Below are 69,725 nucleotides of genomic sequence, written 5' to 3' on the forward strand. Positions count from 1 at the left end.
TGGGGATGGGCAGTGGGGTGGGATGGGCAATGGGGTAAGATTGGCAATGGGAAGGAGGTGAGAAATGGGATGGAATTGGCAACAGCACAGGGATGGGCAATGGGATGGGTTGGAAAGTGGGGTGGGGATGGGCAGTGAGGCAGGATGGACAGTGGGGTGAGTTGGACAACAGAGTGGAGACTGGCAGTGGTGTGCAATGGATAATGGGGTAGGGATGGTCAGTGGGGTGGGATGGACAACGGAGTGCAGATGGGCTGTGGGGTGCAATGGGGTGGGGATGGGCAATGGGGATTTAAAGGGGCTGGAAGCCAACTCCCAGATCCAGGCTCAGCATGGGCTCTGCACAAAGCCCCAGCTTTGCAGTTTAAAGTGAGTTTTGCAACACTGCAGGCGCCCATCCCGCCCTGCACTCTTTGCAGTTTCGAGAGCAAAAATAAACACCGAAAAGAAAACGCAATGTGAAAACAACAGAGAAACCCCAAATCCGGGCTGCAGAGCCACGAATGGGGCTGTATTTCGACAGAGCCGGGCTGTGCAGACAGAGCTGTGTTTGCATAGGTCCACGTCCATAACCCCTGATCTGTCTGCGTGGTCACAGAGCCGGGCGCACACAAAATCCCTGAGCAAAATAACAGCCCGAAAGCCTTCTGAGCAGAGCAGGGCGGGGGGAGGGAGCTTCCAGTTCCCAGTGAATGACCCCTCTGTTCGAGGTTTTCTGCTCCAAGGTTTCTGATGAGTCACGAGCTATTTCTGTAAATAATATTAAAAATAATAATAATAATAAATAAATAGGAAACAGACATTTAAACTTAAAAAAAAAAAGCAAAAGGCCCCATGAATGTTCATCTTTCAAAGATGGAAAAATTAAAAGCTTCCCTTCTGCACTGTGCTTCCCCCCCCAGGGGCAGCGCTGGGGGTAGGAGGCTGACAAGGGGGGGGGTCTCGCTGCTCCCTGCAGCCCCCGCTTTGCTGGGTCACACCTCGCCCCCAACAAACCCCCTTTTCTCTCCATGCTGTGGTGGGGGGCTGCAGGCCCAGCCCACCCCACACAGAGCAGTGCTGGAGCAGAGCCCTGTGCCCCCTGCTCTCCCCCCCCGGCTCCAGGGGCTTGTGGTGATGCTGCCTGGGTGACAGGAAAAGGAAGGGGCTGCGGGCAGGTAGAGCTCATGGGCTGCTCAATGGGGACGGGTCAGGGTCAGGGCATTTAGGGCTATTAGGGTTAGGATCGGGGTTAGGCTTAGAGTTTGGGTTATTAGGGTTAGGGTCAGGGTCAGGGTTAAGGGCCTGCCACGTGAAGAGGCTGCTGGAGTCCAACCACAGCACGAGGGAGAGGAAAGCACAGAGAAACCCATTGCTGCTCCTTTGGTCCCATCTTTCCCTGACTGCAGTTGCTGCAATTCCTTAATGCTCTTTATAGAAGCAAAGACACAAACTGACAATAAAACAACCAAAATCATCCTTTTTTTTCCCTTTTTTTTTCTCTCCCCCCCCCCCCCCCCCCCATACAAATATTTGAGAGCTGTGCTTACCCTGCTGTATTTTTTACCAGCAGTGCAACCTTTTAGCTGAATGCCCACAAGGATGAGGGCGGCCCTAATGAGGGTGCACTGAGCGCAGCAGGAGCTCAGCCTGCACCAGAGGCCACCGCTCACCCGTGGGGCATCCCAGCATGGGGTCACATCCCAAAGCAGCGTCACGTCCCAAACCGGGCTGCGCTTCAGGGCCGAGCACGGAGCCGGGGCACAGCAGCACCCTGGTGGAAGGGGTGCAGGGAGGATTGAGCTGGGTGCCCCCAATCCCAGTCTCCCCCTCGTCGCCATGCGCTGGTTTAGCAATCAAAACGAGCTCGCACGTCCCTAGCAAAGAAAAACAAAACAAAACAACAACAAAAAAAGGAAAAACAATCTCTAGTTGGAAAGCTCTGATCTCCAAGCGTTAAATCAATCAGAGGCACGTGCAGCCCCCAGACCCGCCCCAGCCCGTGATGCAGGGGGTGGGGGTGGGGGGGTTCCTGTGGCTCTCGCACCCATGGGTGCTCAGCTGTCAGCACACAGTTGGCACAGATGCACTCAGTGCACCCCAGGAACTCACGGGCGAGTGGCTGTGGGTCAGGGAGCCTTGGAAAATGGCCACTGGAAAAAAGATTAAGAAAGTTTGGCCAGAGACAGAGCAGCAGAGGGAAAGGGGATATAACAGACTATGAATATTGGCAGGGTCCAGACACAGATGGGAGCGAGCCACTGAGCTGGGCTGTGAAACGGGGGGCTGAGAGCTGGCTGAGGGCCTCTGCAGCAATTGGAATCTGCTCCATCTCTGTCCCCATCCCCATCCTCACCTCCATCCACACCCGTGTCTCCATCCCCATCTCCATCCCCATCTCCATCCCTATCTCCATCCCCATTCTCATCCCCAGGCCCAGGCTGTGGAACACACAGGTGAGAATGCTGCACCGTGGGATTTTTTTTCCATTTTTTTTTTAAGGTAGGGGAAAAGGTCCCTCAGGGCAAACACTCTCTCACTTACTAATTATTTTTATTTTTATTGCTAGTTTTTGTACTGGCAGATCTACTGCTAGCTAACTCCAGCCAACAGCCAGAAACTCACCCTTGTGCCAGCCTTTGGAAAAACCCCACGCAGCAGCATGGAGCAGGGGCTGCTGCTGTGGGGGGTGAGGATGAGGAGGGAAGCTCCTGCTTCTATGCCTTTCCTGGGGCCACTGCTGCCCCATGCGATCCCGTGCCGTCCAATTCCGTGCCATCCCATCCCATTACACCATGCCATGCCATCCTGTGCCATGCCATCCCATCTACACTGTGCCATGCCATGACATCCCATCCAATTCCACGCCATCTCATCTCATTCCATGCCGTGCCATCTCCTCCCATGCTGTCCCATCCCATTTTATCCCATGCTCTCTCATCCTATCTACACCATAACATGCTTCTCACGCCACCCAATCCCAATACACCATCCTATGCCATACATGTCATCCCATCCCACCTTCACCATCCCTGCCATCCCATCTACTCCACGCCATCCCACCCCCTGCCATCTCACCACGTCATGTCATGCCATCCCATACAATCTGCACTGTGCCATCCCATCCCATCTACACCACTATATTTCATTCCATGCCACCCCATCCCATCCAACCCCACCGCAGAGGGCTGAACCTGCAGTGAAGCCGAGCTCCTCTTGGCTCCCATTACCAACACAGCTCTCCAGTGCCGACTTGTGCTGGGAACCAAAAATTCCTCCCTTCTTGGCAGCCGACAGCAATTGCACAGCTGCCAGCACCCGGGGACGCGAGGGCTGCTGCAACGCCAGCGGGATACGACCCCAGCCAGCAGCCCCACCAGAATGGGAGCTCTGGCACACATGGGTTCCACAGCAGTGCTGGAAGAACCCACAGATGCTGCATTCACCCATAACCGCAACGAAGCAGGCAGCACCGCAGACGATAGGTAATTCCTTTTATTGCATTTTATAATGCCGTTGTCCATACAGATTACATGCAGCTAGACCTACTGTACAAGGGTTTACCGTCTGCCAAAGCAGACACACGGAAGGTCGGAGTACAAATACACAGCAACGCTATTTCCTTTATACAGCACGAGGGATGCGGCGGCGGGGAGGGGGCTTCGTACATATCCCCCCCAGCCACCTCCCTCCGGCCCCTCCCCGGCAACGAGGGGGAAAAAATATGGGGACATAAAGGAGAAGTGTTGGTGGGTGATGCTCCCCCTCACCCCCCCCCCCCCCTTGGGCTGCACCATGAGGGGCTCTCAGCCCAGCGCTGGGTTGCAGGGGGGTCCCCACTGCCCGGCTCCATCCCGTTCCCCGCCTCCCACAGCATTTCCAGGACAAAAACCCAAACGTGGGGGCTTCCTCCTGGGCGGCGACGTGGGACAGTCATGTAAACAAAGCACAGAAACCCTTTGGTTTAATGCAGTTTGGGCTGCTGCTGTCCCTCCCCCCCCCGGCACCCAGCGCTGCCCCCACGCTGGGCCCCTCCTCGCCCCCCCTCCACCGATTCCACACAAAACGAATCAGCGTTAAAAATAATAATAATAATAAAAAAAAAAGACATTGAAAACAGAGTTCATCCTTCTGGACATCAGTGAGGGAGAAGCCGCTGCCGCGAGCAGAGCCAGCATCCCAACGCAAGAGAGCAGCTCGTGGCAGTGGGTTTCCAACCAGTATGTACATATCTCCGTATATACAGACACGGGGCTCCGCCACGCGCTGCCTTTGGTCCTCAATCCTTCCTCCCCTTCTCCCCTGCGCCAGACACGTGTTTGAGGTAAGACGTGGAATTCTGTACAAATCCCAACCGGCAGAAAAGGAAACACGCGCCGGGGCTGGGGGCGTCCGTCCCTGGTGGGGTGCAGGCTGTGCGTGGGGCCGCTCGGCCCTGAGAGCAGCAGGGCGATGCGTGGCGCCCGCATCCCCCCCACCGTGGTCCCACTTTGGCTGGGGGGGAGGCAGGGCTCGGAGCCACGGGGCATCCCAAAAACCTGTGCATGTCTTTGTTTTTGCTTTTGTTTTTTTTTTTTTAAAAAAAAACCTCCTTTATATTTATATATTTACTTATATATATATAATATATATATGTGGTGCTCACGCGAGCCGGGATTGCGGCTAACAACTTATGGGGCACAGGGCGAGGAGGGGTTGGGGGAGCAGGGGGGACCTCATTGCAGTTCTGGGGGGAGTTTGGGGCGATTGTACCGCTGGACAGCTGAAACATCACAAAGCACAGCCCAAGGGGGAGCACAGAGCGCCTGCAGGTGTGCCAGCGTGCTGTGTGCCCACGCTGTGCCTGCTTTCACTCAGCCCAGTGCAGGAAAACAGCGCTGGAAGAGCTGCTAAGAAAATGAAATCCCCAGAGGGAAATTGGGAAGAGAAGAAGAGCGAAGAGAGCAGCTATGGAAACAGGCAGCTCCAAGGAGAGGAGCGGTGGGAGCTGTGCAGAGCGCAGGCAGAGGGATGCAGGGCTGGCGACATCAGCAAAGTGTCACCAGAGCCACCAGGTGCCACCAGCTGTGCCTCAACCCCCGGAATGCAGCGTCCCTCAGTGGGAACAGCAGCAAGAGGGCACTTCGTCCCCTCCCCGGGGCCATCAGGGTGCTCAGGACCCCCAAAGCACGTGAGGAAAGCAGGCTCTGTTGGCTGGAGGGACCTTCATGCTTGGGGACAACAACTCCTGCCTGGCACCCCACGGCCACACTGCCCCATTGAGTTGGGAGGGCACGGAAGGCTGCCCTGCTTGGGACCCCAATGTTCCCCACAATCCCCAAAGCATCGACGCTGAAAGCTCCAGCAAAGGGCACGGAGGGGTGGGGAGGGGGGAGGGAGGAGGGGGAAGGGGGAAGGGGAAGCACTGCCAGTGTTTGTATGGATAAGAAAGAAGTCTTCCTAAGTCGAAAGGACAAAAATGAAGCCTGGATGGATGCTGAGGGGAAACTGAGCTGCAGAGGGTGCGGGTGGAGGCGGGGGGCACCAACACGGCAGACAGATCCTCCCTCCTCAACCCCCCCCGCCCCTCTGTAGGGCAGGAAAGCAGCAGCGCACAGCACCGGCCAACCTTCATCCACACCTCCACGCGGAGCTGTAAACTTGTTTAAAACAATAACTTATAAAAAAAACGAAAAAAAAAAAATTAAAGTTGTAGGGGGAGGGGTGTGTGAGTGGGGGGAGGGGGGGGAATTCTTTGGTGGGGGTGACGGGGATGCTCGGCGCTGCGCTCTGCTTGTGCGTCTGCGGCGGTGGCAGCGGCGATGGAGCGGCGGAACGCGGGGCGAGTGGGGACACCTAGCGAGGGGAGAGCCCGGCAGCGCTCCGTGCTCCGAGCGGCACGGCGAGCTGGGCCGAGGGATCTTCCCATCGTAGAATAACCCACTGCTTTCTATTGCTGCGGGTTTTTTTGGGGGGTGTACACGGGATGCAGGTGACCCCCCACCAGGATGAGCTTTGGGGTTCAGCATCGCCTGGACGGTGCAACAGGGGGACGCCCCTTCAAGTACGGGGGGGTTTTGCTCGGCCTCCTGGGAGCCCCATCCCCGCATGCAGGTGTTGCAGTGACCTGAATTAGGGGATACACGCTGCAGGGTCACCAGCACCTTGGGGACGTTGCTGAGGTGATGCATGGGTACAAAACAGTGCTCACCCGGGGATCCCCTGCCTGCGCCCCACAACACGCGTCCCATTTTCACCACAAAACACAGCTCTGGGGGCAGCAGACCCACAAGGTGCCCCACGCAGCCCCACTGCACTCCAGCTCTCACCCCATAGCAGAGGAAGGAGGAGGTCTGACCCTAGAGAAATGCTGCACACCAATGCATCCCCCAGGAGAGGAGGGGGTTGTTGGTCCACCAAGAGCAGCCCAGGCTATGGGGAGCCTGGGTACCACCACTGCCACCAGAGAAAGAAAGCGCAGGGAGAAGAGGGGTGTTTGGTTGTGTCGTTCTCGTTATTATTAACATTTCTTTTTGGCATCAATACCATCTGTTCACCTGAACTACGGACCTGCTGTCTCTAGACATCTTTTGGTATCTTCCCATCTGGACGCAGTCGCGCAACGCACACAAGAGGAGGACGGAACGAAGGCAAAATGGGGAATGAAGAGCCCGGCTCCAGCGAGCCCGTCCCCCCTGACGTGGATGGCAGCGTTGGAGCCCTGGGCAGGGTTTTGCTGGTGGGACTCCACGTGCCAACCTTTTCTGTGGCTCCTGCAGACCCAGAGCCCATCCCAGCCGCAGCGAGGAGCTTCTTTCCATCCCAGCCTTCCATGGGTCCGGCAGTGAGAAGCCACCATCGCTGCATCCAATGCCAAGATGCAGCCAGAGCTTTGTCCTCAGTGCCCAGCCAGGACGGTTGTCACCACCTGGATGCCACCAGCCCGATGGAGACTGGAGGATGGCACGGGGGGAGTGGGCAGCACCAGTGGTGGTGACGTCAGGGCTGTGCAGACACGCAGGGTCCCAGCGGGTGCAGGATGGTGGTGTGAGGCTGCAGCACAGATCTCGGCCCCATTTCTGCGGTTTCTTCCCCCAAAGCCGGATGGAGGCAGCACGTGGGAAAGGACCGCGGGTCCTCGTAGTGCAAAACCCACTGGGAGGAGGCTCAGCAGAGGGGTCCTGCCTCCCTGGGGCGGTCGCTGGGGATCTGGGGACATCATGGAGCCGCGTCTTGGAGAGAGCCCACAGCCACAGGGTGCGGGATGAGGGGACGGAGGAGCCTTCCTTGGAGTGTGGATGTGGGGAAGGAAGGAGGGACGACTTCGGACAGAAACAATCTACCATCCTCGTTCACCAGTTACTAACCAAGGGAGCAGGGGGGACAACGTTCAGCTCAGGGGGGTTTGTTTCTTGTTTTGCCACATGTCCCCCGCGCCGGGGACCCACCAGTCGCTGGGCAGTGGGGAGCCGGACGGGTGCCCCGAGGAAACCCTTTTGCTTTGTGGAAGTGCCTTGAAGAAACGGGTGAACGCCAGAGGTCACCTTGGGGAGCCGGGAGCCGGGCTTTGTTTGCAGCCGGAGCGCGGGCAGCGCTCGAGGTCCTTAGGACAAGTCTTCCACCGGCAGCTCCTCCTCCAGGTCCCTGTCGTCAGGAATTGTCACATTCTGGGTGGCGGTGGCCAGCAGCGAGACGGGCCGGCTGTCGTCCTCAGCCTCGGCTGGTTCCTCCTTCACGTGCACGGGGTGGCTGCTGCAGGGGGGAGAGAGGGGCTGAGCCCTCCACCTCGCGGGGACGGCCCTGCTGGCACTCAGCCTTCGGTCTGTACACCATAGGTAACACCAGACTGCTCCTCGGTGAGGGCTATGAGCCACCAGGGGCACCGAGCAGCGCCATCACCCTTCCTCCAACCCCACACCCTGCAGGGACGTGGCTGCCCCCCTGTCCCCCCCACCAACCTGTACTGCTGCGGGGACAGGCGCGGGCTGCTGCTGCCGTTGCTGTTGACTTGCTCCACTGTGCTGCTGACGTCGTCGTGGCCCACGTGCAGCATCCCACTGGCAGAGCTCGTGTTGATCATGGTGGGGCTGTTGAGCAGAGGGAAGCTGCTCTCTGCCAGCGCTGCCTGCAACGAGCAAAGGGGTGCGATGGGGGAACGCCTGTGCGGTGCAGTGGGATTTCCATGGGGCAGCAGAGGCTGCTCAGTGCCACCGCAGTGCCGCCACGATGGCACGGCACCACGGCTGTGCGCTGCCAGCACGGGAAGTGGAGCGTGCCCACAGCAGGGCAGGGCTGGCTGCGTGCTGCAGGGGATGGGGATGAGCGGAGCATCCTCACCTGGTAGCTTGCATTAAGTGCTCCGTAACCGAGTCCCGAAATCATGTTTTTGACTAAAGTCGGACTCCTGCAGAAGACAGAGAGCAGAAAGCAGTCTGAGCACCGCCGGCCCCGAGAGCCGCAGCGCTGCCAGCAGAGGAGGGGGCGGCACCCACCCTGTCATCTTTGGTGGCCTTCGCTTTTGGTACTCGTGCTCATCCACGGTCCACACGGCGCCCTTGACGTTCTCCACGCGCACGAAGCACTTGTGCAGGCTCAGGTTGTGGCGGACGGCGTTCTGCAGGAGGGGACGACGCAGCTCAGCAGCACAGCCATGCCCTGACGCCCACAGCCTGAAAGCTGCCTTCCTTCTCCTCCTCCTCCTCCCCAACCCCCGCGGTGCCACCGCTCACCCTGGGCTGACAGCCTGCCCCGAGGTGACGGCTCTGCGATGCCCAGAGGTCTGGGGAGCTGAGCCCTGAGCCAAGCCCAGGACACGGCCGTGACCCTCAGCCCGATGCTGGCACTGGGATGGGGACCGAGCAGGACAAGGGGCAGTGACACCAGCGAGACCTGAGCACCTGCTGCGGACACACAGCTCTCCTCCTTCCTTCCCCCTCCCCAATCCCTTTTGGGCCCTTTCCCTCCCTTTCTTCTTTACGTCGACCATCTTTACATCTCTAAATGTAAAATAAAGAGACGCACACGTAGGCAGACAGCGCAGCCCCGAGAGATACCGGCTCCCTTTTCCCCTTCCAACTCCCTGCCATTTGCTACTGCCCCTATTTCATTACCAATTTTAATTTGCCTCTAATTAAATCCTGTGTATTTTTCCGACTCACTTGCTAATCCATGAGGGAGGCAGGAGGCTGGAGTGGAATCTCTCCGAGCTATAATTACAAAGGGCCTAATCACGCCGGGGCTCTGCCTTTGAATAAATTTCCTTGCATTAAGGTTCTCAGATTCTCTGCCTTGCAAATGAGAATGACCCCAATTTCAGGAAGTTGGCCTCAGAGGGTTTTTTTTTTTTCTTTCTTTTTTTTTTTTAATTTTTTTTTTTTTATTTCGAGTCCTGATTCGTGATGAGAGACTAATTCGTTACGCTAAAACATTAACAGCAATTTAAAAGGTCGAACGGGGGCTGTATAAACAAAGGAGCCGGCCAGCACAACAAGGCAGAAGGAGATGCAAGGACTGCCCCCCCCCATCACCAACTGTGAGAGTTCCCGGAAACTCACAGCACATTGCACTGCCCCCCCCCCCCCTTTTTTTGTTGTTTTTTAATGTAGGATGGACACAAAGCCCCTCTCCCTCCCCCCCCTCTGCCCCTCAGCAGCCCCCGGCAGCGCTGCCCATGTCCCTGCAGGCACCCAAAGGTGTTCCCTGTCCTCTGAGTCCAGCAGGAACGGAGGGAGCCGGGAACCCCACGGGGAACCCCAAACCATCTCCCTGTCCTTATGCCTTCACTGCAAATCCCCAGCCCCAGGCAGGGAGGGGGACGACGACAGGATCCAGTGCTGCCCTTGAACCCCCGTCCTCAGGCGAGCAAACACAGGACTTCCTCCCCTTCCTCCTTCCTGCACACACAGGGGGCTGGTCGGCCAAACAAAGCCCCAGTTAGAAGCAGGGTGCATGGTATGGTCAGAGCCTGACTGAGCTGGCAGCATCCCAGCCCAGTGCCCCCTGGCAGCCCAGTGCCCCCCACCAGCACCGTGATGGGGAGGTGCTGGCAGGGATGCGCCTGCATAGGGCAGAAGAGAAGCAAATCCCTGTGGAAATACTGGGGTGTGGAAATGAGGGAGACCCCTCCTTCTGTGCCTCCCCACAGTGGTCCCTCAATGTTCCCACCCAGCTGGACCCCAGCTCTGGAGAGAACACTGTGCTGGTGGCACTGAGCAGGTGACAGACGTCACCCATGTGCCACCCTGTGTGCCACGGAGCAGAGCTGCCCACGCCAGGGCTGGGGGTCCACACCTCATCCCAACACAGCTTTTGTATTTGAACTGTGTCTGTTCAGTGCCAGACCTGGCTGCTTTGTTTGCTTCTCCTCTTTGCCTTTTCTAATGATGTTTGTTCTATGCCCCCCCACCCCAGGGCCCCCACACTGCTCCATGTCTCTGCCCCAGAGTGGGGATGGGATCCTGAGGGGGGAGTGGGGAAGTAGGGGCTGAGGGAGGAACCTCAGAAATGTTAATTTTCTGGAAGGAGGAAATTAGGTGATTTTTTCCTGTGCATCTCCCTCCTTTAAAAGAAACCTGGCCTTGGGCACGGAGAGTTGCTGCCCTGATCAGGCATGTCTGGATCCCCTTTGGTGGTGAAACAGGAAAAAACAGAGCAAGAAGGGAAATACAGGGGGTCGGGGCAGCCCCTCCTGGGGAGCAGCTTGGGGCCAGGGCACACAGGGTGCTGCAGAGAAAAAAACCCAAATGCTTATCCCCTGTGCCCACAGAAGGGAAGGAGAAAGGCATCAGCAGCAGCCACTGTTTCATTCCACAAGTTGGGGAGCTGAGGCACAGGGCAGGGAAAGGGCTGTCCCAGATGGACCCATGGCCAAACCCCATCCTGGCAGAAATGGACACAGCCCCATGTGATGCTTGGTGCAGCTCGGCCAGCTGCAGTGCAGCCGTGTGCCATGAGGGGGACACCGGGCTGCACAGCACTGCATCACCCACATGCACTGCCTGGCGCTGGGCTCCAGCTGCTCTGCTTCAGCACTGCGTGGGGAAACCCAGCTCCAGAGCAACCCGTTCCTTCCATCACAGCAGCCCCTTCCATCTGCAAAGCAGTCCTTCGCTCCTCTCCCGTTGGGTGATTTCTAAATAACCAGGCAACCACGCAATCCACCTGCATCAGTCTTTGCAACCACATCTCCGTGCCACAGCTGCCCCCCAGCACCTTCCTGCCCTGGTGCTGAATGCCTGCACAGCCCTCCAGCACCCTGCAGAGCTCTCAGCTGGGGGGGCAGCTCCTTGCACAGGGATGGGGCAGTGCTGGCTGCACCCCCCAGCATGTTCTGCCATCCCAGTGTGCAGCGTGCCGCCAGCCCCCAGGTTATCATTAACCTTCTTTGCTATTTCAAGTGCCTTGCTCTTCCCTCCACCCATCTCCCAGCACAGGGACGTGTGGCTCTGCTGTGCCCCAGCTACACAACTCTGTACGGAGTTCCTACAGACCCTGGTGGGCCGACCTCCCCCCACAGTCTGGGGATGCATCCTGGTGGCAGAATGCTTGGATCTAAGCCACAAAGTCATTCCCAAGCTGTGCAACAAACCAGACTCTAGCACATAAAAACGGGAGCGTTTCCTGCAGCAGTGCTGGGGTCTGCTGGGCTGGACGTGGGGCTGCAGGAGCCCTGTGCCATGCTCTCACCTTCCACGTGGCCGTGTTCCTCCTGAAGTAGGCGAACATCCTGGTGAACCAGTTGTAGATCTCATTCAGTGTCAGCTGCCTGTCGGGGGTCTCCAGGATGGCCTGGGGACCCCAGAGGGGACAGAGCATCATTTGCAAAGAGCCCGAGCTTCATGCAAGGAGTCACGGAGACTCCTGCCTTCTGCTGCAGAGAGGGGAGGGAGCTGCTTTACCCGGGGGCAGGGTTTTGGGTTGAGCCACTCACCTGCCGGATGAGCGAGGCGTACGTGAAGGGCGGCCGGACGTCTGCATTCTTGTAAAACTCATGGTTCTGTGCAAGCTCTGCAGGGAGGACGAGAAGGGGATGGAGGGGTGACGGCAGCCCACCCTTGGACCGCACTGCCAGCCCCGCAGCCCCGTCCCCGCGCTCACCTGAAGATATCGGGGTGCAGAACTTCTCCGAGTTCCTCCTGCGGATGGGCCCCACGCTGTGTAACGTGGAAGAGCTGATGACGGAGGGGCCCTGCCGCAGTGGGGTGATGGGGGCCGTGGCAGAGGTGGGGGGATGAGGTAAACCGTCGGGGAACGTGTCCGAGGTGCTCTTGGAGAGGGTAGCACTCGAGACCAGGTTCAGCTGCGGGGAGGAAGGGAGAGTGGATGGGAGTGGGGAAAATACGGGGCTGGCTGTGCTGGGACCGCTCTGGGAGTGGGACTGTGCTGGGCAGGAGGTACGGTGCGGGGAGTGGGATGCACCATGGGGTGGGGAGGGGATGCACTGTGGGATGGGGATGCAGTTATGGGATAGGGACGGGATGCACCTGATGCATGACCAAAGCAGCGCCGTGTGCCAACATGAGCAGCATTTCACTCCTGCCCCATGCCATGCACTGATGCCTGGCACAACGGAACAGAACTGGAGAATATGACACATTCTGAAAAGCCCATCCACGCAGCGGCCACATGCAAGGCATGGGAGGCACGAGTGGGGAAAAAGGGAAGGACTGGGGTCTGTGGGGCAGCAGTGGGGCAGGGAGGGAGGCGTGTGCTTACAGGTTGGCTGAAAGGCTTTGGCTCCGAAGGTCTCATGTGGAGGTGGGCCATCATGGCCTGCAGGCGCTCACTCTCCTTTGCCAGCTGAGGAAGCAGCAGGGAGTGGGTCAGGCAGGATGGGGGCAACCCCACGTGTTCCCATGTCCCCACGTCCACCCCTCCGTCCTTCCTTCCATCCATCCATCCACCCACCCATCTGCCCGGACGCACAGCATCACTGTAATTGCGCCCCCCACCCATTTACTCCCTGGTGTGCAGAGAAGGGTGAAATATTCACTGTGGCACCAGGAGAGGCGTCGAGCTCGGCGCAGCCGATGGGACCTGACACGCGCTCTCCTCCCATCACCTTCCCTTCCTGCCACGATCCCTCAAACCCGGGCTGGGAGGGGTTAACAGTGGGAGCCAGTGCGGAGTTTGTGCAAGTTTGGAGCAGCTCGGCTGCCTCGGCGCTGCCGTGGCGCTCATTAGAGCTGACAGGTCCCCCCTCGTGATGCAGACGCTCTCCGCCGACACAGCGGGAGCTCCGTGCTGAAAACTTCATAATTGGTGGCTGTGGTGGCAGCTCCCCACTCACGCACGCAGAGCTCTGCGAGCCCTTCAGGATTCGCTTTTTTCCTTCTCCCTTCCCTCCCCTCTTTAAGCCCCGGTAATTGCTTTCAACCCCTTGCGTTATGCCAGGAGCAGGCAATGGCAGCGCAGCCCCCCTGGACTGGGGAAGCAGGGGGCCGAGTTTGCTGTGCATCTCCCCCCTACAGGCTCTGTATCCCCTGCGGTGACACCCGGCACCAACAGACCAGGGACAGCCAGGGGAAAGGGTGACAACAGCACTGCCGGGTGCCCCAAATGCAGCCCCTCAGTGCTAGGGGTGATCAGGGAATGGGATGGGGACAGGGACAGCACACAGAGCCCTGAGAGATGAAAAAGCACCGCTCCCCCCTTTTTATCTCCTCCCTTCTCTATGAACCGAATTACGCACAGCGCTTTGGGGAGCCGGAGGCAGTGGGAAAAGGACTATTTAAAGAGCTGCTGTCCAAAAATAGCATCCCTTGGCCGGGCTCCAAACACCACACTTGGGCTCCTCGCCCAGCACCCCACTTCTCAGCAGCCCCTGTACCCACAGAGGGCAACTGTGGCATCCTGGGCAGGAGGGATGGCTCGTCCTTTCCTACAGATTCACGCAGGGCTGTGGGTTGTGGATGGGGCAGCAGTTTACGAGCGCTCCACGCCTCAGTGCCCACCCAGACCACAACACGGGCAGCACCGCAGGGTGGGAGGGATGCTTGGAAGGATTTGGGAATAAGGCCGTCTCGCCAGCAGTCCCCGACCCTGTGCTCCACCCTGCAGAGCACACAGAGCTGGGAGGGAGCTGCTCCAACCAGGCCACTGTGCAGCAGCACGCACCTGTATCTCCAGCTGCTGTACCACTTGCATCTGAACTCGACACTGGGCTGTGCTTCGGTCATCAAGTGCGTGTTCTGTATTGAGGTGTCTGAGGAGGAGAATGCGGGGTTTTACGCTCGGACGTGCCAGAAACGTGCCCCTCAACCAACGAGGCCACAACCGGGTTCAGCCCCACCATGCAGACCACCACTCCCTTCCACGCTGGGGGTGGCTATGCCAACCCAGCACAGCTTTCCAAACCGGAGGTGCCTCTTCTGCCCCGTGCAAACATGCCTGGAGAGCCACGGCAGCGCCTTATCTGGCTTCAGCCGGTGAGTCAGAGGCAGGAGGGCACGCAGCCTGATGCACTGACTCACCGCTCCCGGTCCCAGCAGATGCCTTCGCACTCCTCCTCCTCCTCATCCTCCCCCAGCAAAGGCACTGCCCAGCTCCATCCCCGGGGATGGGCAGGGTGGCACGGTCCCAGCTGCCCTCACTGTGCCCAGGAGGGCTTTGGAAGCCCAGCCCTCACCGAGCAGCACCATGCCCACTGCCAGCAGACAGCTGAGAGGAGGGGGGAACGCGGCAAGCGAGAGAGCCCGTCAGTTCCTTCTGATGTCTTTGCTAAAAATCCTGGCTACAAAGAGATCTAATTGCAAATGAACTAATTAAGTAAACCTCTGACGAAGCGTGAAAACAATTTGTTTGACCCTGACGCTAGCAGAGGGCTCTTCGACAGCGGAGTTAATCAGTCAGCGCAGAGCCCACAAGCGGTGTCAGCGGCTGCCGCGCTGCCATCTGCTTCCTCTCCTCCTCTCCCCCCAGGGGGGATCTGTACCCCCCCCAGCCCTGAATGGGGTCTTTCCTCCTCCAGAAGCATGGCCTAGCATGTTTTCCCCTTCTGCACAGGTTCCTCGTTTTGCACTGTCTGGGTATACCTAATTTCAGGACTCCCTGTGCTGGGGTGCCCCAAAGCTTAGCTCTCCCATCAGGAAGGGCAGCACTTACTTGACAAACTGTCCCAAGTCCTCACAGAGGGTTTCGCAGCCAGGCCACTTGCACTCTCCGTGGCCATAGAGAGGGTGAGAGCCAGGGGTCTCTTCGTGGGAAGAGCTGCAGAGGAGGACACAGACCCATGGAAGGGGGATGCTCGGGCACCTCCTGGGGTCAGCCCCAAGAACCTCCCCAGCCGTGGCTGCATGGCTCCCAATCATCACAGAACAGAAGATGGGGAAGAAAGGACCCTCTGGTTCCAGGGGTAAAAGCAGAACGGCTGCAGCCCGTCCCTACCTGTCCCTTCTCGGCGTGTGCATGGTGCTCTGCCCATTGGGCAGAGGGTGGTGGGAAATGGGAGGCGAGACCTTGGCGGCCGAAAACGAGGTAGAGTTGGAGGTGTTGGTGGTGAGGTCGAGACCCTCTTGTTTGATGCTGTCTTCGACAGGCTGGGCAGCGGTGACCTCCTTCCAGAGCTGCTGCAGGTCCGAGGGGCACACAGCTGTGTGGGGATGGGACGCGGCCATCAGTGGGGGACACGGCCCAGCAGCACCCGCCGCCCACCCCCCCGTCCTACCCAGCGCTCAGCATTGCTCCTGCACTCTGCAAATCACCGCCTCCTGCACATCCCAGCAGGGAAGCCCCAACCCCAGGATCCCCCCGCCGAGCCCCCCAGCTCCGCACCTTACCTTGGGGGAGGCTCTGCAGGGGCACGGTGCCCTGGCCCGGCGGGAGGCTCACCAGCCCCTGGCGCTGCAGGTTTAACAGGTGCTGCTGCTGGAGCTGCTGCATCTGCAGGAGCTGCTGCTGGAACGCCAGCTGCTTGTTCCCTAACGGCTGCTGGGAAACAAAAGGGAGACGGTGAGCGCTGGCATTGTGGCCTCAGGGAGGGCAGGGGCACGGCTGCAGGTGCGGGCAGCGCGCCGGGGCTCCGTGCTGCTGGGCCTGCTTGGCTGGCGGCCGCGCCAGGAACAGGCTTTGATCTATCGGAAGAGGAGGGGAAGAAAAGGAAAGTGGGAAAAAAAAAGAAAAAAGGAGGAAAAAAAAAAAAAAAAAAAAGCACTGAAAAGAGAGGGAGAGAGCAAGCAGAGCTGGTTGTTTGTATGAGAATGAGAAACAGCTCTGCCTACAGAGCATCACCGATGGAGAGGGGTCTCCAGCACCCGAAATGCACCCTAACAAACACTGGCTCCATCGACCTCCATTCCCCACAGATGATCGCTATGAGTCCCTTTAGGTGGGGGCACAGGGCAGCCTGGAGGGCAGCTGGTAACCTGTGCTGCTGGTCCATGGATGCCCACCCCAGTGTCATTACGTGGGGCACAGACTGGAGGGGCTCCCCATCATCCTGCCACACTCTGACCAGAGGAACCGGGCCCTAAACTTGTTAGGCAGGATGGGTCCCTGGGGAGGCACTGAGAAATCCATGAGAATTAACTGAAGGGGAGAGAATTCAATTAGGGACAGGGAAAGGCAGCTGCTAATCCAAGCGGGCCATGAGAGGGGAGCTGCCCTGGGCTGCCCGGCCTCATTAGCAGGGCAGGCAGCCCGCTAACCCTGTGAACCTCTCTGTTTTCTCCAACACTGTCTGCAGGCTGCGAGGAGCCAGGCTAGCAGCAGTGCGCCGACCCCCATGGCAACGCAGCTCCATGGGGCACAGAGTGGGACAGGCATATTTGCAAGGGGTCTCACTGCACCCCCAGCCCCATTCACTGGGCACAGAGACCCCCAAGACCAGACCTCTCTCCCTGCTCAGCTTGCAGCTCAGCCTGCAGTCAGCACACGTCGGTGCAGCCCACAGCAACATGCCCTGGCCACCGGGCAGCACTGCCCCTGCACTGTGCAGATGTCATTCAGTCAGGTTTCTCAGCCCCAGAGGGATGCAGGGTTCCTATCCACCACCACCCTGATGCAAGGAGATTGAGGCAGAAATAAAGCCATTGCTGCTCAGAGAAGCCACATGTGATGCACTGGGCCAGGAGGAACCCTGGATGCTGCGGCCCTGCAGGGTTGGGATGCAGGGAGGAGAACGTGACAGGGCTGTGCACCCTGGGTGGACACCTGTGCCCCTGGCAAGCCCTGTCCTCGCCCCATAGCCGGGTTCTCCCTGCTCTCTTCCATCCCTGCCGCCGCCCTCCCCAGGGGCCCTGGGCATGCCTGGGCTCCCCGAACACTGCCTCATTCATGGCACTTCCCGGCGGGAAGCAGGGGCAGATTGGCAGCGGATGAAGTCATCGGGATCCCCGGGGCGCTCAGCGCAGCAGAACCAGAGCCCGTGGGCGCACCCTGCTCTGCAGCTCCGCACACTGCGACCCACGCGTGTGTCCCTCCTGCTCCGCAGCACAAGTATGGGAAAGCATCACCCACACCAAGGGCCACATCCCCCCGAGGAGCCCCTCTGCCCACCCCAGAGTGCAAATGTGCACCAAACAGCCAAAAACTGCTCGGGGTTGGAATGCACCGTGCACACAGGGTACACCTGCGGGGGTCCGACCCACGGCACCCACTGGTGGGGATCCCTGATGGGAGGCAGGAGCAGTGCCCACCGTGATTTAAGAGCTTGAACCCCTTGGCCTGGCTCCCTGCTAGGGTCTGATCCCCCAGCTGGATCTCTCAGTGTCTCCCCATCCCTATGCCAGTGACCCCCCCCATCTGGGGCCGCAGTACCTTCCCAGCGCCGCCTACATTAGCTGCAGCTGAGTGGGTGCAGCTCACGGGGTGCGAGGCGCCGTCACTTTGATTTATGAGCACATCAAGAGGAGTTTCGGTGTGACACCAGGGACTGACAGGAGCAGTTCATTAAGCTGACGCTGAGGTGAGGCAGAGGCAGCCCCCACCGCCCCTCCCCAGCCCTGCTGGACTCGGGGGGCTGTGCTGGAACAGGCTGGGGGGGAGCAGGGGCAGCCCTCTCCATTGGAGCACACAGGGATCCCCATGCCATGTGGGGCTCTGGGAGCAGCGAGCTGGGAATGAATGGCAAAGGGCAGCAGCTCGGCAGTGCTGCACTGTGGCCAGTAGGAAGGGATGTCCATCCCACAGCACAGCACAGGGATGCTGAGGGTTCTCCTTTGCGAAGCAGCACAGCAAACAGCTCTGGGACACACCACAGCCCTTCTCCATCCCAGCCATGCCCCTTCTCCCCCACAGCATTTCTCAGAAGACACATTTCTCCTTTCCTCTGTGGCGTTTAATTACAAGTTGCCACGCTCTCTTTAAGCCAGCTCTGATCTTGGAGCAAGGGCAGCAGCTGCAGCTCCCAGAGATGGCTGCAGGACGGCCGACCCCTGCACACTGCATGGGCACAGCAATGACAGCCGCAGCCAGAGCCTCGTGAAGCTCGAGTGGGTGCCAGCACGGACCGCAGAGAGCAGCAGTGCTGGGGGTGCAGCAATGTGCACAGCATGGAACAGCCCTGGCAGCACCACGTACAGCGAGTGGGGAGGAGAGAGGGGTTCCTAAGCCTTGCTCTAGGTTCCCACTGCGCTGCTGCCGCATGGGTGAACTGGGGCCATGCAATGGGGCAGGGCTGCGCCAATCCCGCCCTGCCCTCCCCTCGAGGGGAGGATTTGGGGATTTGTCCCAGGGGCCACTGAGTCCCACGTCCCCTCTGACGGCCCCTGCCCCTCCCCCAGGTGCTGGGATTCACACACGCCTTGTTCTCTTCCTGCTGGTCCCCTTTTATTTGCAGCCAGATCTGATGGCCCAGAACCCATCTGCATGAGCTCACCTCTTTGGGTTGCTGCTTTCCGGCTTGCTGTTGTGTCAATAGCTGCAGGTGAAGCTGCTCCTGTTGCTTCTTGTAGTATTCCTGCAACTGGGAGGGACGGGAGGAGAGAGGACGGATCAACACCAGCAACACCCGCTTGGCCCTCTGCCCTGCACTGCCAGTCCCGTGCTGCAGCCACGCAGCTCCTGCAGCCACCCAGCACTGAGCACAGCACCACCGGGGCCATCCCATGTGGCATAAAACCTGGGAGCACCTTCTTGAGAGCTCTGCACCCCCACAGCCAAGCAAACCCCTAAGCTCCCATCCCAAGCATGGAGTGCGCACCCAGGAGAGGGCTCCCAACGAGGCGTGAGCGCATCTGTTGATACGAGTAACCCCACGTTCCAGCAGTGGAGAATCTCCCACCCGCCCCACACACCCATGGATGTTGCTGCAGAGCTGGGGGGGTCCCCTGCTGCCCCATGCCCTGCGCAGGCTCTGTGGGCACGGAGGGCACTCCAGCAGGCAGACCCACATCCCATCTACTGAGCCACAGTGAGGGTGATGTCCTGCAGCGCTCAGCCCCACGGCCACCAGCACGGCCCCACAGCACAGCACCCACAGCACAGCACCGCTGATGGGGCCGGAGGCGGCGGGGGGTGAGCAGGGGTGGGCGGCTCTGGCTCAGGAATGCCCCTTCGGATGCCGGGAAGCCTTTATCAGCTCAGGGCTGACAGCGCTGACAGCAGCAACTTTGCTTTTTCTGTCGGCGAACAGGTTTGGAAGGCCTCGGTGTTTACCCGAAAGCCAATCAAAGCCGGGGCTCTGCCGCATGGTCGAGCGCGGCTGCGGGAACATTGGGTCAGGGGTGAGAGGTGTGATGTTTGGTTTTCTTCTGGTGGAGAATGCGAGCTATTCCGGCCTGGGTTGTTTAATTTGCAGTCAAACGTGTTTCTTTATCCGGCTCCAAAGAGGCTGCGGGAGGACCCACCCAGGGTAGTGTTTACCCTTTGTTCTTTCCCTGGGGCCAACCTTGAGCCCTTATCAGCCTGTTTGGAGTAAACAGGTACTGGAGGCAGGAGGAAGGGTGGGGAGGATGCTTGTGGGATCGCTCCTTCCCTCTCTCTGCCAGCGGAGGTGTTTACTGAGCGGCCCCGCTTTCTGCCGCAGTTGGGGTTTGTTTTTTTTCCTCTTCTCCCTCCTCTTCCCTCATTACTCCTTTTACACACAAGGAGCACTTGGGAACACTGCAAGAAGCAGCTCTAGGGCTGGGTGGAACCATGTCGCACCCACCTGGCCCCCAGCCCCACGCCAGTCCCATGCTGGCCCCAGGGCACAGCTCTGTGTGCTCTGCGATGCCTTCTGCACCCGCAGCTCTCCCAGTGCAGGATGTGCTGGGGAGCCCCAGAGAAGGGCAGAGGGAAGATGGGAGCCCCAGGGGGAGCAGCGTTACCTGCTGCAGCATTATTGCCTGCTGCTGCTGCAGGAGGGCCTGGAGCTGGGGCGGGGACAGGATCTGCTGCATCTGCTGTGGTGTGATCATCTGTGGGGACATCATGGCCACGGACACGGGGACCTGCGGAAAGGAGGGACACACATGTCACCACGCTGCTGGTCCCAGCCCTCCCCATATGCTGACAGCCCGCATGCCCCCATCCCAAACCCTCCGCCAACCACCTCCCCTGTGTCCCCTGTTTCCACATCCCATTTGGGGATGCCTTCAGGCACCCGTTCCGGCACGCTGGGATCACCCTGACCCCAGTGTGGGGATGTGATGCGGTGCTGATGGCAGAGAGGTGCCTGCAGGAACGGAGCACTGAGAACCAGCACTGCCCCAACTACAGCCCCTGCTCTCCTATGGGCATGGCTAACACCCCAGAGCAGCACCGGGCACCACTGTGCCCTCCAGGGCTCTTAGAGCATGCAGGAGGAGGATGTCGAGGGAAGATCACTGTTCCCCAGATTTGCAGAGCATAGCATGGAGCAGAGAGTGACGAGGCTCCCCATCAGAGCTCTCCCTCCAGCTGACAGCACTGACCACCATGAACCATGACATGTGCTGGGGGGGGGGGGGCTGTGGGAACTGCTGGTCCACCCACCATGGATACAGGCTGGGACAAAGCAGGGTGCTGGGTCCAAGGCTGCGAGCAGGTCCTGCACGGCACTGCCTTCCCCAGCATATCCCCCGTGATCCCAGCAGCCAGCCCCAGCCCCAGGCTGCAGGATGGTGCCACAGCTCCCCAGAGCTCCCTGGGCGCTTCTTCCTAGGCAAGTAGAAAGCTCCCCACGCAAGCCAAGCGCTTGGGCCCGAAGACCTCCAGAACCAAGAGGCAGATCCACAAGACTGGTGGCTCTGTGGCTGCAGCTCACCCTAAGCCCAGGGAGGAGCCCCAGCACTGCCTCCCCCCGCCGGCACCCGGCCACACTGGAGCGCGCTGACCTTCAAGGGAGATTGCAAAGGCTTATCTGTTTGCTCAGGCACCAGGCTGGAGGGAGGTGTCAGGAGCGCGCCGAGCTCCGTTTGTCACCATGAGCCCCCCCAGGCACCAGCGGGTCAGGGTTAGTTATTAACTGCCACTGGTTCACAGGGGCAGCAGCGGGGGTTTGAGGACATCCCAGCACAGGGATACTGGCCAAGCAGTGAACAGGCTGACACCCCATCCAACAGCAGCACCCCCAGCAACGAGCTGCGCAGGAGGAGCTCAAACCACAACCAAGCCCGCGGTGTCCCCAGCAGTGCTCAGGTGGCAGCGTGCAGCTGTGCACACATCTGGTGAGGAGCGATGCGCGCGGGGTCCGTGCCCGTGTGCCGGGAGCATCCTGCTCATTTCCCTACACCGATTCATCAAGCTGGCAGCATGCTCAGAATGAGAGCCCCTAATTAATTGCTGCACGCATTCCTCCCCCCCCAACCCTGGCTGCCTCCCCACCCCCTCGCTGCGGCCCCTCGTCCGCCGTTGCTGGCATTTTCCAATCGGAGGCATCCTAATTACCAGAGAGTTATAACACCTTCCATTTCTCGCCCAACGGACTGACACCCTGTCAAGAGCAAAGAGAATTGCCAGAGGTTTTGACAACACTAATTGCCCCTATAATCTAAAAACACAAAGGAGAGGCGATTAGTCGAGAGGGCCCCAGCTCTCGATCCGACACGAGGTTTTCACAACGTTACAAGAAAACAAAAGCGACGCTTTTTAGAGTTTGATGGCTGCTAACAAAAGCGGAATTATATTTTCATACAACCTTTGTCTGCATTAAATGCCTTTTTTCTCCCGCGCTCCGACGCGGGGCTGACGTGGGGAGGTGGTGGGGTGAGGTGTGAGCGTCGGCGGAGCGCAGCTCCCTGCCCAGATGTTGCGATGGCTCTGAGCAGGGCAGGAACTTGGAGTCCAATGGGAAATTCCCACTTGCAGCAAACTCCGCTCCCGCTGCGCTCGCTTATCCGGTGTGGGGATGGGGAATGGGACAGCTGCTGCGGCACAGGGACACCGGGGAGGTGCTAACCTGGGGGGGATGTTGGCAACTGGGGGGGGGGGGCAGCCCTTGGGATGCAGCTGCATTGCAGCTGGGGATGGGCAGCGTGGAAGATGGGAGCATTTCAGGCTGCCCAGCACCCAGGCTCGGCCCCAGCTGCGTCCCGCTGTGATGGGCTGGCATCCGCCTTGGGCGCACAGCAGGGCTTGCCTCACCGCTGGCCTCCTGCCACCCCGCAGAACTGCTTACTAACAGCTTTGGCCACCTCACAAAAAGCCCCGACGACGCTGCAGCGCGGATCGGCCAGCGCGATCTCTCAGGGGTGATTTTCCAGGCGCTCAGGATTGTAATCCCTCCGTGCCAGCGATGGGGCGGGGGTGGAAAACAAGACAGGTATGAGAGGGGAGCTCAGCGCCAAAGCCGAGTTGGCCGGGCTGGGGAGCAGTGCTGTTTGCCTTATTCTGGTTTGGTGTTTTTTTTTTTTTTTAAACTTTTTTTTTCTTTTTTATGGCTTGCAGGGAACGCACCGTCCCTGCAGCGGGAGCAGCAGCGGGGCACAGAGCGGGCACCCATCCCAGCTTTGAGTAACCCCTCAGTCAGCATCACACGGAGCCACACGGAGCCACGGTGAAGGAGCATCGCCATTTCCGCAACGACAAAACCCAAATGCAACAGCTACAAACCCAGGGTGTCAGCTCGGAATGGCAGGAGATAGAGCTCCTGCCTTCGTCCCACCTGCGCCCCAACCCCGCTCAGAACGTGGAGACCAATCTGCACCGAGTGCCTCGTTAGCAAGAGGTGCACTAATGCGGTGTAATTGGGCTGCGGCCAGGGGAAAGGGAGCGCAGTGCAGGGGAAGAAGGGCTCAGCACAGGGGCAGGGCCGGGCTGGGGGTTCAGATGGAAACGCAGCGCAGTGCGAGCCGAGCGGGACGGGCTGCTGCCTTCCTTCAGGAGAGGGACTGCAGAAGGACTGGTATTGATCTGTCTTCATTACCCATTTCACTCAAGTTTCAAATCAACAAAATACACTTTTCCGCTCCGCTGCCCTCCCCGCCGCCGCAGACAAAAGAAAAGCAATTTCCCGCAGTTTGCTCTGAACTCCTCTCCCCTTCCCCCGGCGCTCCGTCCCCCCTCCGAGCTGCGCGGCGGCACCGAGGGGCCCCAGAGGCTGATTTCTGGTCACCCCGTGATGCAGCAATGGACGGAGCCTGGCACCAAAATTGCAGCACGTGGGCACTGTGAGCGATGCAGAGCCCTCACTGCAAAATGCCAAAATCACCATCACTGCGAAGAAGCAGAAACGCTTCTCAGGGCGATGGCTTTGGGGCCGCAGCTGCAGCCCAACGTCAGCTGCGTGGCTCCGCGCTCAGCTACACCTCCAGGCATCTGGGGGCACCGAGGGTTCACACTCACGAAACGCACCGCCCGCGATCCCTATCGCACCCAGCAGCGGCTCCCTGTTTGCTTTCAGCAGCACGCCGCCGCCGACTGCCATTAATATTGCCGCTGGCACAGCGCCCCGCCAACATCCCATCCCCAGCAGTGGGGAACCCGCAGCGCTTCGGGCTCGGGTGCTCAGCGCTGGCACGCAGCCTTCCTCCTCCTCCTCCTCTTCCTCCTCGCCCTGCAGCCTCCTGGCCAGTCTCACCCACACCACCGCCGTCAGATAAACTTCCTTTCAAAGCAGCCCGCTTAATCCCCATCTCCCCCCGCGCAGATCCCGCTCCAGCTGCCGGGCAGGGGAGGAAGAGGCCGGGCTGCTGAGTTATGAGCTATTTCTGACTCACGTCTACAACTTTCACAAGTTCTTTTGCAACACAAAGGGAGGAGGGCGGCAGATGCAGTTAACCCTGCTGCAGCCGGACAGACGGACAGCGGCGCGCAGCGCTTACCGGAACGTGACTTCACTCTTACTGCCTTTGTCCCGCGCGGGATTTTCCATGCGGTGACTGCATTTCCTTCCTGCAAACACCGCTGGAAAAAGGCCGCCTGCCTGCAGCTCATGTTGACTCACTGCTGCTCGGCCCCATGGAGGTTGGGGGTGTGGGTCCCCTCTGGCCCCACAGGGACGTGATTCCAGCAGCACTGCATGCACGTTGGAATTTAGCCGTGCCCTGGCCATACAACCTCCAAAGGACAGAGCAAGGCGAGGCCGGGAGCAGGGGTGCATGGGGCAGCCCAAACGTAAAGCCTCACCAAGGGGATGGCAGCTGCTTGCAACCAAAATGCAATTCGGCAGCATGAGCAAAAGCAAAGGAGAAGGGCACAGGGAATGGTGTCATCCCGGTGCTCTGCTCCTGTGCTGGGTGGAGAGGAGCCCACCGGAGCCCATTCCGCAGCCCCCACCCCACCGCCTGGCACAGGCAGGACCTCTAGCTTGGGGAGCACGCGTGCTAATTACTTTCCTTTGTTAATTAAGCCCACGTGGCTCTAATAAGGTAACCTGCTGTTCTCCGATAAATTTAATTAGCCTAAAGGGAGAGCCCCTCCACACAGCTATTTAAATTGTCACTTCCCATTCACTTGGGTTTTGCTTCTTTTTACCTCCCCCACTCTCTGGGCTCACTTCTCCCCCCCCACCGTTTTTCCCTGTCCCTTTTCTCCCTTCTCTCTGCCTCTTCCTTTGGCCGAGGCACAGAGGCAGAAGACCCCCCTTCTCTGATGGCACTGTGTGCATTGGAAGCGCATTTCTCAGTGCCACCAACACCCACCCCATGGGTCCCCTGCACAAGGACCCACTGGCTCTGGCCCCAGGGACTGCCCCTAACCCAGCGCCCACCTGTGGGCATGAATTCTCCCCTGTAATCAGGGAGCTCTAGACTTCCTATCCAAATGCTGCCCCGAGGTGAGGTGGCACCCAGTGCCCTTCTCTCCATGCCACCATCCCTCCACATCTCCCCGGGGGACCTTCCTCCCAAACACAACCTCGACCCCAAGCAACCCTTTCCTTCCCATCCTGCTGTTACAGAGGCAGCCAAAGGAATGGGATGCACAAGCAGCCAGGGGCTGACGCATCAAACCTCAACACCTTTCTTGAGCTCTGCAGGGCATCTGTCTCTCTCTGGGCTCCTGCTGTGTTGCAGCCATCCCACAGACGGCACTGCCCTGCCCCTGCGCATCAGTGCCGCTTTGCAGCCGAGCCCTTCCCAAAAAGCTCCGGAGAGGGGGAGGTCCTGGGGCTCACCTGCACCGCCGGCTGCTTGCCCTCATTGCTGCTGGGGGAGCTCAGCCCCGCGGCCTGCTGCAGCAGGAACTGGCGTGCCACCTGGAGAGCCTGCAAAAGAGACACAGGGGGTGGGCGGCGGGAAGGGGCCCTCTGCCTTCGCCCCTCTTCCTCCTCCTCCTCCTCCCTCTGGGCTCGCTCGCCCTCCAGCTGTGGGTCCTCCCACTGTGGTTCCCTGTGGTTAGGGAGGCACAAAGGAGGGCAGCACAAGATGCTCTCCTGCACCAACAGCGCATCCCGGCGCAAAGCACTGGCTCTGCTCTGCCAGACTCCTCCGCAGCACCCGGCACCTTCCCATGGCTACGTGCATCCAGCATCACTGCACCCCGCACACAGTCAGCGCCTGCCATGCCACGTGCCCAAAGACACCGGGTGCCATCTCACAGCGTGCCCCACAGCTTCCCATTGCTGCCCAGGTTGGGGCTGTGGGAAGTGCAGGAGGACACCAGCATTAGCGGCATCGCGCCAAGAAGTCGCACGGCAGCAGAAGGAGCAGGCTCTAAGGATTCATACTACATACTGGGCTACAGCTTGATACATCCTCACTAGATAAAGAAGAGGGGAGAAACTCATCACTTCACCCAAACACTGCGGAAATAAACAGAATCTCAGCTCCTGTGGCCTGCAGAGCTGGTGCAGGGCATGCTCCTCCCCGGGCTCCGATGCTTCCCTGCTATTAGCAGCGATGGATGCGCATCGGTAATGCGCACACAAAGCCATGTGACAGTTATGACAGCTCGAGGTCTGATGTTTTAATTACTTTTCAAAATGAAAACAGTAATTCCAGTTAAAAGCCAAAGAGTGGAGGGAGCTGATGCAAAGCTGCATCGCATTGCAGGGCTTCAGGAGCTGGGCAGGTCGGGGACGGGAGTGGGACTGCAGCCTTGTGCACAGAGCTGCCCCATAGATCTGCTCGATGTATGATCTGCCCTAGGCACAGAGCTGCCCTGTGCAGAGCAGCCCCAAGCACATCTGTGCCCCTGTGCAGCTTTTCAGAGCTCTCCACGTGTCCATTTGCCAGAGCTGTGCAGGGCTTCGCTTCCTCCATCCGCACCGCATGGAATCCCTCTGTAGCTTTGGAGGCTGCCTGGAGCTGCTGCCCAATGCCCCCCAGGAAACCCCACAGCACAGCCCTCCCTGCACCCCCCCATGCCCTGTTTTCAATTTGTGCACCAATGGGAGTGAGGAGCTGCAGGCCTCCAGGAGGACCTGGGATCACTGCAAGCTCTGCGCTGAGCATCACCAATGACAGCGAGCGGCAGCGCTGGGCAGGCAGGGCACTGGGGGGCACAGTGCCACGGGTGTCCCATGGCAGCAGTGGGGCCGCAGGGGGCCGAGCCACCACCTCTCAGGGGGGAATTTAATTCACTCCCTGCTGGCTGCCTCACTTTGTTGTGCTCTCAAGCACGAAATTACAAGATTTACAGGAAAAAAATGGCATGGCCTCAGGACCGCACACAGGGCACCACTCCTCCCCCCCATTGCCCCACATTGCTGCTTCAGTTCAGGTCAGCCATGGGATGGGGCAGATGTGCACGGAGCCCCAAAAATGCTGTATGGGATCAAAGGGAAATGGTGCTCAGGAGCTGACAGGTGGGAGGGGAATGGTGAAACTTCCTGGGCAAAGACATTGTGGCATCTGCTTATAGGGCACTGTGGTCACAGGGACTCTCACTATAGGGCACCCTGGTTATGGGGCATCTTTGGCCATTAGGTATCCTGGTTATGGGAACCCTCATCTTAGGGACAGTCATTATTGGACATTCTGGTTATAGGACACTTTTGCTATAGAGCACCCTGGTTATAGGGCATGGCGGTTATAGGGATCCTTGCATTAGGGCATCCTCTCTATAGGGCATTTTTGTTATAGGGCAGCTTAATTGTAGGGCACCCTTGTTTATAGGGCACCCTGGTTATAGGGACCCTTGTCATAGGTCACCAGGGCACCCTGGTTATAGGGACCCTTGTCATAGGTCACCATGGTTATAGGGCACCCTGGTTATAGGGATCCTTGTCATAGGTCACCATGGTTATAGGGCACCCTGGTTATAGGGCACCTATCTTTGCTATAGGGCACCCTCACCACAGAGCACCACGGTTATGGGGCACCCTGCTTATACAGGAATCCTCACTATAGGTTACACAGACCCTCGCCATGGATCACCACGGTTATGGGGCACCCTGCTTACAGAGCACCCTGGCTGTATGCAACCCTCCAGCACAGGGGTATGCAGGGGTGCAGCCCCCACCCTGTGCTGGGGTCGGGGAGGCAGAGGGGTGGAGATCTCCCCCAGCACAGATGTGTGCTCACCTCCCGGCTCCATCGAGTGCAGAAAAAGATGATTTTTTTTCTTCTTCTTCTTAAATCGCAGCCGGCTGCACGGTGTTATTCAAGAGTCATTAGCATGTTACCCGTAATTAGGAACGAATGGGTTGTGTCAAATTCATCATGCTCCTGGATGGCTCCCTTTGATCAGCAAATTACCCCATAAAAAAAGTTTGCAGCGTCTCAGACACTGCGAGCTGGGAGCTGATGCTGCGGGGCTGCAGTGCAGAGCCGGGAGGTGCAGGCAGACCCAGCGCACAGCTGTGAGCCCCAGCACTGGAACCTGGCTGGATTCTGCCCATCTAACGCTTGAGCTTCTTTCTTTCCTTTCGTAAGCACTGCAAAGAAGTGAAGGAAGGACCTGAGCAGGGCCTGGACACCACGTGCAGGTGCCCCCCCTAAAAAGCCCAGCGCTCCCATCCCCATAGAGCTGTGTGCACAACCACAGCCCCGTCCGCACGCTGAGCACCACGAGATGCTGAAAGAATGGGGGAAAATTGCACAGAGTCTTGGGTTGACTGCCCTAAAAACGCTATCGCCCCCCTGAATTTTGGCTGTGAGTGCACAGACAGCGCATCTATCAGTGGGCTGTGTCCCCTGCTGTCCCTCTGTGCTCTTGGAGGATCAAAGGAGGTTGGGATGGGATGAAAAGTTGTTGTTTTTTTTCTTTTTTAAATAAGGAAAAAATAAAAGAAGGGAAAAAATTTAAGAAGATGAAAAAGAACAAAAAGGAATAAAGAAAAAAAAGAGGGATGAACAAAAAAAGGAAAAAGAAAAAAGAAAAAAAGAGAAAAAAGAAAAAGAAAGAAAAAAGAAAAAGAAAGAAAAAAGAAAAAAGGAAGGGGAAAAAGAAAAAAAGGAAAAAGGAAAAAAAAAGAAAAAAGGGAAAAAGGAAAAAATAAAAGGCAAAATGAAAAGAAAAAAAAAGAAAAAAGGAAAAAAAAGGAGAAAAAAGTAAAAAAAAAAAGTAAAAAGAAAAAAGAAGGAAAAAAGGAAAAAAGAAAAAAAGGAAAGAAAGGTAAAAAGGAAGAAAAATGGAAAGAGGAAAAATGGAAAAAGGAAAAAAGAAAAAAAAGAAAAACGGAGAGTTTTTACACTAAGCTCATAAAAATGACATCGTCACATTCCAGAATTAGAGCCATTAAGCGAGGCGCAGATATTTTTAGATGGATATTAACGGTAAATGATGCCATATTGAAAAGCACTTCCACCCAGCCCAGCCCCGGCCGAGCTTAACCAGAACCAAATGGCTCAAAAAAGAGCAGAATGAACAGAATGACACAGAGGGGGGGAAAGGAAAAAGCGCGCCGGGCCGCCCTTTGCCGCGCCGCCGGATCCCACCGCTCCCCTGCGAGGACCGGGGTCAGAGCCGCGAACGGAGCCGGCGGGGCGTCCGCCCTCCATCCACCCCGTGAGGAAGGAGAAACCGAATCTCCGCTGCGTTTGTGCTCAGCACTGTCAGCACCAGCCCTGGGGCCGCCGGGCAGAGGGATGAGTTTCCTTCTCTCTGTTGTGCAGCGAGTGGGAGATGGGATCTGTGCTATCGCGGAGCGCTGCCCCCCGCCCCCCTTCCTCCAACTTCTCCAAGTTGCTGCTTTCCTTTGCAAGCCTTATTTCCCCTAATAACTCGCCCTTCATGTTGCACGCGTCTGCAATGAGCTGTAAATATCTCTCTATTTTTGTGTAATAAAATAAAACCCTGACTGACGCGGGAGAAGCAGAGCTCTCCAGACGCTCCTTTTCCATAGGACCGCACAGCGGGGAGGTGGAATTTAGGGTGGAATTTCAATTACCAAAAAAAAAAACCAAAAAAAAAAAGAACAAAAAACCCCAAACATCCCCAAATTCAGGGGAGACCTGAGGCAAACACGGCGCTCCGCTGCCCCGTGGCATCAGCAGGTGCTGTGCAGCCCAGTGCCACCTGAGGTGCCCTCAGTTTGTGCAGCCTCTGCGGTGCGCAGGGGACACAGAGGGGCTCCGGCTGCCCCCATTCAATCGGGGGTTCGGGCAGAGGATGCAGGCACAGCATTTGGAAAGGTTGGGGTGCAACAAACTCACGAGAGGACATTCCTGGAGCAACGTGGGAAACCCTGTGAGCCCCAAACCAACCCCAGCACTTGGGGCCCTGCTCTGCACAATCCCCCTAGCCCCCCCAGTGATGGGGCGCACCTGAATACCCCAAAGCCCCAGTGCTGCCCTGTCCCACACCCCAGCACCGGGCAGTGCCCCCCACCCCATGCCCCGTTTCCCCCATTTGGATGGGGTCAGGTCCAACCCCTGGTTAACCCCCCCTCCTTAATGGCCCCGGGTGGGCGCTTTGGGGCGCGGATCCGGCGCGCTGGAGGTCTGTCAGCGTTCCCACAGCAACGGCGGGGGGAGACGCTGGGGGCCGGGCAGCCCTCCCATGCCCCCGGCCGACCTCTCCCCTCCGCCAGCCCCGGCACAAAGCGGCATGCGCTATTCAGGCTCCGCAGCCGGGGCCCCTCCATTGAAAGCTGAGGATTTCGGGGCAATGCTGGGCAGGGGGAGAGGGAGGGGAGGCTCCAGAGCCTGGGAGGTGCTCCCGATGGGAAGGATGGATGGCACAGAGATGGGCTGGGACGGACGGGTGCATGAGCCAGGAGGGCACAGAGCAGCCCCAGAGGGTGCTGACCACCCCGCGATGCGCAGACCTCCCTCAGGGGTACAGGAGGGATCCCCAGCACCACCAAACCAAACTCTGAGCCCTGCCCAGCAGCCCTGGTGCAAACCCACAGAGGGAATCTGGATTCCGGCTCCATCGGACGCAGCAGAGCCCAAAGATGCAGCTCACAGCTCCAAAACCAGCCTGAAAAATGAGGGCAGACAACGAGACCTTGTTGGGAAATGTCCCATAAGTGCAAGCCCAAGTTCAAAGCCACTGGTGGCTCTACAAGTTCAGGTGGGGGCACCAAGTGCTGGCTTCTTCATGCCCCCCACCTCCCACTGCTTTGCACAGCTGAGAGAAGGGTGATTTCAGCACGGAGGAACTGTCAGACAGCAGCAGCCAACAACAGGGGCTGGACTCAAAGCCCTCATAGAGCACCTAATGGTGCACAGCTTCCTGCCCGGGGACATCGTTCCTGACCCTGCGGGTGCTCAGGAAGACGGATGGCTGTGGGGACATCACCCCCCTCCCCAGGTGCGGCACTGCAGACGGCGTTTGGTTTTGGTTGTACCCAACCGCCCGCCTTCAGAACTCCGCACACAGAGACACTGGGAGCCCTAAAGGAAGAGAAGCAGAAGGGTGACACTCGGGGACGAGGTGAGATTTGGGCAAAGAAGTGAGATGCAGCCCAGGCCATGCACTGAGCAGGCATCAGGCAGCGTGCACCTGTACGGGTGCAGCCAAGAGCACGGCGCCGTGCAGACCCCCGTCTCCCCATCCCCGCAGAGCGCAGCCCGGCCTGCAGCTCACAGCACTTTGCTGCATGTCCCCAATCCATCCACCGCAACTCGGGGCCGGGGAGGGGAGCGAGGCGCTGGCAGGGTGACTCGCGGGAGCATTACACGCATGATTACCCTTCAGAGCAGGGGAACGGGGGCTTAACTGCATGCGAAACGGCTGTTATTCAGGTAATGGATTTACAGCACTCACTACTAAAGTATCAGACACAGCAATTTTTTACAGCTTTCACGCTGGAATTTATGGCTCAGGGAGGCGATCTCCATACGAGGCAGGGATCATTGCCTTATTTAGTATCCAAGGAGGAAAATTTATGTTTTCTCCAAAGTTTGTTTGGAAAGGTAACCTGCAGGCACACGGGGATGCCGGGTGCCACCTCCAAGGTGCACACGTGTGTGCCAGGACGGAGTGCACACACAGCTCCATGCGTGTCTGCCGTGCACGTGAGCTTAATTCATCTCAATGCACTCTGAGCTGCCAGCACTCACCCAGCTGGATGGGCTGAAGCAGAGCAAACCTGCTCCTCCTTTACTGTCTGTGGCCTTCATTTTATTCCTAAAGCCTTTCTCCTCCTCCTCGCGCACTGAGCCCAAGGGGTCCGAGTGTGCAAACTCACCCCAGCACAGGCAACTCTTCCCTGCAGAGCACAGCCAGGCTGCTGCCAGGGCTCCGTCCCTGTAAGGATGGGTGCAAGAACCAGGCTTGGTGCGACCCACCTCCTGGAGCAGCTCTGGGGATGAGAGGTGGGTGCACACAAATGCTGCCCCAAACCCAATATTTGGAGAACCTCATGACAGAGCACGCAGAGAGGTTGTGGAGTCACCACGTGTGGGGATATCCAGAAGGCAGCTGGCTGCAGAGCTGGGTGCCAGCTCTGGGCGTCCCTGTTACAGCACGACGCCAGTTCTGGGTGTCCCTATTAGAGCAGGACTTGGGACGGCCAAACCCAGAGGTCCCTCCCCACGACCCCGCGCCCAACACTGGGTTCCCCCACGCGGATCCTTCCTACCTGCTGCTGCTGGAAGTGCAGGAGCTCCACTGGGCTCAGCTCCCCGTTGCTGTCCCCGCTGGCAGCCCCTTCCCGGCCCCCGCCGCCGCCGCCGCCCCCGTCGGGCTGGTTGCTGAGGCTGCTGACCCCGTTCTGGCCGGACGGAGCGGAGCGGATCGTCTCCGAGGCGGATTCCACCATCATGACGTGCTAGAGGGACCTGAGGGCAGAGGAGAGAGAGGAGGGTGAGAAGACAGCGTGACCCCCCACCACCAGCACCCCCACCTCCAGCACCAGGATGTGAGAGTTTATCGCAGGTTCAGAAATGACAAAATATTTCATTTTGAGGAGAGGGAGACGGCGATGTTGCAAACCTTCAGAATGGCTGGAGGAGCCCACACTACGTGATTCCCCCTAAAGATCCCAGCAGTGCTGGCACCTTTCCACAGGGCATCACAGCACTTTCCTGCAGGGCACACAGCCTGGAAGTTTGCTGCTGGTGTGAGCAAGCGGAGCTGGGCACAAAGCAGAAGATGCAGCAGCAGTAGGCAGAACAACCTTCTTAAAGATCACAGAACCATGGGATGGTTGGGTTGGAAGGGGCTCCAAAGCCCCTCCTGCCATGGGCTGGTTGCCCACCACCAGTGCTCAGAGCTGAGGAGGAAATAAAGCACGAGGGACGGGGACAAGAAATACCATTTTTCCCTTTTTCTTCTCTTTTTTCCCCCTTCTTCCCCCAACCCCGCCCCAAAAGACAGCAAGACAAACCGCGAACAACATAATTGCTGAAATGTGGCGTGTAATAATAGCTATTCAGGAGCTGATCATTCATATTAAACAGGGTGAAGCAAGCTTCTCATTTGCATGTTTGAGATGATATGCGTTTCAGAAGTCATTTCCGCAGGGTATATGACTGACATTAATTCCCATGTGGGGCTGCCGGCTCTCCTGCACCATGAGCACAGGGACGGTGCATGGGGAGAAGAGCATGGGGGCACTGCATGGGGACACTGCAGGGCAAGGGGATGTCACTGGGGGGATGCTGCAGCTGCTGCAAGGAGGTGTGCGTGGAGGACACTGCATGGGGTGTGCATGGAGGACATTGCATGGGGTGTGCATGGAGGACACTGCAAGGGGTGTGCATGGAGGACATTGCATGGGGTGTGCATGGAGGACACTGCAAGGGGTGTGCATGGAGGACACTGCATGGGGTGTGCATGGAGGACACTGCATGGGGTGTGCATGGAGGACACAGCAGCAGCCCTGGGACAGCTCAAGCTGAGCAACTTCCAGGGATGCTGCCTGCATCCTAGGATGCAGGAGGAAGCAGCCAGGAAAGCTGGAGCTCCATTCCCTCCTGCTTTGCCCCAGAAGCAAAGAGTCTTTAGAAAAATTCAATTCTTTGGTTGCTTTTCTCACTTTCCTACAAAAAACTCTGCAGTGTTGGACACGTGCAGCCCCGCAAGGAACCCGCAGGTCCCGCAGTCACACGGCCTCACCACAGCCAACCCCTCAGCAGGATTCAAAAAGAGAGATCTGACTTTTATATGGAGAACAGCAACATCCAGAGCTACGACAGGAAGCATTAAAGAAAGGCCAAAAAAAGAAAAAGTAAAAAAAAAAAAAAAAACAACCAACAACCCCCCAAAAAAAAAGAGTTTTGGAAAGGATATCAACTTTCCTGGCCACGGGGATGAGTTGATGGAGAGAGCTGCTGGGAAATGGGAGGAAATCTCTGTGCAGTGAGGAGCAGCAGGGATGGGATGGAGTGGGATGGAGTGGGATGGAGTGGGATGGAGTGGGATGGGGTGGGATGGGTTGGGGTGGATTGGGATGGGATGGAGTGGGATGAGATGGGATGGGATGGAGTGGGATGGGGTGGGATGGGGTGGGGGATGGCCCCGTCCCCGCACTGCAGAGAGCTTGCAGCCCGGATGGGACGGAGCAGCACTGTGCAGGAAGTCATAAAAGCAAGCGCTCGTCGTAATGAAAATATTTCCATTCATATAAAAGTTTCACAAAACCCGATAGAAAAAAAAAAAAGACAATAATAAAAACGATGACGGCGAGGTCTGCGCCTTTCTTTCCCCTTTTTCTGCAGCACCTTCCGCAAGAAACGCCTCCCCCGGCCTTCAGCAGCGCCATATGGTAACCAGAGCATATTAATTACCGTCGCTTTTTAATTAACAATTGCTTAATCTGAGCAGCAACATCTCCCTGACATCCCGACTTGCCGCTCACCCGCCATGCGCCATTCCTTCCCACCGACACCCCAACACACACCGCAGCCGTGGGACCGGGCTTTTCCAATTAACACCTCTGAGCTCTGTAATTAACGCAATTAACAGCCTGACGGACACTCAGAGCGTGGAGGGGATGGAGCCGTGGGCGCTGCAGGAGGGATGTGGCATCTATGGGGTGGCCGCCCCCAGCCCCACGCACAGCAGTGGGAACGCTCCGTGGCCGCCCCAAATCCGAGGCAGCCGGGATTGCTTGGAGAATGGCTTTTTACCCTTTAATTAACACATAAACACATGGAAATGTGGAAAGGGGATTAAAAATAAAAGTCCGGGGGAGCTAAAATGAATCTAAAGCATTACTGGAAATTAGAAGAGATTTAAAGGACCGAGGATTGGCTCAGCCCGGGCACCGCTTTAATGGGATCACACCTCCAGGCACTTTCATCTCCCACTTTCATCTCACTCCCAGCGACTCCTCCGGGCAGCACTGAGCACTGCATCACCCCAGGATCAGGGCACGGGGTGACGGGGCAGCCTCCCCATCCCCAGGGACCGAGGGGGAACATCCCCACAGGGTCGCCCAACTGCCAGCTCGACCTGGACCAGGAGCACCTGGAGACACGAGGATGCTGCAGTTGCAGCCAGTGATGCTCCAACTGCACCCAGTGGTGCTCAAACTGCACCCAGTGATGCTCCAACTGCACCCAACGATGCTCTGACTCCATAGGGGGGTTCTGCCCCACTTTTTTGGACCACCCAAGCCCCCCAGCAGGGTCAGGGCTGGGCACGTGGCTCCATTCCATGTTTCCCTCCGTTGTGCTCTTGAAAAGATTAAAAAAAAAAGAGAGAGAGAGAGAGCCCCACTCCATCTCATTAAGAAAGTAAACACAAGAGCCGTCTAAGTGTCTAATTAAGCTTCTAATTAGTCCCTGCTTGTTACTAATGCAAATTAGATTACGCCGCTTAACTACAGCATGTCCACAACACCCTTGTTAATTGCGGCCTTTTGAAATTAAATTACTCCCTAATTAGCATATCAAAGCCATTGATTCGGAGCCAGGAAAGACGAGGGCAGGAGGAAGCCGAACACCAAGTTTTGTTAATCAGGGACCTCTAATTAAATAGTGACTCGGTGCCTGGGCCTCAGTCAACCACTCAGGGGAACCCCAGTGCCACCCATGGGCGCCCACCATGGAGCAGGGGTGGGAGCACCCCACACTGGGTACCCACTGATGCTCGTTGATGAGTGTGGGGTAACCTACAGGTGCTCATGGTTGGGCTTAGGATCCCCTACAGGATGGGTTTGGGGCACCCCACAGGCGTTCATGGACAGGTTTGGGGTCCCTACAGGTGATCGTGGATGGGTCTGGGGTGCCCCATCAGTGCTCATGGAGGGAATTCAGGGTCCTCCACAAATGCTCACAGAAGGATTTGGGATCTCCCACAGGTGCTCATGGGTGGGTTTGGGATCCCCCATAGGTACCCATGGATGGGTTTGGTATACTCCACAAGTAATCAGGGATGGGTTTGGGATCCCCCACAAGTACTCATGGATGGGTTTGGGATCTCCTAAATGTACTCATGGAAGGACTTGGAGCCCCCTGCAAATGTGCACGGAAAGATTTAGGATGGTCCACAGGTGCTTAAGGATGGGTTTAGGGTCCCACACAGGTGTGCATGGAGGAACTTGGCGTCCCCAGCAAATGCTCATGGAGGGATTTGGGATCCCCTACAGGCAGTCATGGGTGGGTTTGAGGCCCCCTGCAGATGCTCATGGATGAGTCTGGGGTGCCCTCTGAGTACTCATGGAGGAAACGTGGGATCCCCCGCAGGTGATCATGGATGAGTTTAGGGTTCCCTACAGATGCTCACAGACAGAGAGAAGGTCTGAGGTCCAGAGTGAAGGTTTCAAGCCCGGAGTGACAGAGGGGCCCAAAAACAGCAGTGCTGGGACGCAGCAGAACCAACACTGATGTTGGGTGCAGAACAGGGCTGGAGGGGAGCAGAACTGCAGCACAACCACCTGCAGCCCCTCTGCTCCTGCAGCAAAGGGAACCACACCACACAGCACCCCAAAGGCAGACAGCAGGGCCAACTGTGGGACCCCAACCCCAAACCCACCGCCTTTGCTGTGAGGAGACTTCAAACGGAGCCGGCGCCGCCGCTTGCCTGGCTCAGTTATTTAAATACAGAACCGGGGCACTCGGGAAGTTACATTTTATAACTTTTTTTTTTTTTTTTTGCTTAAAAAGGTGGGAAGGTAAAAAAAATAAAATAAAATAAAGGGACGAAGATTGGAAAAGTTTAATAGAGGGAGAAAAAGTCTATTAAAAAAAAAAAGACGCGGGCAGATCCGTCCCCGGGGACAGAGCTGAAATATTAAAGAAAGGAAAATCACCGCCGAGACAGAGGAGGAGAATGGAGCGGGGCGAGGGGAAGGAGCTTTTAATTGAAAAGAGGGAGATTCAAGTGAAATATCCAATATCCAGCAAAGAAAAGGAAGAAAGACGGACCAAGGCTGCGCCGCGACGCCGGGAGATTGCTAAAGCACCAAGTTTCTTTTCTCTCCCACTGTAAGTTATAGGAAAGGGAGAACGAAAAAAGGGTATTTTGTACTGGAGGAACTGCAGAGAACGGGGGAGGAGGGGTGGGGGGAGGGGGGGGAGCAAGTTTTATTCATTGATTTTATGAGATGGGTGAAAATAAGGAGGAGAAGGGCCGAGTTTTTATAATGTCACAGCGCTCGGAAGCGGCGGCAGAAGGGGAAGAGAGGGGGAAAGCAACGGGGAAGGGAAGGGCCGGCACAGCGCCCGCCGCACCAGGCTCTCTCCCAACGAGATTCAATTAATTGATAACAAGAGGCATCAAATTAATTTCTCAAGGATGTTAGATTTTGATGAAGGCAAAAAAAAAAAAGAAAAAAAAAAAAAGAAAAAACCTCTCTGATTTTAATCGGGGCGGCGTTTAAAAGGCATAAATGAATATCCCTTTCTAATCACCCGAGGAAGCACCGAGCGGCGAACGGGGAAATTCAAATCGCTTAATTAGGGGGGGCTTCGCCTTTAAGGAGCTTTATGAAGAAATTATTTGTGAAATGGTTTCTTTCAAGGCCCCACAACCCCCCAGCACCGCAACACGCGCACTTGTGAGCGCGCATCCCCGAGGTTCTCCGTTTGAATAGAGACCATCCCCGTCACAATCTAATTAACAAAAACCATAACGAAGCGGGTGGGGGGAAAAAAAAGAAACAAAACACAACCGCAGGGAACAACAACAAAAAAAACCCCACTCCAAACTCCTGAGGGGGGGAAAAGGAATTAAAGAAAAGCAACGGGAGGAAAAGGCGCGTGTGCCACACGGGATGGGGGCCGCGCAGAGCTCAGCAGCGGGGCACCTCTGCTGCAAAACCCCATCGAAATAATTAACGGCGCTGCTCCCCAACGGGACCCTGCTGTGTGCAGCTGTGCACGGACACAGGGCAGCACACATCTGTGCTCACACGCGTGGGGAAAGGACTTCTGCTCAAGTGCACGGGCGCAGCACTGCACGCGCACCTGTGCTCACGTGTGCACATCAACGCTTCCCCTCACACGCACAGGTGCACACAGCCCTGCTCATGTGCACGGCACTGCGGCCCCAGCTGTGTCCCCACGCTGTCAGGACGCATTGCTGTGACACCAGCATCTTGCTCAGCGTTGCCCTGCAAATGCAGCCTGGGGCGTAAGCGCCTTCCTTCACGCACCACACAGGTGCCTCTTTGCTCCCCATCACCAACACACGTGTGTAGCTGGGACACGCAGCACCACCTGCACGCAGCACGCCGTGCACGCACACAACGTGCAAATCCCTGCCCTCCCTCTGCACCTGAGAGGGTAAATGCCCACGGGTGCCCCAGCGCAGTGCCCAGCTGCAGTGAGGGAGAGGAGAGAAGCAGGGAGGTGTCCCAGGTGAGACCCAGGAGAAACACAGCACAGCAGTCCTGGAGCTGCAAAGACTACATGGTGATTATTTCTGTGGTGGGAAGAACGTGGATGCTGCAATCTTTGTCCCAGACTTGGTGATGGTTGTGCAAAAATTCACCCGGGGAGCGCTCTCCCCAGCACAGCGCCTGCTGCACGCCGATGCTTTCCACTTCAAGTCCCATCTCCGTGTGGTTCCCATCCAGAAATTCTGCTGCTCACGAGGAGAGAGAAGGAAAAAGGCAGCGGTGGGGCACAACTTTCCCTGGGCGCCTCCTGCTCTGCAGCACAGCTCTGGTGCCCCAGTCATGGCAGCACAGCGGGTCGGGCAGAGCACAGGAAGCTGTGCTGAGGGACTGCACTGCCTGAGTGCTGCACAGTGCAGGCAGTGCTCCTGACAACGGGGAGAACCCCAAAATGCTCGGTGTTGGGGTGCACAGGCACAGAGCTCCGCACAGTGCCACCATGCACTGCCATGGGGCATCAGGGTGCACCAGGGTGAGGGGGTGCAGTGGGATCACTGCACGTGGGACCCCACTGCCCACCCTGGAGTGAGTGAGAGCGGGCGGCCGCAGTGCAGTGCTGTGGCATCACCGCCAGCACTGCAGAGATGGGGCAGGTCTGCAGCCCCCACCTGCTCCAAAGCTGCATCCATCCCTGGAGTCCCTGAAGCATGGGCAGGGTGAAAGACAGCCCCCCTTAGAAATGGTTTCCCCTCTGAAGCTACTCGTGTGTGCCAGGCACTGAGCTGCACTGCTGGGACGTGCAGGGGAGCAGCAGGGCACGGCACATCCCCCTTCCTCAGGGCAAGTCCCAGCAAAGGGACACTGCACAAAGCAGGGATGACCCCCCCTGGTGATCCCCGTGCCCCAAGCCCTGCTGGGCACCTGCTTACCCTAACCCTGCTTTGAAGCCACTTGCTTCAATGCCCTTGCATCACGGCGAGAATAGGGCTGTGCTCCATGCCACCTGCAGGGCCCACACACTGTTTGATCCCACAGCCTCAAGCCTGACCCAGATTTAGGCCACAGCTCTCCCTGCCATCAGAGCTGCTTGTGCGGGCTGCAGCCTGCCAGCATCAAGGGGAAAGCTTCAAGGGATTCACAAAGAGATCCTAAAAGCAGAATGCGCCACGTTAAGTATCAATAAAATCTGCTGAAAAGGCGAAGTGCCAACATCCTGAATGGAGCAACCTTTGGGGAGGATCCAGAGACCCCGAGCTCCCCACCCCAGGGCAGCAGAGCCAAGCTGCGACCCGGCGCACGGAGCAGAGCGCTGCAGCACCCAACCCCAGCAGCACCAAAGCGCCAACCTCCGCCTGCAGACACGGCGACAGGGGAACGCGTGCGGCTGCGGGAGGGAAGCGTGGCCCCAAATCCCAGTGTGGGACCGCCCAGGCACACCTCACCCCGTGCGGGGGGGTCGGGGCTCCTTCCCCATTTCTCTTCCCCTTCGCAGTTCTGATGGGCACGGCGGCTCCGTGTGATGCGTCCCCGCTGGCCCAGCACGCGGCCCCGAGGCAGGACGAGGTGTGCTGTCAGCTCCCCGCTGTCCATTTTCCCCCTTTTTCCCTGGTTCCCACCTCACCCCTGCAGCCCAGCCCTGCTTCTGCTGCAGCCCCCGTGCGCACATCTCCCAGCGTGGTGTTCGTAAGCGCTGTGGCTTCATCCCCACCCAAACCCATCTCAGCAGAAGTGGTTTTTGCAGCTGTGCCCTGAACAGCACATTTTCAAAATCCACGTTTCCTGCCGCAGGAGCTAAAGGACTTTGCCCCCCACGCGCTTCATTTTCTCCCCCTGTCCCATCCCCAGGAAGGTGAACATCACCGCGCTCATCTCCCACCTCAGAGCCGCGCGCTGCTGCGGGGAGCTGCCATCCCAGCATCGGGCACACACAGGATGGGACGCGGGGCCGCAGGCGGGGCTGTTCCCAGGGCAGAGATGGAGGAGATGCCTCAGGCAGAACGCACACTGCCACAGGTTGGGGTTTGCTTGGGCACCGCTGCCCTGCTCCGCTTCCACGTCAGATGGCACTCTGTGCCGCTGCAGCCCCGAAGCCAGCACAGCCCCTGCACAGGGCGAGGCTGCAGGGCTCCACCAAGACAACGACACGAGGCCTCTGTGCCAACCTCAGGTTTTGGGGCAGCCAACCTCTCCTGATGTGCAACACACACTGCTCTGCTGCTGCCTATGCACAGAGGCTCCCAAGAACAGCCTGAAGCCCCAAAGCCCTCTGCTTGCGTACGGCGGGGCTGGGGATGCATCTCCATCCTTGTTCTACCACTGGGGCTGACAGCAGCTCCAGGACTACCAGGCTGAGTGGAGTCACCGTGCTGGCACCATCCCAGGGCACCCAACGTGTCTCCAAACCATCACCACACACCTCAAGGAGCCACAGACCCACTGCTGGGGGGGAACCAGAGTGAACCCCAGCATCAGCCCTGCTGCTCTTCCCTACACGACCCACTTGCCCACCCAGCCCGGCGGCTGCGTCCCTGAAACTGAGCACACTGAGACATGGAACATGACAGCTCCTCAGAGGAGGTCCCTATGCCGAACACACGGACAGAGGGCAGAGCCCCTCACAAACTGACAGGAAAGAAGCAATAAGAGTTACTCACCGAACCCTATGGTGTGCAGGATCGATTCCGTGCTCATACACAATGAGGGGCAGGCAGGACAGAGCTGGGCTGCGGTGCTGGGCAATGTGTGGCTGTTCTGCATCCTATGAGCCCCCCAGCACAGCCAAACCATCCCGCCCCAATAAACGCAGCTGTGCAAGGAGCTGGGCAAAGTGCACGGCAATGCGCTGCTTCACTGCCTGCTGCCCCAAGCTGCTCAGCCCCCAGCACAGCCCCACGGCCCAGCAGAACCGGTGGAAGGGAGAAAGGGGGGGGTTCCCTGTGCCACCTCTCAGCACAGTCACGTGCAGAAGCTTTGCCAATGAGGCAGAATAAACAGCTTTCAGATCGCCTCCAAAGCGGGGCCCCCGGTGGGGTTTTCTTCCCCCCACCCCTCCTGTACGTTAAAAAAGATTTTTATTCCTGGTGCCTGTTTTCACAGCTGCCTGCGTACCTGAAAGGAATCTTCTGCCCCTCCTCAAAAACAAAACAAAAATAAAAAGAAGTTTTATTACTGCACCTTCCACACTTCTGATAAACGCATGCAGGCAGAGGAGCCGCAAGAAACCCCTTCTGCTTCCCAGCCATGCTCTGCTCTGCTCAGAAATAAAATACATAAAGCAAACAAACAAAATCCAGAACCACCACACCAACCCCACCACACCACCGCCCCGAGGTGCTTCTGTGTCCGAGCTTCTGGTGCTGCTGGACCCGATTCCTGCAGCACAGGAGGAGCTCTGCTGGAGCACGAAGCGCAGCGCTGCTCCCTGCCAACGCGGGGACGGGGAGCGCCGGGCTGAGCTGACGGCTCCAAGCACGCGGCCAACAGCAGCTTTTATTTTATTGCATTTCACTTTTTATCCTTCTTTTCTTTTTTTTTTTTTTTTTTTTTAATAGAAGAAATGGGACTGAGCCAAGCCGTGCCCAGCAACGCTGCCGGCACTGTAACTCGGCACAGCCCTGCACGGACATCCCGGGCCCAGCTCACAGCTCCCGAGCACAGCGCACAGCAGCAGCATCTCCTCTCGGCCCAACTCCCCCCCGACCTCCTCGCTCCCAAACGCGTTTCCCCGCAGCGCTCCGATCCCCGGCAGCGCTCCCTGCAACCCGCGGGCTTTACATCGGAGCAGAACTTTGCAAAGCGATTCCAGTCCGGAGCAGCATCGCAGCGAGCGGCGCGGCCCCGCACAGCGTCCGCAGGACCCGGCCGCTCGCTCCCATCGCCGGGCTGCTCGGCGGGTCCCAGCCCGGGCGCGTTCCGGCTCCGCTCCCCCCATCGCTCCGTCCCCAGCTCACGGCTCAGCCGCAGGAGATGGAAATCAAAGCGGACAGCGCAGCGCGGCGCAGGAGATTGCCGGCGCTCACTGCTAGTGGGGCTGGGGGCACTGCTGGACCCCCTCCCCAACCTGCAGCCATAGCGCTCCAGGCTCCAACGGAGCCCGGCAAAGGGAAAACATCCCGCAGCGAGAGGAGCCCTTCCGAGCCCCCGGCACCGACCGCCACAGCCGCGTGCTACTTTTAAACACGGCTGTATAGAAGTCACGGATGGGGAGGGAGGACAGAAAAGCGGTGGGGGTCTCAGTGCGACACCACCCTTTCCCAGGTGAGAAGGGGGAGGGGGGGCAGGTAGGGAAGGAGGGAAGGCCACGACCCCAAAGTGCACCTTTATGCCTCCTTGCATCTTCCCTCAGTGAAGGCACAGCCCCAACGCTCCCCTTCCCCACACACAGCGCTGCCAGGACCTTGCTGCTGGGGGGCACCCCCTGAGGCCGGGATGGGGGGGATTTCCCCTATTCCTCCTCTGCCCCAAATCCAAATCCAGGCTCCATGCAGCAGCTCAACAGAATTCACTGCGCCCAGCAATGCACGGGCTGACAAAACACGGAGCCAGGGGGCCCCAACAGCAACCCCCCCCAATAATTAATACAAGCCCATACATAAACAGATCAGCCCCCGAACCCGGCCCCACTCACAGCCCCACACCACACACAGAATTTCACCCCACGGCCTTTTCCCGTTGTTCATCTAGATTGAAACGAGGAAAGAATATAATAAAAAGAAAAGAAGAAAAGAAGGCGGGGGAAAGGAACACGAGAAATGTTACAAACCCGCTTATTTCTCCATCCATCCATCCACCCCCGGGGGCTTGTTGGGTTTTAGACTTGAAGGAAAGGTGGGAATTCATAAAAAGAAAGAAAGAAAGAAACTCAGAGTCCGGTTTTGCAGGAGCTCCAGAGCTCTGTTTGTTGGGAATTGAGGGGGGGAGCATCACACAGACCCCAGTGAGTCCCACTGCACCGCACTGATTTTCCATCACACGGCGGAGATTTTTAACACAGAGAAAGAAATACATAAAAGAATGATAATAATAATTAAAAAAAAAAAAAAAAGTAAATCTTACTTCTGATTCGGCCAAGCTTTTAATACAGAAACTAAGAACTAATTATTATTATTTTTTTTTTATTGCTTTACAACGCGACTGGTGGCTCCAGGAAGAACGGGAGAGGATTCCTTCAGGGCTGTGCAAAGCAGAGCGGAGCCCCAGCGCAACTTTACCCCCCCAGCACAGCACGGAGCGTTCTGATTTACCCGAATTAAAAGCGCACGGCGACGGAGAGGGAGAGAGGGAGGGAGAAGGGGAGACAGCACCGCGCTTTGGGTTCGGTCGGTGGGTTTTTAAGAAAAGGAAAAAAAAAAAAAAAAAAAAAAAGATTTTGAGCTGGAAAATGAAAAGCCGACCGCGCTCCACTTGTTCTCTCCCGGCGCTGCTCCGGAGCGCTCCGCCGACGCGGCACTGAGCGGCCGTCCCCAAATCGCAGCCGTGTGACACCGGCGGGGAAGGACCGAACCCCCCCCCCCCCCCATCCCACCCCAAACCCCGCCGGGATCCTTCGGGCGGGGCCGTCCCACCGCGGGGGCGATGCGCTGTTACCCCCCCGGCCCCATTCCCTCCCTGCAGCCCCTTCGGCGCACCGCCCCGACGAACAAAGGCACCGAACCCCGAAAGCCGCCGCACCGCCCCCCCCCCCCAACCCCCGCCGGCCCCAACCCGCGGGGCTCTCCCACAGCCTCTCGCAATTTAATTATTATGATGTTTAATTATTTTTTCCACCTCTCCTCCCCTCACCTCGGAGCGGTCCGACGGCCGCGGGTCGGGCCCGGAGGTGCGGTACAAAAAGTTGGGGCCGCTCCGCTCGGAGTTCTCGCTCCCGAACGAGGGAACGGCTGCGGGATGCGGAGGGGAGGCGTAGGGGGGAGGGAGGGAAAACGGTGGGAGAGGACAGGGGAGAAATGAATAATAATAATAAAATGATAGTAATTAAAAAAAGAAATAGCCCTCAAAGCGGCCGGCGTGAAAACTGCGGCGAGCAACGGAACGAAGGGGGAAAAGGCGAAGTCCCAACAAAGGAGCGCGGCGCGGAGCGGTGGGGGCTGCGGAGCGGATCGGGCCGAAGGGGAGGGAGGGGGTTGGAGGGGAGATGGGGTCAGCTCGGAGCCCCACTCCCAAACCCCACTCCCGCTTCTTCTGTTGCCGGCGGGGAAACGCCTCGGTGGACGGGGGGGGGGGGGGGGAGGGGGGCGGGAGAAGCCCCCGGCACCCGCACACCCGAACTCCCCCCCACACACACCGAGCGGAGCCCCCCGAGCCGCCCCAATCCGCCCCGCACTCACCGACCCCGCTCTCTCCGCCTTTGTCCGAGCGCCGCACAAACTTCCGAGCGGCGCGGAGTGGGGCGGGGGGGGGGGGGGGGGGGGGAACGAGGGGGGGCCGCGCCCGCAGAGTTCCGGGGCCACGGACCCCCCGAGCCCCACACCTGCCGGCCGCGATGGGGCGGGGGGTCCCGCGTCGCCCCCTCGCTCCGCTCTCACCCACCTGAGCGCGCCGAGCGCGGGCCCGCGGCGGGCATGCGGCCGCACCGCCTCCTCCTTTTCCTCCTCTCCTCCTCTTCCTCCCCACCGAAAAAACTTCGACGGGGCGGCCGCGCCGGGGCTGCTGACGGCTTTAGGAGCGGAGCGCCATGGCGGCCCGAGCGGCACCGGCACCGCCGCCGCCCCTGGAGCCCCGCGGCGGCTGCTGGGCTGGGCTGGGCTGGGCGGCGCCGCGCCGGGGCCGTGCGGAGCGCGGGCAGCCCGGGGCCGGGCCGGGGCCGTTCGCTCCGCGCTCAGCTCCGGGGCTCCGCTCGGCGCGGCGGCGGTGGCGGCGGCGGCGCGGGCGCGGCGGCGCGGGGCGGGCGCCGGCCGCCCTACCATAGTTCCTCTAAAGCAGGTGCAGCCGCTTTCCCCGCCCGCCCCCCCCACCCCCCGAGGAAGACGAGGGAGGGAGGGAGGAAGGGGGGCGAGCGAGCGCCCGCCCGCCGCTTTGTGTGGGGGAAGCGCCGTCCCCACTCGTGTGCGCCCGCGTTTCCCGGTCGCGGTGCCGCCCCCCACCTCCCCCTTTTTTGTTAATTAGTGCCCGCGTTAATTGGTTGCCGCCGCGTTTGGTCTCCCGGTGGAAAAGCGTTGGAAGGGAAACTGAGGCACGGGGCGGAGCGGCTCCGGAGGCGGCCCGGGGGAGCGGGGGGGGGGGCCCACGATCCGCTGTGCGGAGGGGAAAGGCGACGGGGTGACCCCCGAACCCCCTCTGCCCCCCACCGCTCACCCACCGGGGCCCCGACCGCCACCAGAGCACCGCGTCAATGCGGCCGAGCCGGCATCCATCTGTCGCCCCACATCTGGACTGAGGGCCCAGACCCCAAATCACAGCGCGGTGATGGGGACCCACCTTCCCCACATCCCCCCCAGATCACAGAATGGCTGTGAGACCCCAAACCCACGCTGTTTGGAGCCGGGGGGGGGAGGGGGGGGGGGGGGGGGTTGCGATCTCTGCCCTGAGGGCGGCTCAGCAAATCTCACGTGGAATCGGGGAAAGAAACTTTTCTGCAAAGTGCCGAAGTTTGTTTCAGCAGCAGCGATGTGGGAGCACTGCTTGTGCTTCAGTGGACATCGCCGGGTTTCGGAGAAATGAAATAGTTTTAAAAGAGAAATTGGAATGAGGAGTTTTTTTTTCACTACTTTTTTTTTTTTTTTTCCCTTTTTTTTTTTTTTTTTTTCTTTTCGTTTTAACAAGAAAAAAAAAAAATAAAAACGAGAACAAAAATCAGAGCTGTTCTTCAGCCAAAAAGCTGAGCACCTGGAATGACCGAGGGGCAGAACAGCAGGCCCAGCATGTGGGGCCTCAGCTGTGCCCTCCCCCCCCGGGCTTGGGGCCCCTTTTTTGGGGCTCGCTGGGTCCCCTTGGTGGGGAGTCACCCTGGGTTTGAGGTCTCCTCGTTTAGGGGTCCCCTTCATTTGGGGGCCCCTGGATGTGGGATCCCCTGGGTTTGGTGCCCACTTGTTTAGGGCTCTGTCTGGGTTTGACGTCTCCTCGTTTAGGGGTCCTTTGATTTGGGATCCCCTGGGTGTGGGGTCCTCTTTTTCAGGGTCTGCATGGTTTGGGTCCCCTTGGTCTGCTTGTTGAGGACCCCCCTTGGATTTGAGCTTGGTTTGGGGTCCCTCTCAGTTTGGGGTCTCCTTGGTTTGAGGGTCCCCCTGGATTTGGGATCTTCTTGTTTAGAGGCCCTTTGATTTGGGGGCCCCTTGGTACAGAGTCCTTTGACTTGGGATCTGCTGGGTGCGGGATCCCCCTGGTTTGGTGTCTCCTTGTTTAGGAGTCCCCTTAGTGTGTGGTCCCTTTATTTAGGGATCTCCTTGGTTCGGGGCTCCCCTGATTTGGGGACAGGCACTGGGTGCCACTGCCCACAGTGGCTCAGACCATCCCGAGGTGTCCGCACAGCACGCAGAGCTTTGTTTCCCCCCCCCGGACACACAGCCATGCGCTCGCTCCCCTTCCTGCCTCCCCATCCCCACGGTGATGCATTGTCCCAGCTTTGCAAGTTCTTCACCAAATATCAGCCTGTGAAAAAGAGAATATATGTTGTTTTTGGGTTTTTTTTGACTCGAGATCCCAAACCGGCACTCTTCTGAGTGAAAAAATAGCTGCGCTGAGAGCAAAGAGCCTTGTCAGACCTGAGCTCACCCTCTTTTCTCCACATAAGAATAGCCCCTTTGAAGACATCAAATAGCATCCGAGAGGGAAGGATTTGCACAAAAAGATGTGGGCAGGCTTCCACCGAGGGGAGGTGGTGGATGGAGGGCGGCCCGGAGATCCCTCTTTGTTCAGAAGGAGCTGCAGAGCCTGGCAGAGGGATGTGGGATGTAGAGGGATGCAGTGGGACGCAGGCACAACTCTGGCAGACACAGCGACAGCACCAGAACCCCACAGCTGTGGGGCCACGGTGTGTGGGGCAGCTGCAGAAGCGCTGTGCATGGACCGGTTTGGGGGTTTTTCTCCTCTTCTGCTTCCCCCATCAGAGCACTGAAAACCTCCGGTGAGCGGATGTTCTCAATCGGAGGCGGTTACCTGGAAGGCAACGACGCCGTTTTGCCATCAGGTTGACAGAAAGCTGAAATCTTTTCTGCTGTGGCAGAGCAGCTTGAAAAAGAAAAGCTGAGTTTATTCTTGTTGGAAAATCAGAGAGGATGAGGATGAGAACAGCCCCGGATTCTGCTTCTTCCCTGACTCCTCACCAGTAAAATAATGACAGTAAAAAATAAAAGATGTAAAGAAGGGAAAACAAATCTGGGGATGGGAAAATACGGAAAATGGGGAGAGTGCCACCTTCTCCCTTTTGGATCAATATTTAGTAGGGAGGGCACAGCGCATTTCCACAGCTCAGCCTCAAATTCCCATCCCTTCCGAGATGCAAAGCAGAAAATCCTATTTTCAGCCTAGCACAGCCCGTGTTTCCGTGCTGCCCTTGGCACAGCGGTGCCTGGCAGCGCTCTGGGGCTCCACCATTTCCATGGTCCTGTGCGGGCGCTGGGGGCAGGAGGAGGTGGATGGGATGGGATGTGCTGGCAGCCCACGGCTCTTGGAGCAGCGCACGTGTTGCGCAAGGCAAAGCAATGATGCACCGAGTTACTGTAAGTGATGAGAGGCTCCTGGCTCTGTGTTAAAGCGACAGGCTGCGGTGCGTCCTGCGCGGCCCCCCCCGAACCAGAAAGCCCCCGGGGAGGGGAGCTCGGCCTTCCTGTACTGAGGATATTGCAGAGGGCGCAGCATCCCCAGCACAGCATGGGGTTCCCAGTGCCGTGCCTCAGTTTCCCCTCCTTGCACAGAGGCGTCAGTGAGCTGTGGGTGTGATGTGGGTGTGCTGCTCCCACACAGAGAGAAAAGGAAGTGGGGAGGGGGGCAGGGCTCCAGACAGGGACCAATTTTCCTCCGTGCCTGCAAAGCCTCAGCGTGAGAGAGGGAGGAGGCAGCGAGCACAGGGCCGTGGATCGGTGCGCTGCAGCACGCCAGCAGTGAGCTGGCACTGCGGCACTGCAGTGGAGCCATTCCATGCCATCTTATGCCTTGCCATGTCGTGCCATGCTGTGCTGTCCTGCTGTGCCATGCCGTGCCTTGCTTTGCTATACTACACCGTGCCATGTTGTGCCATGCCATGCTGTGCCATGCTGTGCCATGCTGTGCCATGCTGTGCCATTTGTGCCATGTTGTGCCATGCCATGCCATGCCATGCCATGCCATGCCATGCCGTGCCATGCTGTGCCATTTGTGCCATGCCATGCCATGCCGTGCCATGCTGTGCCATTTGTGCCATGTTGTGCCATGCTGTGCCATTTGTGCCATGTTGTGCCATGTTGTGCCATTTGTGCCATGCTGTGCCATGCTGTGCCATGTTGTGCCATGCTGTGCCATGCTGGCACCCAGAGCCACAGCACCCCAACTTCTCTCTCCTTGCATGTGCGCTGTTTTTACTCCTTTCCTTTCCCCTCTCCCCTCTCTGTCATGTCTCTGCTTTTCAAATAACGTTACTCATCCGGAGCAGGACGGCTGTGCTCCGTGTTTGTCTGCCCTGCTTCCCTGGGGAGATGCTCACCCGCACGCAGTGACTGCGCCGCAGAGCCGGGATTACTCATGGTGTAAGGTTTAAGGAATGGGGGGAGCCAGACTTGGCCCTTTGTCTGCAGTTGTTCATTTCAGGATACATTTTTCCCCTCCTCTCTTTCTTCCTCTGCCAATGCTCTCGGCCTGGCTTCCCGTGCTCCCTCCTCCTCCCTCACCCCATGGCATCAGCCCACAGCCCTAGTGGAAGAGGTCCTCAGTGCATCACCAACAGAACTGAGCCCTCCACCCCCCCCCCCCATCTCTGCTCACACTGCAGTTGCCCATTTCCACACATTCTCACCCAATTTCCTCCTCATCCTGCTGCCTGCCATCACCGGGCTGAGATACAGGAGGGGAAAGCCCCACATCTCTGCTCCTCCCAGGGGGGAGTTCTCACACCCCTGATAGGGGCACGATCTGCTTAGGAATGCTCTGCAGAAAAGTGTTTGGGCCGCGGTCCTTCCCTTTCTGCGTGCAAAACTGCAGCAGATCAATGAATATTTTAACAAAGAAATATTTCATTAAAGGAGCTGATTGCTTAATGAACTGTCCCTGTGAGCCTTCAAAATGCAACGTGGTGTGGTGTGGTGTTTTTTTTTTTTCTCCTCCCTTTAACGAAGGCAAAGATTCCTATCACAGAGAGCTGCCTTATCGCGTTGCCATAAAAGCCTGAGCAGCCCCAGTGTGTGGAGCACGGCACTCAGCCCCGATGGGAGCAGGGATCCCACAGCCCAACCCATAACCAACAGCAGTGGGTAGGGCACAGGGCGTTCCCATCCAGCCCAGGCTCATGGCACAGCGCTGGGGATGAGAGCTTCTTGAGCTCTGAGAAATAACATGGAATGACCAATTTTCCATCAAGAAGAACGAAACCTCTTTTTGTGCTTTTGTAAAATTAACGTCTGCCGATGAGCGTCCTGCTCACCCGATGCCAGGTGTTAAAATCCACACGAGGAGGATCTTAGCAGAAAATACTCACAGAGTTTGGCTGTATGATACAGAGATGTGTGTGCGTGCAAAGCTGCCGGCAAACAAGAACATTTCCAAACCAAGCCCAGCAAGTCAGAGCCACCCATCTCACGACCAGGGCTGCATGCTCCTCACGTGAAGGCAGACGTTTCCCAGCCCACTGCTCACGCTTTGGGATCAGCCGTAAGGAGCTTGAGAAGGCTGCGATCCCCCCAGCCCTGCTCACCCCTGCCTGCCCTTTGGAAAGCGTCCCTTGCGCAGCTGCCTGCCGGCGAGCTCAGCCCCACGCTTTCCCCTTCATTTGCTTGTTTGTCAGTGTTTCTCAATGCCTCCAAATCCGGTGCTCATCTCTGGGATTCTGAGGAAAGGAGCCCCGAGTGCAATCCCTTCCCAGGGCAGCGGGCAGGATTAGATCATCAGCTGGCACTGTGAGAGCTGAGCGAGCGCTACTGCAAGAGGGCTTCGGTTGGGCGCTACGGCAATGGGACGGAGCGCGTGCTGGGCAGGGCTGCCCCTGGGGTGCTCAGCGAAGCCCCCACCCCGCAGCAGCGGCCACGCCGGGAGGGGGCAAAGGTTTAGCAGCAGGTCAGCTTCTAACCAGGTTCTTCGCTGCTCCTTCTGACCCCCCTCTCTCCCCCCCAGCTCTGGGAGCTCGCAGGAAGCGCAGTTGTGGTGAAACCGGTGTTTGGTTCAAGCTGGATCTTTCAGCTGGCCGTGCCGGGTAAACACGCGGCTCTTGCGCTCCGTGCACGTTTGTGCCACTCTATTTATAACTTTATTTGGGACCGTGGAAAATGGGGTTTCCGACTGAAAAGTCTTTTCTTGTTCTTTCGTGACCTTTGTTCAACAGTGACCCAGTTTCACTCCAAATGTGGCATATACTATTCCTCAGGTGGGAGGAGAGCATTCAAAACTGGGTCAGTTTGCATTGGGAACGCAGCCGAGTGCTGATAGCTCTTCATTTGTTGGAGGGATGGGGTCCTGCTCGGAGTGCTGCTCGTGGCACAGGGACGGCTGCTGCTCTCTGCTAGAGAAGTGGGTCAGTCTCCATGGGAAACTGCTCATCCCCATTGCTCGTTTTTAAGGACCCGCTGCCTTGTAGCCAGAACTGCCCACCCCCAAAGCGCTCAGGTGGATGCGACGGCCCTGAGGTCCCTGTGGTGGGCACTGGGTGCTGGAGGCTGATGGAGCCTCGTGCCCTCAGTCTATGCACATGGGTTGGGGCCAAGAAAGATGCGAGGGGAAAGAAGGAGGCAGCGAGGAGGGACCCTCCGATACTCTGACCTACTTCAGAGCCTAATCCACAGCCTAATCGGGGGGATCTGAATCCAAAAGGCTGATCTCTCCCCAGAAAGGAAAGAGGGCTGGGGGACACGGGCCAGCTGCTGCCACCCACCCACAAGGACCCCAGCAGGGCTGGTGGGGACGGACACCTCTTCCAAAGGGGACATCACTGCAGTCCTGGTGGGAAGGGAGTGTGGCCGTGGTCTGGTCCTCAGGACCTTGAGAGCCACAGAACTGCCCTTTGGGGAGCAGTGGGATGGGATGGGCGATGCCTTCGGGGAGCAGCAGGACCGTGGGCACAGCGGCGGGACCCTGCAGTGTGCAGAGCTGGCGATGCAGCGGCTGAAATCAGAGTGAGAAAGCAGCACAGTCTGTCCTCCACCTCCTCCCACATCTGCACCGATGCTTTCTCAATGTGCCATTGACTTGGCTGTTTCACGGGACACTTAGGAGTCAATCTGCAGTGTGGCTCATGGGGAGGAAATGGGGCACGTCACATCGCTCCCTGAATAATCGCTGGGAGCAGCCACTGTGCCTGCACACAGTTAGTGCTCGCTGAACAGAGGATGTCACAGTGCTAGGACTGCGTGTCCCTGTCCCTGTGGGATGGGGATGGAATGTGGATGGGGTGGGGGTGAGGGTGGGGATGGGAATGGGGATAGGATGGGGATGAGATGGGGATGGGAATGGGATGAGGATGTGTTGGGGATGGGGATGAGGACGGAATGGGGGTGGGGATGTGTTGCGGGTGGGGATGAGAGGGAGACAGGAATGGGGATGGGGATGGGATGGGATGAGGTGGGGCTGTGGATGTGGATGGGGACAGGGTTGGGAACGCAGCACTCGCAGCCCCGCACACACACGCATGGATCCGGCAGCCCGGAGCACAGTGGCAGCAGGCTGTTCTCATTACAGCCCAATGAGGCTGTTTACTCACCCAGCTGGAGACAGTTAGAGAGTGATAAATAATGAAAGAGAAAACATGATTTTCCCCTCTGTGGTTTCTATTTGTGTAACCATATGTCACAGCTCAATACGGCAGCATTTTTTTCTGCTTTATTCAGGAAAGAGCTGATTTTTTCCATGGAGTGGCTATTTTCTTTTTTTCACCCCCCCTCTCATCTTTTTTTCTTTTTTTTTTTTTTCTTCTGGTGTGCTGACAAAAGTATTTCTGTTTGTTTCCCCATGAAACTCACTCTGGTTCCATCTCCTCGCCGTCTGGCTGTCCCAGTGGCTGCGGGATGCGATAGGGCTGCTCTCAGCTTTTCAAATACCTGTCATGGGGCCGCGGGGAGAAGAACCAGCTGAGAGCAGAGCGAAGGGAACCGCCGAGGGCTGCGGGAAGGGCAGCGCCGGGGTCACCCTGAGGCTGCAGCAGTGCCGTGCTGGGGGATGAAACACATCGGTGCCTTCCCTGGTGGGAGGAAGGAGGGTCAGATGGGTGATGCCACCGCTCCTGGGGTGTTCTTGCAGTGCTGTGCAAGGGGCTGCATGTGCAGGGAAACTGAGGCACGGGCCCTGCGTCCTCAAGAGCTCCAGCTCGGCTGCAGGCATCTCCTCCCCTGCTGTGCCCTGCAGCCCGAGGGCTGAGTTTTGGAGGTCCTGGCACGCTGTGCTGCTGAGTTTCCCCTCGGCCAGGGGCATGCAATCTACTTTCTGCCTTAGCAAGTTCTCCGCCTTCGTAACAGCCTCTTCCAGCAAGATACGGCGCTTCGGGAGAGCAATTATCCCGGTGACCTCATCCGTGTCTGCAGCATGAGCTCAGCCGTGCAGGGAGGTACGCACCCAGCTTGGCTCGTCCCGAACCCTCACCCTGGAGCCCAATCGCAGCACCCAGGAAACAGGCAATTATCTGTGGCATAATTCCCCCCGGGCCAAACGAGATACCTGACAGTGATGGGATGGGTGCAGGAGCCTGGGCACAGCACGTGCTCAATATCCCTGATGCACAGCGGTGGCATTTGGGAAAGTTGAGCTGGGGCTGGACGTGCACCTCTGCCTGCAGTGAGGCCCCCACCCCCTCTGTGCCTTCAGTGGAGTTCGGGTTCTGGTCCTTCAGTGGGATCACAGGTTGAACACAGCATCACTTCTGTTTCCCTGGAGGTTTGGTGTGCAATAATCCCAGAGCACCTGGAAAAGAGCAGCATCCGCCATGCCCTGCACACATGTGCGTGTCACACGGGCGTTGCACAGCTCTCTGCTTGGCTGGCCCCACTGCTCAGTGCTTGTCTTTGCTCTAGCAGTACCCAGCAGCAATTCTGACACTGCACCACCCAGGTTTCGGCAAGGCTGGTGTCTCTCCTGCTGCACCATCTTGCCTGGTGTGCAGAGGTGAGGTCTCGCTGTGAGAAGCAGCTGGGAAAGCACCACTCTAAGTAATACACTCCCATTCATGTGCACCCAAATGTGCTGCACGAGGCTGCTGTGATCGACACAGAAGCCACTGCATCCCCTGCCAAACCAGCACAGCTCCAGCTTGGAGCCACACGCTGAGCACTTCCAGCACCAGTGGAATTGTTCTTGCTGTAAAGCAGCTGAGCTAAGTGAAATCAGTACCTTCTTGCTCCAGGTCACAGCAAGCTCTGTTGTGGGACGTGAGCTGATGGAGGAGAGGAGTCCTGCTGACCCCCCATTGTTTCTGCAGCCATCCGTCGGCACCCCCACGCGCTCCTGAGGCCCCCCATGTCCTCTCCACTCCCCGCAAGCACCACAAAGTATGGGCTGGGGATTCTCTGCAGGTTAATTGAGGTTATTTCACACTCAAGCCCCTTTGCCTCTGCAAACCAAACTTTGCAGCAGAGCACCAGCAGATTCCATATGCCACACTGCACCGCTCGGTGCCCAGTGGGGATGTGGGTGCTCCTGTTCCTTCCCTTCCTTCTCTCCCATCCCTTCCTTCCCCTCCTTGGCCAGCGTGGCAGAGCACCCAGACATGGCCCACCTGAGCCCCCTCTCAGTGCTGGTGTTTGTCTGTGTGCAAGCAGTGCTCCTGGGTACCACGACTGCGCCCAGCACTGCCTGGGTTAATGGGAGCGGCTGGATGGAAAGGGCCCTTTTTATTGTAAGAGCAGATATGGAGAAGAAAAAGCGCTAGAATCATTTATCTGGCTCACAGCTTCGCTAATGCCCTCGGCTTTAGGCCAACGTGAGATATTATGAGGTAAATCGGCCAAGTCATGCTATACAAACATTTCAAAAAAGAAAGATATTTTCAGGCTCTTGAAGGAATTCAGCCCTCCCCCTCTGCCCCCGCGTCGGGTTACTGCAGCCCTCGGCCGGGTCGGAGCCCCTCCAGGTCCATGTGCATGCTCAGAGGAGAGTAAGTGAGCAGATAGGAGAAGCCGGGTCGGCTCTGGGGCAGAGAGGGGCTGCCACTATGCAGCCGGGACCCCCAGGTGCTCAGAGTCCCCTGCGTCCTCCATCCACAGCCCCCAGAGCAGGAATACCTCGTTTGGGCTGTGGGTTCTGCTGGGTTTCGGGGTTAATGATGGACTTTAAGTTCATGGGGCAGTGGCATGTTCAAGAAAATACGCCTTTCTCATTGCTCGCGACATTTAAACCCACGTGCTTTGCTGCTTTTTAAAGGACCATTGGAAACGTCTCTCTATTCCCTTTCCCGTGCCCTGAGCAGCTCCATGCAGCACCCACCACTGCACGCAGCCCTCATTCCCAGCTGGGCCCTGCAGCAGAAGCTGTGCCTGGTCCCCTCATGCAGACCCGCTCCGAGAAGAGGCAGCAGCACCCATCCCCGCCCAGCCCTCACTCTTGCTTTTGCCCCTGGTCCCATCCCTGCTCCAGAACGCAGCCCTTCCCCTCCACGCTCTCCATCCCCCGGGACCCCCATCGCTTTGCTGCAGGGCACGGAGCGAACGGCGCAGCGGCACAGAGAGCTCAGAGTCCTCTTTAGGTGTCCCAGGAGGAGGCAGATCTGAGAGAAGGCAGCGGGGAAGGTGCCTGCAGCAATGTCAGCACGAGAACAGCCGGGCTGACAGGATTCAGAGCAGGGATTAAGGTTGGGATCAGGGATGCAGGGAAAATGAAAAAAGACTCCGCTTCCAGGCACGCCTCTGCCACGTTTGCCTTCTTGTTTGCTCAGGAAGAGGATGGGCTCCCAGGGCACCGGGGATTTGGAGGCCCTGGATCTCCCTCCCGTTGGCACTGTGTTGGGATGTGGAAGCAGAGAGGATGAGGAGGGGGTGTGGGTGCTGGGTGGCAGCTCCACCACAACCACCCCACTGCTGGATTGCGGGATGTGCATAGAGCAGAGCTTTAGGGCACAGCCTGTCACTGGCTTACTGTGGTGGAACTGCTCCTGTTCCGTGCCCATTCAATGCCTCCCACCTCGGGGTGTCTCTGCCTTCCTCCTGGCAGCTGGCAATGTCCCCGCAAAGCTGTCTGCAGCGAGGTGACATTTGTGGTGCATGGGAAAACTGAGTGGCTGCCCTTCCCCGTGCTCCAACCCTGCTGAGAGCAGGACAGAGGGTGCTGGGAGTGTGATGGGGAGCGAGGAGGGGGGAGAAAAGGCCAGGTTGGTCCTGCAGCTCCTCTGGGTGCAGAACATTGGGATCTGCTGGAGGATGGACAGATGGACACGGGGCTGTGGCAAGAATGGGAATGGGACCCAGCAGTCCCCAGAAAAACCCTCTCCTTGCACAGAGCAGGATGGGTTGGAGCACCCAGCATCTCCTGCCTGCATTCCCTTGCATCTCCCCCACACAGACCGAGCACATGTTGCACCCAGCAGGCCGATCTGGGGCTCTGCTTTGCAAAGCTGCTTTGGGGTCTCACTGCCCGGTTGGTGACAGCTCTGCTGAGGGCGCACGGGAGGACAGCAGGGAAGCAAAGCGCCCAGAGCCACGCTCCCAGCAGGAGGGGATCCCAGCTCCTGACCCAGAGCCCTTTCTCTCTGCACACAACCCATCACCTCCCAGCCCCCCCCTCACAGGGACTCTGGCTCCGATGTCCCCACAGGGATCCCAGAGCTGCACGCTGCTTCTCTGCTCCGAATCTCTCACTTCAGCCTTTTTTCCCCTTCCCTAAAGGCACACAGGACACCAAGTTTTTCCCTCTGTGCCCTCTTTTCTTTCCTTCTCTCTTCCCTTTGATTCCCAGCACCCAACTCTGTTCCCGAGGTTTTTCCTTCCTTCCTACCCCTCTCCCTTTTCATTATTATTATTTTTTTTTTAATTTAAGTTTTTCTTTTAACTTTCAAGGTCAACACGGACAGACAATGCCACCAGTGCCTGTTTGATATGTGAGCGCTATTGGCGTCCATTGCCACGGTTTCCGTGGTAACACAGTAACCATTAATTTTCAATTAAAGTAGACAAAAAGCCCGATGACAGCTCCAGGTCTGCTGAAGATGTCAAGAATCCGTATTAATATACAGCAAGAGAGCATAATTGTGTGTCCATCTTCCCGAGCAACGAAAATGGAGGGATAATTACCAGCTAGAAAGCCACTCTGTAATTTTGTTCTTACTGTCACCACAACCCTACATATTAGCATAAATTAAAAGCAGGGTTTATTGTTACCAAAGTGCATTGATATTTCCAGCCTATTTTCTTCCTTTTAACTGTTTGTTGTTGATGAGTGACTCCTGGACGCGCGGTGGGTGAGCGCGGGGCCGGCGGTGATGGATGGGCTGCGCTGTGCCACCCGTGCGGAGGGAAGGGATGGGGGAGAGGAGGTGGCACCGATCCCAGATCCGCCCGTGAGCTCCGTCCCCATGCGGGGACACGCGGCCCTTCCCAGTGTGGCAGCCACAAAGTGATGGCTGTGAGCGAATGGAAAGATGTGGGCTCCTTGTATGGCGTCCCGGGAAAGCTGTCCGTCCTTCGGGGGGAAATTTGGTGTAATTACCCTGAAGGCAGCGATCCTCGCTCAGTCAGTCACAACACTGACCCGCTGCTAGGAGCTGACAGGGAAATTACAGGCTGTGTGCTCAACAAAGGGGCTTCCTTCCTTCCTTCTGGGAGCGAGGATGAAGTGCTGAGGTTTGAAGAGAAAAGTGTGGGCTTGGGGGCTCCGCGACGGCGTCTGCGTGGGGCTTTCCTCCACGCAGGGACTGGGAGCAGGGATGGGGTCAGGGGGGAAGGAGCGCTTCGTGGGCTGGGAAGAAACCGAGGAGACCCAAATCCCATAGAATGAGGAAGGTGGGATTTGGGATTTGCCCCCTGACCCTGCACTGCACAGGGATGGACTGGGAAGACCCCACCTCCCCCCTCAAGGGCTGGAATCCAATGGAAGCGCTGCTGTGCAGCTCCAGGAACTTTCCAAAGAGCAAAAAGCTGGGAAACAGCTTTGGGAACGAGTGATGTGATGGGACGGATATCTGAGCTGGAGCCCACGAGCTGCATTTGACCGACACTGCAGGAGGGCCTGCAGAAGGCTCACGGGGATGCAGGGCTGCAGGGGGAGGGCGGCACACGGGGGGAGTTCAAAGGCGGGCAGGGGGTCCTGATAAGGGTTTGGGAAACAGAACCCGAAGGGGGAGCTGCGTTGTTTAGTCTGTGCTGGGAAAGGCTGTGGAGGGTCTGATAACGGCCCCGTGGGATGAGGGGTCGCTGCAAAGGGATCGGGATGGCCGTGCTGCGTCCCTGGTGAGGGAGGGAGCGGCTGTTTTGGGGCTGGGGAAAACGGTGTGCAAAGCACAGCAATGATAATCCGCAGAGATCACACTGCAGGGATCACCGGGCTGGGCCAAATCAGAACTTTTCAAAGAGAACTGCAGCAGCACACCAGGGTGCAATGGAGGGAGTGGGAGCAGGTGGGCAGCACCTGGCTGAGCAGCTCAGGATGCGTTCTGAAAGGGTTTGTTTGGAGAACAAGCAGTGCCTCAAACATTTGGAAATATGGCAGCAGTTCCAAAAGCTCCAAACGGGGTTATCTGATTTTCTGTAAACAAAACGCTCTGCTCTGGATTTTTGTTTCTTCCAAATTCCATTTCATACTTCTAAGTGTTTCTGTTTTCATGGCCTGAGGAGCCACAAACAGCGGTGCCCACATCGTGCCCCAGGCTCCGTCCCCCTGGGACACCACAGCTTCAGGATGGAGCCCCGAGATCCAGGTGCTTCCAGATGGAAAAAAAGTGAGCGCTCAGTGGACTTCAGTCCCTTCTGAACCAAACCTGCAGTGTCACTGGTGCTGCCCCACTGGCACTGGCGCCGAGATGCTGGTTTGGGGCAGTGGGTCACCATCTGCCTTTCCCACCTCCCCATCCAGCAGCTGTGTGGGATGCTCTGATCACCCCCATTCTGCTCTGTTTCCTGAGGGAAGCTCCTTGCCCCAGTGCCAGCTCAGTGCCAGCCCCCCTCCCCACAACCCCCCACCCCCAGAGCCCCTGCACAGCCCCAGCATGCAAGGGGTCACCCCCCCCCAACACACAAATACCAGCCTGCCAGTCGACACAGAGTACATACATCTTAAACAAACACTTGGCTGGGCTGTTTATCTCCACAGCCTTTAAACAAACTCTTTCAAAGGTTTCTGCTGATATGAGAGATTTACTGAAAACCATTCGCCCTTCTTAAAAGCCTCTCAGTTTATGCTGCTATGGGGGAAACGAATGGTGTTTCAGCCTGGAGTTTTCTGTCTCCTGACCGCATGTTTATCCGAGGGGCCGCTGCTGGCTTTGATAGGAGAGCAGCACGGACACAAATCTTTACGAGGGAAAATATAAAATAAACCCAGCGACGCTGTGTGTGCACATGTGCGCGTGTGGCACGGGCTGGGGGGGCTGAGCAAAAATGTGCTCCTCGTGGTGCGATGGTCCCTTCACCTCCCGGCTGCACCTGGCACCCCAGGGCTGCTCTCCCCATGGGGTTGCTCCTCGTGGCGCTGGGATTTGCCCTCAGCCCGTGGGTTTGTGGCTCAGCACCTCCTGGAATCGCCGGCTCACTGCGAGGTGAAAAGGGAGAGAGATGGGAGCCAGGGCCCAGCAGAACTCCTCTCCTATGGGCATTTCCAGCCCAGTGTCACAGGTGGGGAACCTGAAGCTGAGAGAAAGGACGTGCCTGGGGGTGTGCAGTGAGTGGGAGGAATTGGACCTGAGCTTCAACACTGATGGCGGCAGGGCTGTAATTACCACCCAAAGGATGTGGCATGGCACGAGGGGCTGGGGGACACCAGCGTGTGTGTCTGGGCCACCGCTGCGGGCTGTGGCATGAGGACAGCTGTGGGCTCTCCGTCCCATGGAACTGTGCTGCCCATGGTGCCCTATTGAATTGCGCAGACTGGGGTACAGACAGCCCCTGCCCCATGGACCTTGGGGCAAAGCAAAGCGTCCCTTTCTCCTTCCCCAAGCAGCTGATCTTATTTTCCCAGGTGCTTTCCAAGGAGATGACCGGGCATTCGATTGCTTCTGCTGCAACGTGCCCTGCAGAGGAGGCACCCAGTCCTTTGTTTCCAGCGGCATTACGTGTCATTGCTTATTTACCGTCCTCCCAAACGTATGACACACTCAGGTGAAGCCCTGTTTGTTGTCAGCATGACACCCACGTCGGTACACAAGGCTCGTTTACCCAGCCATCCATCAGGCCGCTATCGATGCAGGCACAGCTCTGCCAACACAACTGAGGGTGGGAGCTCACGGCCGCCTGTACCCTTGGGGCTGTGCAGAGGGCAGGGGCTGCTCTGACACAGCTCAGGGCTCTGCAGGGATAGGGCTGCAGCAAGGCCGTGCTCGTAAAGGGTTTATTTCTTTTATAGCTGTAGGAAAGCATGTTCTCCCCTGATCTCGCAGCATTTCAGCGTGCTGGGCAGAACAAAGCCACACGACAGGTTTCAGAGCAAACACTGCCTACCAGGAGGCTTGGATAGACTGCACGGCCCTGAGCACCCAGCCCCCGCGAGGCACAGCCCTCTGCATGGTGGGCCTGGAAACCAGAAAGCAAATAAATGGAACCCAACTGACACATCAGGGCTGGCTGTTATCAGTACTGTGGGATGGCACCAGCTGGAGGCTTCCCATGCGATGTGTGAGTGCAGGCATGGCAGCACTGCTCTCCCATTTCTGTTCAGCCCAGGGCAGGGTGAGCATCGATGCTCCCAGCTCTTGGGGCTGCAGGAGGGAGGAGGATGCAGCTCCAGATGTGCAGGAGGCTCCAGATGTGCCCCGCAGCACCACGCACCCAACCACCTGGAGCAGGGTGCTGTGGCTGCACAGCAGCTATTTCGTGTGCTCTGCGCTTAGGAGAAACCCGGCAAAGAGTAAAGGTCAGGAGAGAAATGTTGGTATTTATTTATCCAGGAGAGCTTTGCGAACAACATGTGTTTGGGAGCCTTTCGAAACAACATAACTCACCCGCAGAGCTGCTCAACCAGTTTGGTGGCGACGCTCCTGCAGCACTCAGGATGCAGCACGGGGTGCACGGGGGGGTGGGAACCTGCAAAGAAATCCTACAGCTCACCCCAAAGCGTGCGTGGGGCCACGGAGCTGTCCTGCATGGAACCCATCTGTGCTGCAGGGCCCCCCCCACGGGGGCTGGTTGACCCCATCTCAATGCCAGGTGAGGGGCACACGAGGCTGAGTTCACTCTCTCACCACGCCACTGAGCTGACACAAAGGAAGCTGCATCACATCCCAGCCCCATTTTGGCATCTGCCACAGTGACACTGGCAGCCCTGTCCCCACGGCAGCCCATCCTGTGGCGCCCTGTCCCACTGGCAGCCCTGTCCCCATGGCTGTTCTATCCCAGTGGCAGCCCATCCCTGTGACAACCCATCCTGGTGGCATCTCATCCCGGTAGCCCCATCCTGGTGCTACCCCACAGCAGAGGCCCCACGATGGTGGCACTCATCCTCGTGGATGAGTATCCTGTCCTGATGACACCCCATCCCAGTGTTCCCATCCCACGGCACTCATCCTGGCAGTATCCCATCCCAGCGGCAGCCCATCACAGTGACCCCATTCTGGTGGCATCTCATCCCACTGGCATCCGTCTCAGTGGCCCCATCCTGCTGGTACCCCATCCTCGTGCCTCCCATCGCAGCGGCCTCATTCCGGTGGCACCCTGTTCCACTGGCAACCATCCTGGTAGCACCCCATCCTGGTGGCCCCATCCCAATGGTACCCCATCTCAGTTGGCACCCCATCCCAGAGGCATCCACCCCTGCCAGGTGGCAGGGACAGTCCTCACGCGGGGCGGCCCTGCTGCCGGCGCAATGTGGGTAGCACAGACAGCCCTTGAGCATTAGGCAAAGAGAAGCCTTTTTGTTCACATGTGTTGGCTCAGCTCAAATAACTCTTCGGGGACCCGGGCTGCAGGCTGGAAGGGGAAGAAACTCTCTCCAGATGAAAGGATGTCAGAAAATTGTATTTAGTCAACTGCGTGTGTGTGTTAGAAAGGGGCGGAGGGAGGAAGGGGCCGCGGAGGCTGTTGCTGTGAGTGACTTTCTGACTTCTTAACTTGTCAGCATATCCTAAAGTTAAAAATGCACATGCACACAGGCCCGCAGCCAAGGAGGCCGTCTCGCCGCAGATCCAGATGTGGGGGCAGCCAGCCCCGCTCTGCCTGAGCCGACTTTCAGACTAAACAATTGTGACTTGGCTGTGAGAGGCAGCGCAATTCCAGATGCTGCTTTCCTTTCACGTTGTTTTAATTGGGCTGGCAGGCGCGAGGGCTCTTTCAGTGAGAGGAAAGCTTCCCCCTGGGACTGCAGCGTTTTGGCAGAGCTCCCGCACAGCTACCTTAAGGGGGGGGAGGTGGTGGTGGTGGGGAGAAAAATTGGGAGCGACTCCGGGAGGTGTTTACTGCTATGAGTGGCCGAAATTTATCTGCTGAAATTCTCACCTTTTTTAATTTTTTATTTTTTTTTGGGGGGGGGAAGAGGGGGGGAGAACGGCTGGGGGGGAGGAGTTGCTCAGCATCACCTTGGAAAAGGAAAACAAACGCACAAAGCACTGTGCTGGGAAATGGGGAATGCCCAAAGCACAGCATCCAGCAGCTATGGGATGGGGTACCTGGGCTGAGGGCACCACTGAACCCCGGCTGTGGGCATCCAGACTGGTGGGCATCCAGACCAGCTCCAGTGGGGAGCACACCACCTCAACCTGCCCTGAGCCCCACTGCTCCCAGCCTACCCTGCTGGCACAGGGGGTGAAACCAACACATTTTGGTGCTCAGCACCCCTCTGCTTATTGCCCTTTGCCTGCAACATAGCCAAGCCCTGAGCTCTGTCTCCCTTGTGTTGCTGGGACCCCAAAGTGCTCCTGTCAGAGCGTGTGTGTCCACAGTGGCTGAGCTGATCCCACAGGTTCAGCCTGGGCCCTGCCTCTCTCTGCAGCCAGGCTGAGCTCTGCCAACCGAGGCGCAGCCACACAGAGTGGGATTTTAAGGAAAAATCAAGATGGGAGCCCTGGCAGCACGGGGTGCTGGAGGGATGCATGGAGCTGGAGCCGTGCCGCGGGGCAGAGCAGCTCGTGCAGCACCCTGCTGCTTGCAGGATGTACAGCACTGCCAAGAGGCAGCAGTAAGGCTTCTCTTTATGGGGTGGGGATGCTAAAATTGGGGCCACGGGGAGAGGTCAGCACCTCCCTGCTGCCGTAACGCTGCACCACTGCAAGCACTGCACCTGAACTCTGTGCTCCTCAAAGCAGCCCTGCAGGTGCTGCCGACCCACGGGGCCACCGCACCCACAGGGCCTGCAGCAATGCCCACAGAGCAAAGAGCTGAAGGTGCTGCCCCACAGCCAGGCTGGCTGCTGAGCCAACGCGCCGGGAATGCTGAAACACAACCAGGAAGGTTTTCTAGACAGGAAAAAAAAGAGTCCCAAACACATCCTCAGCCCGCGCCCTTGTGAGTCCCTCCAATCCTGGGGGGGGGAGCGGTGTTTTCTCACGTTATTTTATTCTTTTGGGGGGGGTGGGGTTGCGGTTGTTTGTTTGGTTTGCTTTAAAATTTCGGCCTCGTTGGCTGCCCGAAAAACAAAAATTAAAAAAATAAAAATAAAAAATTCCCCCCCCCCAATAAAAGGAAAACATGGAAAGAAAAACAAACTATTAGAAAAGAGAGGAGGGAGGAAATGTTATTTAAAAGGTTACCAGACCACATCATTTTCCAATGATATTATATACTCCCTGCAGTATCCAAAATATATATGGGCCTCGGGCCAAGAATGTAAAAAAAAAAAAAAAAAAAAAAAAAAAATTTAAAAAAAATAGAAAAAGGGAAAAAAAATGGGAAAAAAACCCACCCAGCGTAGACACAACATCTGGACAGAGGCAGAACAAAACCTCCATTTATCACACTTGATCCTGCAATGAAGCAGTCAACAGTTTACTTCTGTTTTGCTAATTTAGCCGCTTTCATGCTTCCGAGGTGGAAAAGCCAAAGCCGAAGCCCTGATTTCAGTGTCACTTTGTGGGGCTGCTTCTCCTTTTTCTCCTCTTCTTCTTTCTTTCTTTTTTTTTTCACCAAACTTCCTTCCCTGCTCTTTGCTTCCAGCCCTGCGCTGTGACGGATCGCACCTCCCTGCTCGTGGTTGCTGGGACTGGTAGGAGATGGGGGGCAAGTTCTGTTCCCAGAGCCACACCGGGAAACCCACAGCCCCTCCGAACCCCAAACTGGGGTGGGAGTGCAGCCTCACGATGGGAAACGCACCCCGCAGCTCCCCTTGTGCCGGACGGAGCCACAGCGCGGCTCTGTTCCACGCCTCTGCGCTCCACCACGTGCGCCATGCGGCGACGCAGCCTCATTGCCCCCTCCCTGCTGTCCTCATCGCTGCGCTTCAGGGCGGCTCTCAGCTCTGTTTGTTCCTTTTCCCATCACAAAAGCCCAACGCACCGCGTTTCCAGGGGAGGAAAAGCCCTTCTTCCCGCCCGGCGCACACATCTGCCCCTCACCCCGCTCCCGACGGCAATTTGTGGCCGTCGTGCTGTAAGCGGGGATGAACTTCTCCCTTCCCAGCAGCCGTCCCGGCCCCAACACCGCGTTCTGGGCTCGGCGATGATAGCAGCGATTGCGGCACCGACCGCAGCGCAGCGCCGGGAGCCTCCGTGCAACGCTGCAGCCCCACGTGCGAGCTTTGAGCCGGGACATCATTCAGCCGTGTGCCCGAAGGACACAGAGGAGCTGGGGGAGGAGGGCGCTCTGCCTCGTCTGCCTCACTCCAGGTTTATTTTGGGGCTGTCTGGTTCCCTGTCACCGCAGCGAATGTGTGCTGCAGAGAGTGGGATCAGATGGCCTTGATTGCAGTCCCTGCAGTGCACAGGGACACCCACAGCTCCATCAGTGCTCACAGCCCCATCCGTGCTCTTGGGGGTCTCTGGGGATGGGACATCACCATGGGCAGCCCATGCAGCGCCTCACTGCCCTGACTGCAGAAGACTTTGCTCTTATATCCAACCTAAACCTCCCCTCTTTCAGTTTGAAACCATTTTCCCTTGTCCTGTCGCACAGCTCTGGCTATAGAGTCTGTCCCCTTTTCTTACAACCCCTTCAGATACTGAAAGGAGTTCCATCCACCCAACTCCACCACCGCATCTCAGCACCCTGCTGCAAGCATAGCCATCACCAACTCCACCCCTTGGCCAAATGCTGATGATCAATAACCACGCTGTGGTTATATGTCCCCCTCTCCAAGACCTGGCTGTTTGCACGCATTTGGGGCCACTCAGCCCCCCAGGGCCCCCAGCCCAGCAGCACTGTGACCACGGAGTGCCACTGTGGCTGCTGCATTCCCACGGCTCTGCCGTGCAGACAAACTCTCCCAACCCTCGCATGTCGCTGCGGGGTCACCCGTGCATGTTTACTGTAGGGGAAGGAGGAGGCAGCAAACATTCCTCCCTGGTGCCTCACCCGGGAGTGCTCCCACCGCCCTGGGAAATGTAGGCTGGTGCTGGGAGCGGTGCTGTGCAGCTGCAGGTGCCACTGTTGGGGACCTCCCCAAAGCCCCTCTGGGGGAGCTCAGAGCTGGGAGACTTTGGACAATGCACGCCGGGCTCAGCTGTGGTCTTTTTGCATCCTCGTACGCAGGGTGTGCTGGGCATCTATGCTGGGTTTGGGGTTAAAGCCACAGAGAAAACCTGGTTCCCAAAGTCCACCTTCCATGTGTCAAATGCATCTGTGCTGCAGACGCAGGGGCTGCCCAGTGATAGCAGTGCAGGGCTGCAGGAGAACTCAGTGCAGCACAAACAGCTGCTGGGATCCCCCCAGAACAGATGGAATCTTGGCTGAGGGGCAGAGGAGAGAAAGAGCTGCCATGTCCTGAGGCCACCATTCGTGGCAGGGACGGAGGGGTCAGCTTCCCCAAGCAGTGGCCGCATGCCACGGGTTCCTCTGTGCGCATCGCCAGGTGCTGTGAGCACATCCCTGGGCACTGCTGCCCCACACCTCGGAGACCCACTGTGCTGCTTTCTGCTGCAGGGAGCAATGAGAGCCCATGGCCCGGGCAGCTCTGCTGTGTTGGGTCAAGGGGGACGATGTCGGGCTGAGCGTCCCTCTGGCCACCACCGCACCTCCGAGCACGGGGTCTTCGGAGACAGGTTGTTGTCTCACGCAGTTTTCTTTTTTTCCACCCTTAATATTAATAGTAATGACTGTGGCAGTAAGATAATAAGCTTCAGTCAGATTAGAAGGGGGTCGGCTCTTATCTGCGCCTGCTGAAGACGCATGTCTTTCACCTGCTCCTTTAATATCCCCCATCTTTCATTCCTACCGCCGAGCCCCCTCCCACCGTCCTAGAACAAAAAGGGTATTATTGTCCGGGGTCTTTTCAGGCTGGAGCCAGGAAGACCTCCTCCTCCCCCAGCCGCTCCCCGAATGCGCCGCAGTTTGAAATGAGCCTTTTTCCTCCTCGGCAGGAGATTAGCTCGGTTTGACAAGGCGGTGAACTTTAGGCGGGGTGAAATGGGGTCTCCTCGGGGAGTGGAGGCAGCTCAGCCCTGACTAATTCTGACAAAGAGAGGCACGGAAAAAAAGAAAAAAAGAAGAAAAAAAAATTAAAATAAGAAAAACAAGCGGGCTGGAGGGAGGTGGGGGGGTGGGGGCACCGAGTATCGCGCCGAGCTCAGCCCGGCGGTGTACGGACTCTTATGGGCTCTGCTCTGCTCTGGGTTCCCCAGAGTCCTTTTGCAAAAGTCCTCGTGGGATGTTTTAAACGGCAAAATGAGACACGGAGCTGCTGCGACTGAGGTGGTTGGTTTGAATGGAAACAAAAAACAGATCCCAAAGGGAAAGGATCCAAACTGATCCCGCTTCCAAACGCTGTCTGTGCGTCAGTGGCCTGAGCCCTGCACGGCGCATGGTGCAACGTGCCGGGGTGGGGATGGAGCCGCCGAGACTTAGGTGAGGGATTAACACAGGGAGGTGGCAGAGAGAAAGCACGTGGCCTCACTGCTTTCTGCCAGTGAGACTTTGGGGCGATGCGGGACTGGAAGGGGGAGAAGGTTCTTGGTGGTTCTCGGGAGGGATGGAGGCACCTGCGGCACCGTGCGCTCCGAGCAAGGAGGGATGGGGCAGCTGCTGCCATGCCCCCAACAGGGCCTGGTGCTACCCCAGGGCTTTGCACAGGGCATAGTGCAGAGAACCAGCTTGGAACATCCTGGAGTGGTGCTCGGGGTGACAGACACAGCCCTGAAATGTCAGAGTGATTCAGGATTTTAAGGTGGCAAGTGCTTGAGGAGGAGCAGTGCCATGCCAGGCTTCCCCATCCCACATAGACACACGCAGATGTCACTTACAGAGAGATCTATAAGCATGCACACATCTAGCAGGAAAGGTGTACCACATGGAATTGGGCAGCCTGAGCCCCTCATGGGGAGCAGAAGGGCACCCACAGCACCCAGCACTGAGCAGGCACCAGGGCTGAGCCCTGACCACAGCTTCTGGGCTAAGCCAGCTCTCCAAAGGCCTTTTGAGCCCCTCAGAACAGGCACTCTCCCAACATCCCACCCCCAAACACACCAGTGAATTCTCTCTTAAGCTGTTCCCTAACTCTGACTTTGTACACGGGACCTGGGAAGCAAACCAAAGGCGCCATCATCCCACCCATGGCTGCGTGCCTTTTCCAGGGGCACCACCTCTGAACAGCAGCTCTGAGCCCCGTGCCGCCCCTCCGCCCCGCAGGACGCACCGCCCGCGCGGGACATTTCCTGCCGGTGGCTCAGCAAACCCCTGAAATCTCCCCGTCCTGCCAGGAGATTCCTCCCTAATGCTCATTAAGCCGCTTGCAAATCCCCGGCTGAACATGGCTGCACAAGTTTAATAAAGCAAAAGACAGATGCCATCAATCATGTGGGCCCGCCACACATCTGGGGGAAATCCAGGGCCACGACTTTCCTTTCTTCTCCCCACCTTTGTGGCCCAGCAGCTGCTATCCCGGGTGCTGTGCAGAAGTTCCCTCCCAGGATTGCTGTGCTCCATTCCTGGGCTCTTTACAGCTCCCCACCACCGAGGCCAAAGCCGTGCCCAGCGCTGCGGGGCCATTGCATGCGGCACGACCAGCCTTCTTCTGGGCAATGGGATTTCCTTCTTTGCAGTTGAATTTGTTGCTCCTTGAAACAGGGAGGACCCATCACAGCCAGGCAGGGACCTCAGCACCCCTTGGCTGTGCAGAGGGGCTCCACATTGTGTTCTTGGTTTGAATTCAGCCGATGCCACCCGTGCTCCCACCTGGAGCAAATCCACCCCTCTGCTCAGCTGCTTCCATCAGATGGAGATGGCATTTTCAGAGCAGACCGGGACCTCGCTGGTGTGTCTGTGTGCACACAGCCCTGCATGCACTTCATCGAGCAAACTGCTTTCCTAGAGAAGAGCAACCTCCTGCCCTGCCTCCAACACCTCCACTCAGGAGAGCAGCCGTTCATATGTTGTACAAACTCCTACCTGTTTTCAAATCCTTAAAAGCACATGTTGCAGACAACACATTTCTTGCCACGCAGCAAGCTCACCCCCTGATTCCTTCCCCCCAGAATGGTTTCATTTTGTACTTACAGCCCTGATAAAAGGGGAAGGAGAGGTCAGAGCCCACCAGACTCTGCCTTTGGGCTCTCAGAGACAAATTGCCACAATTGTGACAAGGAACAAACCATGCAGGTGCTGATGGTCAATTCCTAAGGATGCAGTTTGTGTTGGAGGCTTCGTCCCACTGGTGGAAGATCAGTGCAAAGTCTCTTGGATTTGGTATCTTCTGCCGTCAGTGGGAGAACACAACAGACCCAGGTCTTACTGTCACATCCCATCCTTTACCCATCCCCAAGTGGATTGGAGCTCCCTTTGGGCAAGCAAACCTTCCTGGGATGGGGAACAGTGGGATGCAAAAACCCTTCCTGGCCGATTCAGGCCACGTCACCTGGTCAGACAGACACAGCTTCCTCAAGGCCACACTGAGCACTGAGTTTGCACCGATGGGCACATCCTGAAAGCCGCCCTACCGAGAGGATTATACCTCTAGCTGAACCCCTGGGCTGCAACGGGAAATTCCCATTTATTTGCTTGGTGCTGAGACCACAGGGAAGCCAGGAAAACAGCTGGAGCTCAGCTAAAGCTGCCCGTTAAATGAAGTGGTCTTTAAAGGTTTAGTGGGGCTCTTCCCTGCATCCCCAGGGCTCGCTGTGGCCGTCCCTGCGCTGCTGTGGAGCGGCAGCTCTGCGTGGCACAGTGTTTTCTCATTCCTGATTTGCAAAAATCTCGACAGGTATTTATTAATAATAATAATCATGTTTTTAAAAAATATCATAGAGGTATAGAAGGATTTGATGATCTGATCTTTCTCTGCAGGCCCACGCTTATGGCTGAGGATTGTTATTGACAATACAGCACCGTGGGACTGAAAATGTGTGGTGTTTACTCCATTTCTCTCTCTGGGATCTGAGCAGGGTAGAGTGGAGCAGGTTCGTGCACCCAGCAGGACTCCTGGGCTCCTTTCCCAGCTCCTGCATGAGGTACTGCATGAGCTCACAAAGCACTCAGAAACCCATCTCATCCCTTGGCACCACAGACGGCTCCAGGTAGCAGCTGGGATGAGGTTTCCCAGCAGAAATCAGGGAGGGCAGTGCCAGTTTCCCAACAGGCTGATGGGAAGTGCCATCTAAAGGCACTGAGATGAGCAAACATTGGCCTCAACAGCATCCCGCAGGTCAGCAGAGGCACCTGAGATGGCCAGAGCCTTCTTGTGCCTTTGGGCCAGACTGTCCCATCAAACCCAGCAGAGGAGAATGACATCAAGCTGTGCAGTCAATATGCCCAAAAGATGGGATGCCATCCACAGAGACCCAGACAGGCTGAACAGTGGGCCCAGGAGGACCTGGATATAAGAACAAAGACTTTCAGTCAGGGTGGTGAGGCAGTGGCACAGGTTGCCCAGAGAGGTGGGGGTGCACTGTCCTTGGAGACACCCGAGGTAAGGGGGACAGAGCTGATGGAGCTGTGGGTGTCCCTGTTCATTGCAGGGAGTTGGATCAGATGGCCCTTCCAATTCCAACGATTCAATGATTCTATGATGAGACCAAAAACTGAGCACACAAGGATGCAGTACACAAAAGCTCTCTACCTTA

General features: G+C 57.8%; 1 protein-coding gene across 5 annotated transcripts; it reads right to left on the reverse strand.

Moving 5' to 3' along the window:
- Positions 1 to 3,459: 3,459 nt before the first annotated feature.
- Positions 3,460 to 45,056, reverse strand: FOXP4 (forkhead box P4). 5 transcript variants are annotated; one of them, XM_052698373.1, is made up of 17 exons: positions 44,882 to 45,056; positions 32,210 to 32,408; positions 25,412 to 25,501; positions 20,205 to 20,327; positions 18,773 to 18,859; positions 15,735 to 15,885; positions 15,343 to 15,547; positions 15,061 to 15,165; positions 14,074 to 14,161; positions 12,673 to 12,756; positions 12,055 to 12,535; positions 11,888 to 11,964; positions 11,644 to 11,745; positions 8,451 to 8,572; positions 8,296 to 8,362; positions 7,917 to 8,083; positions 3,460 to 7,710 (listed from the first exon to the last, which is right to left on the reverse strand). In XM_052698373.1, exons 2-17 carry the CDS (start codon positions 32,390 to 32,392, stop codon positions 7,563 to 7,565), a joined length of 2,280 nt encoding a protein of 759 aa, XP_052554333.1. In that variant the 5' UTR covers positions 32,393 to 32,408; positions 44,882 to 45,056; the 3' UTR covers positions 3,460 to 7,562. The 5 variants fall into 5 exon arrangements, with proteins under 5 accessions (XP_052554333.1, XP_052554335.1, XP_052554334.1 ...); XM_052698375.1 differs by having other exon boundaries at positions 12,055 to 12,256; positions 15,735 to 15,882; positions 44,882 to 45,053; XM_052698374.1 differs by having other exon boundaries at positions 12,055 to 12,256; positions 44,882 to 45,053.
- Between the last annotated feature and the right edge of the window lie 24,669 nt (positions 45,057 to 69,725).

The sequence above is a fragment of the Tympanuchus pallidicinctus genome, unplaced genomic scaffold, assembly GCF_026119805.1.
Source record: "Tympanuchus pallidicinctus isolate F22 unplaced genomic scaffold, pur_lepc_1.0 scaffold32, whole genome shotgun sequence".
NCBI classification, from domain to species: Eukaryota; Metazoa; Chordata; class Aves; order Galliformes; family Phasianidae; genus Tympanuchus; species Tympanuchus pallidicinctus.

Coding starts and splice junctions, on each gene's coding strand:
- FOXP4 (XM_052698373.1), bottom strand. CDS start 32,392: ATGATGGTGGAATCCGCCTCGGAGACGATCCGCTCCGCTCCGTCCGGC. Junction 18,860..20,204: donor AGGCAATAATGCTGCAGCAG/GTAACGCTGCTC, acceptor CGTCCCTCCCAG/TTGCAGGAATACTACAAGAA. Junction 15,886..18,772: donor GAAAGCAGCAACCCAAAGAG/GTGAGCTCATGC, acceptor TTTGTTTCCCAG/CAGCCGTTAGGGAACAAGCA.